At 52.1% G+C, this 60,948-nt stretch overlaps 15 protein-coding genes across 15 annotated transcripts; 6 read left to right on the top strand and 9 right to left on the bottom strand.

Annotated features, from left to right (window-relative positions):
- Positions 1-4,566: 4,566 nt before the first annotated feature.
- On the top strand, positions 4,567-5,671 carry IUM83_19352 (uncharacterized protein; the record flags this gene model as incomplete). The annotated part of the gene is made up of 3 exons (XM_067944398.1): positions 4,567-4,742; positions 4,813-4,881; positions 4,951-5,671. The coding sequence occupies 3 exons, from the start codon at positions 4,567-4,569 to the stop codon at positions 5,669-5,671; spliced, it is 966 nt and encodes a 321-aa protein (XP_067786772.1).
- A 2,435-nt stretch (positions 5,672-8,106) lies between these two features.
- Positions 8,107-8,826, bottom strand: IUM83_19351 (uncharacterized protein; the record flags this gene model as incomplete). Its single annotated transcript, XM_067944397.1, has 1 exon — positions 8,107-8,826. The coding sequence occupies one exon, from the start codon at positions 8,824-8,826 to the stop codon at positions 8,107-8,109; it is 720 nt and encodes a 239-aa protein (XP_067786771.1).
- A 1,210-nt stretch (positions 8,827-10,036) lies between these two features.
- IUM83_19350 (uncharacterized protein) lies at positions 10,037-12,674 on the bottom strand (the record flags this gene model as incomplete). The annotated part of the gene is made up of 5 exons (XM_067944396.1): positions 10,037-10,757; positions 10,826-10,894; positions 10,978-11,646; positions 11,719-11,909; positions 11,979-12,674. The coding sequence occupies 5 exons, from the start codon at positions 12,672-12,674 to the stop codon at positions 10,037-10,039; spliced, it is 2,346 nt and encodes a 781-aa protein (XP_067786770.1).
- Positions 12,675-13,019: 345 nt separating this feature from the next.
- On the top strand, positions 13,020-13,715 carry IUM83_19349 (Glutathione peroxidase; the record flags this gene model as incomplete). Its single annotated transcript, XM_067944395.1, has 1 exon — positions 13,020-13,715. One exon carries the CDS (start codon positions 13,020-13,022, stop codon positions 13,713-13,715), a length of 696 nt encoding a protein of 231 aa, XP_067786793.1.
- A 1,731-nt stretch (positions 13,716-15,446) lies between these two features.
- Positions 15,447-18,173, top strand: IUM83_19348 (uncharacterized protein; the record flags this gene model as incomplete). The annotated part of the gene is made up of 4 exons (XM_067944394.1): positions 15,447-16,453; positions 16,519-16,570; positions 16,681-17,036; positions 17,120-18,173. 4 exons carry the CDS (start codon positions 15,447-15,449, stop codon positions 18,171-18,173), a joined length of 2,469 nt encoding a protein of 822 aa, XP_067786794.1.
- Positions 18,174-19,111: 938 nt separating this feature from the next.
- Positions 19,112-20,637, bottom strand: IUM83_19347 (putative xylanase; the record flags this gene model as incomplete). Its single annotated transcript, XM_067944393.1, has 4 exons — positions 19,112-19,996; positions 20,080-20,190; positions 20,276-20,528; positions 20,633-20,637. The coding sequence occupies 4 exons, from the start codon at positions 20,635-20,637 to the stop codon at positions 19,112-19,114; spliced, it is 1,254 nt and encodes a 417-aa protein (XP_067786789.1).
- Positions 20,638-23,455: 2,818 nt separating this feature from the next.
- IUM83_19346 (putative xylanase) lies at positions 23,456-24,981 on the top strand (the record flags this gene model as incomplete). Its single annotated transcript, XM_067944392.1, has 4 exons — positions 23,456-23,460; positions 23,565-23,817; positions 23,903-24,013; positions 24,097-24,981. 4 exons carry the CDS (start codon positions 23,456-23,458, stop codon positions 24,979-24,981), a joined length of 1,254 nt encoding a protein of 417 aa, XP_067786790.1.
- A 177-nt stretch (positions 24,982-25,158) lies between these two features.
- Positions 25,159-26,463, bottom strand: IUM83_19345 (putative serine protease family S33; the record flags this gene model as incomplete). Its single annotated transcript, XM_067944391.1, has 1 exon — positions 25,159-26,463. The coding sequence occupies one exon, from the start codon at positions 26,461-26,463 to the stop codon at positions 25,159-25,161; it is 1,305 nt and encodes a 434-aa protein (XP_067786791.1).
- Positions 26,464-27,400: 937 nt separating this feature from the next.
- On the top strand, positions 27,401-28,045 carry IUM83_19344 (KIF-1 binding protein; the record flags this gene model as incomplete). The annotated part of the gene is made up of 1 exon (XM_067944390.1): positions 27,401-28,045. One exon carries the CDS (start codon positions 27,401-27,403, stop codon positions 28,043-28,045), a length of 645 nt encoding a protein of 214 aa, XP_067786784.1.
- Positions 28,046-32,339: 4,294 nt separating this feature from the next.
- Positions 32,340-32,792, bottom strand: IUM83_19343 (putative secreted RxLR effector protein; the record flags this gene model as incomplete). The annotated part of the gene is made up of 1 exon (XM_067944389.1): positions 32,340-32,792. One exon carries the CDS (start codon positions 32,790-32,792, stop codon positions 32,340-32,342), a length of 453 nt encoding a protein of 150 aa, XP_067786785.1.
- A 1,915-nt stretch (positions 32,793-34,707) lies between these two features.
- IUM83_19342 (uncharacterized protein) lies at positions 34,708-36,334 on the bottom strand (the record flags this gene model as incomplete). The annotated part of the gene is made up of 3 exons (XM_067944388.1): positions 34,708-35,370; positions 35,451-35,978; positions 36,056-36,334. 3 exons carry the CDS (start codon positions 36,332-36,334, stop codon positions 34,708-34,710), a joined length of 1,470 nt encoding a protein of 489 aa, XP_067786786.1.
- Positions 36,335-37,454: 1,120 nt separating this feature from the next.
- On the bottom strand, positions 37,455-37,888 carry IUM83_19341 (uncharacterized protein; the record flags this gene model as incomplete). Its single annotated transcript, XM_067944387.1, has 2 exons — positions 37,455-37,817; positions 37,886-37,888. The coding sequence occupies 2 exons, from the start codon at positions 37,886-37,888 to the stop codon at positions 37,455-37,457; spliced, it is 366 nt and encodes a 121-aa protein (XP_067786792.1).
- A 2,831-nt stretch (positions 37,889-40,719) lies between these two features.
- IUM83_19340 (ARS-binding protein 1) lies at positions 40,720-41,460 on the bottom strand (the record flags this gene model as incomplete). The annotated part of the gene is made up of 3 exons (XM_067944386.1): positions 40,720-40,941; positions 41,049-41,195; positions 41,272-41,460. 3 exons carry the CDS (start codon positions 41,458-41,460, stop codon positions 40,720-40,722), a joined length of 558 nt encoding a protein of 185 aa, XP_067786787.1.
- A 2,357-nt stretch (positions 41,461-43,817) lies between these two features.
- IUM83_19339 (KIF-1 binding protein) lies at positions 43,818-45,962 on the bottom strand (the record flags this gene model as incomplete). Its single annotated transcript, XM_067944385.1, has 4 exons — positions 43,818-45,457; positions 45,546-45,606; positions 45,695-45,784; positions 45,903-45,962. 4 exons carry the CDS (start codon positions 45,960-45,962, stop codon positions 43,818-43,820), a joined length of 1,851 nt encoding a protein of 616 aa, XP_067786766.1.
- Positions 45,963-46,654: 692 nt separating this feature from the next.
- Positions 46,655-51,764, top strand: IUM83_19338 (uncharacterized protein; the record flags this gene model as incomplete). Its single annotated transcript, XM_067944384.1, has 6 exons — positions 46,655-46,722; positions 46,829-46,853; positions 46,929-47,306; positions 47,368-47,399; positions 51,595-51,675; positions 51,737-51,764. The coding sequence occupies 6 exons, from the start codon at positions 46,655-46,657 to the stop codon at positions 51,762-51,764; spliced, it is 612 nt and encodes a 203-aa protein (XP_067786765.1).
- Between the last annotated feature and the right edge of the window lie 9,184 nt (positions 51,765-60,948).

The raw sequence follows: 60,948 nt of genomic DNA, 5'->3' as shown, positions 1-60,948 counted from the left end.
TCTTAGGACCACTCAGGTAACAACACCCGGTTCATTTTACAATGGTTATCCAAAGGTAACATACTTCGACAAAATGTATTTTGTCTAAATTAGTCGGTCACTGCTGACTGGAAGTTATTTTTGCAACTGCCACAAATCCATGAAATATTATATTTTGCTGTGACCTCATGTTAAAGGTCATCACTGGGCTATTTTATGTGGATTTCAATTCGAGGTTTAAGTTAATTTTTGGCACTGTGTTCTCTTACTGTAAAATAGAACATTTTCCATGTTCGGCATTTTCTGGTTAAAGACTGGGGAACCGGGAATAAACCCACCGAGACAGTCGAGACAGCAAGCATATAGCATATCGTGATCAAATCAATCTCCCAGCGAACCACGTTTTTTTTCAGCGAATAGCTGTGTGTTATGCCGATTTACGTAGACTTTTCCATGCCCACATACAAGACAAAGTCAAAATACCGGTGTAAGTTTGTCCAGGCTGTCTGCAGATTGACGAACCGCAGTTAATAATCTTGACCGGTACGCTGGTGACTGGACAGATGCCTAGACGTGTCCTCGCATGCTAGCGGGTTCATATTCGCATGCTTGGAACCAATTCAATACTGCACGATGTCTGTGCATTACCACACCGAGCATAGTAGTAAGCCCCCGCATACTTCGCTCACAACCCGCGCCTCTACGTGTTGATCTCACTCCCGGTCGAACAAGTGCACGCTCGAGTCGATGCACTTGAATAACATCGAAGGGTAGCGAGCGTCAGCGCGTTATAGTTTATGTGGGAGTGCACAAGTGCAAGACTTCGTGAAAAGCGTGATATTCAAATAGTTGCATTGCCTCGCTTGAGCGATTGATTTGCACACGAAAAACCACAGCTTATCCCGAATTACCTAGTATTTTTTTGTTAATAGGTCCCTCATGCGATTTGGCGTGGTCTCGGGGGGATCTATACTTTATCACCAAAGATGCGATATTTGCCGAGGTGCCGACCAACTCCCTACATGACCTAATGACAGTTGTACAGTACAAGATCTCTGGTGTTTCATGCCAACCCGCTAGGATTTCTCGTTTCTGTCCACTTAATTAGTGAAGCCCCTCTTGTTGCTGTAAGTACACGTTTTCATAATAATCCGGCGAATTTAGATATTATATACTACACAACATTTACGATAATACATATAATTTTGCTATCTTAGGATCATTCTTAAAAAAACGGAGTGGTAGGCTGGTAGGGCGTACCACTCTGCGCGGAACGGCGGTGTGTGGGTCGGTAGGGCACTGTGCTACACAGTAGCTCCGAGAAATTGTCTCACTCACAAAACGCCCCAGAACCCCCCTCCCCTGGTGGAGCTACGGCGATACTATGTGGTCTCAGCTCAACTAGTCGATTCGGACAACGAGGAATGGAGCAGTTCGTCCAGTGATGAAGAGATGGATGACATTAGACGCGTTGAATGGTCCGCGGAGGCGATACAATGATACAAATACGTACTGATCCATGAATACGTATATTAGATGTAATATGCAGAGCCACCTACATTTCCTTCTGTAGTGTCTTGTACTCGCTCTAGTTTGCTGTCATCAAACCTATCAACTCAGCTCGGTTCTCGTGGTAGACTTGTTCGCAAATCGTTCACTGCACAGCTGCTAGAGCTAAAATATCGCTCTTGAGGAGCTGGTGATAAAGGTTCGCCCAAATATTTCCTGACCAGGACAGTTATTGCAGGGAGCTGTGGTCTCGATACCACGCAAGAATATTCACTTCTCCATACAGTTGAAGCGCGTTGTACTTACCATCTTTGGTCGCGCATGGCCACTTTACAGCGCGATTTTCCCACGAATTGCGTACTTGAAGAAGTGTATCGTCCTGAACAGCCGCATCTCATCATTTTCATGCAGTTCCAAACCAATTGTGGTACAGGATTAACGTATCAAAGGGTACCACCAGTTGCTCCGTTGCATACCATGGCAGGCTTCGCTTCGTAAATGAGTTGTCAATACTCTTGTTGATGCTGGCTGGCTCTGTTCGTCAACATCAGATTGGGGAGCTAAAAACAACGAACATCCCGAGTCGCATCCAGAGCGGTGATAAGTTTATCGACGCTATTTCGAGGTTGCCTACAACAGCTCTACTCGACGCTCCATCTTTTTGTCACGCTTTGATGAGTGACGGCATTGCTTCGAGGACTTGAAGTCATGTCAAGAATGGGGCCTGGTGGTCCGTCGAGAACGGTTGGCTGGGATGAGAGTGATGTCGAGGTCCGGCGCCTATCCTCGCCGACTAATGCGATCCTTCTCAGCTCTGCTCGACACATAGCAACGACAAATCTGGGGCCAACACTAACTAAAGGGCGTCCACCAGCACAATTTTCAACTGCTATGACCAAAATTCACCCAGAGGCGTTGGTTAATCGGAGAGAAAGTCGCAGAGATTCGGCGCTGATGCGTCTTGCGTCAGGTTTGTCGGCAAGTATGCCGTCAGCTCAGACCAGGTCGGCGTACCTTCAAGCTGTTTTCGCGGCGGTTGTATGTGTTTGCCTGTTGTGGACAATCTGGCTAATTTTCCTCAACGCCATGCCCAACTACACCGTAAACTGGATCATGAAGACAGAACACTTTGACAATGGTTCCTTCTGGTTGTTCGTGGACCCCCCTGCGTCGATTTTCCCACGAATTGCGTACTTGAAGAAGTGTATCGTCCTGAACAGCCGCATCTCATCATTTTCATGCAGTTCCAAACCAATTGTGGTACAGGATTAACGTATCAAAGGGTACCACCAGTTGCTCCGTTGCATACCATGGCAGGCTTCGCTTCGTAAATGAGTTGTCAATACTCTTGTTGATGCTGGCTGGCTCTGTTCGTCAACATCAGATTGGGGAGCTAAAAACAACGAACATCCCGAGTCGCATCCAGAGCGGTGATAAGTTTATCGACGCTATTTCGAGGTTGCCTACAACAGCTCTACTCGACGCTCCATCTTTTTGTCACGCTTTGATGAGTGACGGCATTGCTTCGAGGACTTGAAGTCATGTCAAGAATGGGGCCTGGTGGTCCGTCGAGAACGGTTGGCTGGGATGAGAGTGATGTCGAGGTCCGGCGCCTATCCTCGCCGACTAATGCGATCCTTCTCAGCTCTGCTCGACACATAGCAACGACAAATCTGGGGCCAACACTAACTAAAGGGCGTCCACCAGCACAATTTTCAACTGCTATGACCAAAATTCACCCAGAGGCGTTGGTTAATCGGAGAGAAAGTCGCAGAGATTCGGCGCTGATGCGTCTTGCGTCAGGTTTGTCGGCAAGTATGCCGTCAGCTCAGACCAGGTCGGCGTACCTTCAAGCTGTTTTCGCGGCGGTTGTATGTGTTTGCCTGTTGTGGACAATCTGGCTAATTTTCCTCAACGCCATGCCCAACTACACCGTAAACTGGATCATGAAGACAGAACACTTTGACAATGGTTCCTTCTGGTTGTTCGTGGACCCCCCTGCGTCGATTTTGTACTTAGCAATACTGGGACTCTCGCTTGTCGGCCTTGGGTATATTATTATTTTGCTCAAAATGGCGATTCGATCCAAGCGAGTGACCCACGCGCCTCACTTTATGCGAGCCGAAGCGAGAAAGTCTGGTGCTAGCTCCTCCGATGAAACACGACGTAGTAGAGCAACATCTTCAGCACTGAAACTTATCGATGGACTGACAAAAGCGGAAACATTTCCCTGCCAGGTTGCGGTGAGTCTGAATCACACTAGTTAGTTAGCCTCGATCTATTATGTTGTTCACTAATCCGTGACTCTGTCTGCTTAAATCAGAAGCTCTGGATGAAGGTCGGAGACTTGGCTTTTGAAACAGCCCTCCTCGTACAGATCCTAGAAGGTGGTGCGCCGTTGGTCATCGTCGGCATCTTCACTGTAGTTGTCATTTCAAACGCTCTCGCATGTGCTGTAATTATGTTCCTTCCGTTCGACAGAATAGGGCTCTTGGAGACCCTCGTCGATCTTCTGTAAGAACCAACGTGCGTCAAGCAGCGATGAGTGTTTGGTATTTAACGATTTTTTGGGTCGTTTTCTGCAGATTCGACCTGCTTGTCGCTGTCGGGTGTCCAATGCTGATACTTGTGTATTGTCTGGACAACTTCAACTTTCCGCGTGATAAATTCGCTATCAACCTCGAAGTTTTCCCAGCCGGGTGGTTCGAAGAGCAAGCAAGCGTCGTCGCAGATCCGGTACAAACCGCCGTAATCTACAAAAGCCTAAAATCCCTGCGCATCACTTCCGCGTTTGAGTTTTTCGCGCGAATGGGGGTGCACGCTACTTTGTTTTTACGTCTGCGCCAGCTCGTGATGCTCATACAAGACTCCAAGAGGCAGAGAATCCGAGTGTATCCGTGTTGTCACCGCCCCGCCGCCGCCTTCTTCGTGATATTTGCCGTACTATTGGTCGTTTTTGTCGGCGAGAGTATGCGCACGTCGACAATTGCGTGCGCTCCACACCCGGAATGTGCCTTAAATGCACGAAGATGGACTATACTGGAGAATGGATCGTTGACGCAGTGCCCGTGCTTAATCATGATTGACCGAGACACAGCACCGAAGACGTACGCCGAATGGGAAATGCCTAAAAACCTGACAGAAAAAGTGGCTCAGTTGGCCTCGAGTGGAGACCTGCAGACACTACAGCTCACGAATCGATACCTACCCGTCCTGCCGGATGAGCTTCGCCGGTGCACAGGAATGAGGCACTTGTACGTTAAATTGCGTGGTCCTGGTATACCTGTAGGGTCGAAAGCGCTTTACTAACGCTTGTTTGAGCAGAACACTGGAATACACGCACACTCAGACGTTGCCCGCCTGGTTCAAGGAACTTACCAAACTCGAGTACATGTACGTCTCCTCAACCACGTAGCTATCGCTACTTAACTATCAAAGCTAATATGTATCTTCCTTCTCCAGTCACCTCGAGAGCAAGTTTACAAGCCCGATAGTGTCGCTGCCGGACGACATGTTCGACGACATGTCGTCTTTGACGTTCATTCACTTCTCTGCGTTTCTTCCACTGAAGCGGCTCCCGTCCTTCAAGGGCCTCACGAGCCTGAAATCCCTCACCCTGGCTGCATTCCTGGTGCTAGAGGAACTTCCATCCCTTGATAGCCTCCGCCGTCTCGAAAAACTTTTAGTGACCTGCAGCCCTTCTCTGGACACTCTGCCTGACCTCGCGCCAGTCAAGAACCTCAAGTCACTCGTCCTAACCGACCGTGGCACGTGGTGCTGCAATGGGTTCCTGGGGGAGTGCAACCTGGACAACCCCATGTGTCAAATTCACCCGCTCTGGGGGACTCCAGCGGCAACGTGCCTCACTTCTAGTGATCCAAGAGCTACACCTGAAACTCTCGCGCTCATCGCCAAGTATCCGGAGAACGTCTGTACCGGTTTGCTGCGTCCTGGATCACTGGAAGGCCCACCCACCGAGGCCACCATGGACCCATGCAATGGTACATTGTATCGACAGTGTGTAGACCCCAGTGGCGCAGAATCAATGTGCTACAACGCCAGATTCATGGGCATCGCGTGCGATACGAACCCGTTTCCAATTAAAATGCGTCGACTGCAAATCGCCCGAGGTGTGGGCGATAAGTGTGACCCGGAGTACGAAGCGTGGCTGGGCTGTAAGTGATGCCAATGATAAGGATTGCAATAAATCGTCGTGTAAATTCGAGGGTTGTGTACAGACACGGATTAATCTACTTGCTCCAAAGCCAAGCTTCGTACTCGCGGTCGCATGGCTCCCCGATTCCTTTTGCGATCCGTTGACGCCACAATTTAATGGAGAGCCGGTTTGTGCCGCAGTCGACGCCCATGTATCGAGCGTTGTGCACTGGCGACAAGGCATACCATTACACGGAGCCATCGAAGCTTCCGTTGGCCGGCCTTCAGGTGAACCAGGACGCAGCAGAATGTAGCAAGTTGTTTCTGGAAATTTCGCAATAACTGCTTTGGCAGCAATTTTGTCTGAGCGATTTGTGGGAAGACACGCAGCGCTGGGTCTTCGAGGTTACATTCACTTAGAAATCCATTGCAGTCGATCCGTGATAGCGAAAGACTGGATTTTGCTGCTGGTTGGCGATAGATCCGGTAAACTGTTGAGCATCAGCGAGCAGGTGATCTGTGATCTCTCGAGATTCTGGAGATTGTCGCAAGCTGGGAGCTCCTCGAGGGAGAGGAAGACGGCTAAGGTGAGTGACTTGATATTTGACAGCCCTAGAATTGACGGCAGACGTCTCATCGGCACAAAATGGCGAAATGGATGAAAGTCAACGATGTCATATCGTCGAGTACGTCGTCTTTTAGCACAACCACTGGACTTGAGAACTTTGTTTCGATGTGACTGCACATTAAAGCAGACAATTAGTATTCAGTTTATCAAGAAGGACAGAGACATCAGCAAAAGAAAACTCGTACAGGAACTCAAGGCTGGTGAACTCTCTGAACCAGTTTGGTGTGTGCGTGTGCGTGTGCGTATACTCCAGCGCTCTGAAACGTTACATTAATTCGTCAGCTATTCATCACGTTCTGATAAAGCAACAACAGGTGTTGCGTACAGATGTCTTAATTCCTTACACGAAGAATGTTCACCGCAAGCTGTCGAGACTTGATGTCTGTCATTTCAAGTGCGCTTGCAACTGTCGTGGACGCATCCTGAAGAAGTGACGGTTTGTTTCTTATGAATTCCAAAGCTTGACTCTTCGACTTTGACCGTGGTGGATCATGCTTTTCCGACGACGGGACCACTGCATCCAGGCTTTCAACGTGTTTACCTTTGTGAACATTCGTAGGCAGCTCTTGCAAGACTCTAAATGTGGGGATCAGCATTTTCACGAGAATGACGACGTACCCGGGGGCGACAGTAGACATACCGCACACTGCCAACCCGCGTATGGATGGTGGCGGGTCCACAAACAGAAAGAACGAGCCATCGTCGAAGTTTTCCGTGCGCATGGTGAGGATAACAGTGTGATTCGGCGCTAGATTGAGCAGGATGAGCAAGATTGTCCACAACAGACAAATCAAAACGACCGCTGCGAACGGATTTCGTTTGCGATGAGGGGAGAACTGCTTACGCGAAGACTCTGGCTCGGCTTCGTCTCCAGAACCATCATGAATGAGCTATCATCATGAATGAACTTTGCTTCGAGACGGCGACGATTGAGTCAACAGAGCCGTCCGCGTTGCTTCGCTCGAGCCGTTCTCGTTGCATTGAGCATGCGTAGACCTAGATATGACTGTATGGGCGTTTGCAGCATCATCCATTCGACCAGGATTCGTGAGAAGATCTTGCTCTATCGCTGAAACCGTGAGAAGCAGGTGATTCTGACCAAGCAAGTCCTCAGTAGAGAACTGTTTGGTTTTTGCTAAGCATAGCAAGCAAACATCCCAGAACGACCAAGATGAATGAAGCAGCACCTCTTATCATTCTCTAATCATGGTGAGCTGCGGCTTGACCTTGTGCCAAAATACAGATTGTGTACACCCCAGGCATTCGAGACTACCAGACTTTAATTAACTCAGCTAAGTAGATCCGCCATGCACATCGTCCGAGTCGGAGGGCCGCTGTTGGTGTTTTCTCCATTTCAGCAAAGGTGTACGTATCAGTGCTGGAAATTCCGGGACGGTCAAGAACCCAAACTGGGCTGCTCGCGAAGTCAAAGCTCTCCAGTGCCCGCTTTGCATGGACAGCACGACTAGCATCTCTTTCTGGTTTGTGACGAACTTCCTCAAAGACACGATAAAGTCCATGTGCTCCTCGATGGCGGAGATCCGCCCGCTATCTCCCAGGACGAAGGACTTGATCTGCGACGGAACACCCAGTACCGTCCCCACCAGCGTGTTTTGTAGCTGGTACCAGTCTCTCAGGCGTGGAAATATAAACTGAATCGTGGCTGGCGTAATGCGCAGCCTGTACTTCGCCGAAGCTTTGATACCGCGCAGTCCTTCTCGGCTACCGTACTCGACAGACGCCACTGCATTTTGTTGGAAGCTAAGAACCTCGAAGCAAGTACTCAGCGATTGCCAACGCTCAGCGACTCGTTCGGCAGTAGTGTACGTGGAATTCTACACAAAATGGCGCCGAAGAAATTCGCGGTGCGTGTAGCGCTTGTAGCCTTTCGTGAAGGTCGCGAAATAGTCTCCCACCGCACGGAGACAAGCCTTTTCAGTATCTCTCGAGCGCCGCCAAGCTTCCTTCTCAGTCGTGATCCTTGATGGCGGGGTTCCAATGGCTAATACCCTGCGGTATTCGCTCTGCTTATCCGCTTGCGCGTGGAACTTTTCTTCCAACCCACTCACCTGCTCACTAGTAAGCACTGCGGGTTTGTCCTCTTCTTCCGGCTCGCGTGGCTCGTCGATTACGCCGAACATGCAATTGTCCGCTATCAACGCTCGTCCCAGCAGGATGCCCACCACCACCGGATCCTTCACAATGATCATAAATGCCCCCACAAAATCCAGATCCACCGAGTATTTGCAGCACTTGCCGTCTCCATTGAAGAAGAAGGTGATCCCCATCGCAGGCTCCACTTCCCTGCCCACAAGCTGCGACACCAGCCACTCGTTGCCTATAATATGCAGGAAAATACTCTCAATGGTACTTCTCAAAATCTGAAACCTCAGTTTGGCCTTGGTCGAGACCACCACGGAATTTTCCGCCGCGACGACCTCGAACGACTGCATCGTCAGGCAAATTGTATTTAGAAACGTCGAGTACATGGTCATCTGCTCCATCATGACGGTGGTGCCGCTCAGCCCGTCGCCCACGTCCACGTCGGCATGCATGACGCTGTCCAAAAAGTTTTTTGGTCGTGTTCATTTAACAGTCTCTTGCGTCCCACCTCTTGGACGATGCCCGCGGTTCGAAACACCTGGTAGAACTCTTTGACCACGCGCACCAACGAGACCTCGGGGCAGTGCTGCTGCACCAGAGCTTTGGTTTGCAGAATGTCTCTGAAAACGCATAAATTGCCCACTTCTTGTTTCAAATTTTGTACATCCAGCGTCAAGTTGAAGTCTACGGAGCGTTCATTGAGCACGGATCGGAAGGGCCCCCACCCTTTGCGCGGCTTGCGCAGTCGACCGTTCTTGTTTTTCTTGGCAGTTCGGGTCCACACAGAGTCGGAGGTGGTGGAGGGGGCAATGTCTTGGGACTGTTAGGCCATTTCGATTTGATCGATGCTTCGATTCTCTTGGGCTCGTACTGCGAATCGCGGAATGGCTGAGTCGGGAGGACGTTGGAGATCCATGCGGACAGGCGGACGCATCATGGAAACCGACAACTGGACGCATCTCCCCAAAGAGACGACGACACCCAATTTGATGTATGGAACCAGCCCCATCTCACCTCTGTGTTGTACTAAACTATACAAATACGCTTAATGAAGGGTGAATAACTATAAATAAGTTGTTAAAAGATCTAATGTACCAGGTATTCGGTACGTATAATACCTCTGATTACTCTGATGGCTACCTGGCTGCAGTCTGGGGTGGAGAATGGATAGCACTGTAGAGCCAGGAAAGTCCGATGGAAGTGCTGTATGCCTTCTTCGACGGTTAAAATTATTGTTGGAAACGACACCCAATTTGATGTATAAGCCCCATCTCATGTACTAAACTATACAAATACGCTTAATGAAGGGGTACATAAGTTGTTAAAAGATCTAATGTACCAGGCCGTATAATACCTCGATTACACTATCGCCCGCACTATGGCTGCAGGCAGGACCTGGCTGCAGTCTGGGGTGGAGGGAATGGAGGTGCGATGCACTGTAGAGCCAGGAAAGTCCGATGGAAGTGCTACGTCAGGCATCGCTGCCTTCTTCGACGGTTAAAAAATTATTGTTGGACCTGTTAGGACGATACCGTATATGGTAGAGAGCAGGAACACGAGTGAGCAGCGCTTGCAAGTTTAAAGCTTTTCGCCTTGCCAACGCTGACGAGCTCAGCAAATGAATTGTATGATCAAATTGAGAGAAAAAACTGATCGGCAAAACTATTTGCAGCCCAGCCACGCTTCGTACTCCGGGTCACACTTATCGCCCACACCTCGGGCGATTTGCAGCCGACGCATTTTAATTGGAAACGGGTTCGTATCGCACGCGATGCCCATGAATCTGGCGTTGTAGCACATTGATTCTGCGCCACTGGGGTCTACACACTGTCGATACAATGTACCATTGCATGGGTCCATGGTGGCCTCGGTGGGTGGGCCTTCCAGTGATCCAGGACGCAGCAAACCGGTACAGACGTTCTCCGGATACTTGGCGATGAGCGCGAGAGTTTCAGGTGTAGCTCTTGGATCACTAGAAGTGAGGCACGTTGCCGCTGGAGTCCCCCAGAGCGGGTGAATTTGACACATGGGGTTGTCCAGGTTGCACTCTCCCAGGAACCCATTGCAGCACCACGTGCCACGGTCGGTTAGGACGAGTGACTTGAGGTTCCTGACTGGCGCGAGGTCAGGCAGAGTGTCCAGAGAAGGGCTGCAGGTCACTAAAAGTTTTTCGAGACGGCGGAGGCTGTCGAGAGCTGGAATTTCCTCTAGGGAGAGGAATACGGCCAAAGTGAGGGATTTGAGGTTCGTTAGTCCTTTGAAAGACGGGAGCCGCTTCATTGGAATAAACACGGCGAAGTGGATGAACGTCAGAGACGGCATGTTGTCGAATATGTCGTCTGGAAGTGATACCACTGGACTTGTGAACTTGCTCTCGAGGTGGCTTGAGTACAATAGCAAAACACGGTTAGAATAGGGTCACTTAGGATTTAAAATGATGGCCAAACTTACAAGTACTCGAGGTTGGTGAATTCCTTGATCCAGTCGGGCAGCATCTGTGTATGCGTATATTCCAGTGTCCTGCAGAAATGTTACGAGATAAGTTAGAACAAAAATTTTTTTTGCAGTAACTAAATTGCACGGCATTCGCAAAATTAACGTACAAATGCCTCAACCCCGTGCAGAGGCGAAGCTCGTCAGGGAGAATGGGTAGGTATCGATTCGTAAGCTGCAGTGTCTGGAGGTCACCGGTCGAGGCTAGCTGAGCGACCTTATCTGTTAGGTTCTTGGGCATTACCCACTCGGCGTACGTCTTTGGCGCGATATCTTGGTCGATCATAATTAGGCACGGGCAGTGGATTACTTCTCTATTCTCCATAAGTGTCCATCGTCGAGCGTTCACAGCACATTCAGGGTGGGGAGCACACGCGAGGTTCGATGTACGCATGCTCTCTTCGACGAAGAAGCACAAAAGTCCTGCAAATACGACGAAGAAAAACGCGGCCGGGCGGTGACAGCTCGGGTAGACGCGAATCAGTTGCATTTTCGGCTTTTGGATGAGGATCACGAGCTCACGAAGACGCATGAACAAGGTCACGTGGATGCCCATGCGCGCGAACAACTCGTACACTGTAGTGATTCGTAGCGACTTTAGACTCTTGTAAATAACAGCGGTTTGCACGGGGTCGGCAACGACACTTGCTTGGGTTTCGAACCACCCTGCCGGGAATACGTCGAGATTAATAGCGAACTTGCCCCTCGGAAAGTTAAAGTTGGCGAGGCAGTAGCAGAGAATCATCATTGGGCATCCAACAGCTATAAGCAGATCAAATCTGTCGTGGATGAAGGAGATCATAGCATTAGATGCAGTGTTTGTTGAAATAAAAATTCAAACCACCTCTTACAGCAGATTAGCGAGAGTCTCAGCCAACCCCATCCTGTTCAACGGAAGTAACATCATTACAGCAAACACAAGTGCATTTGAGGCGATAACGACGGTGAAAATGCCGACAATAACAGCAGGTGACCCGGCTTCTAGGATCTGGACGAGGAGGATCGTCTCGAAGGCTAAATCCCCGATCTTCATCCAGAGTTTCTGTCAAAGAAATCACCAGAAATTAGACTAACTCACCGAATTGGCGTGAAAATCAACCGAAACACTCACAACAAATCGTCTGGAAGAGCTGTCGGCTTTTGTGAACGAGTTGATCAGCTTTAGAGCCGATGAGGTCGTTCGACTGTTACTAGCACTAGATTCTAGTTTTTCCATCCCAGCTTTCAAAATCTGCTTGGACGGGGACGAGCGAGCCGCCTGTTTCGGTCGACACGCCAACATGAGCAAGATGACAACATATCCAAGGCTGACAAGAGAGAGGCCTGTCACCGCCAGATGCAGCGTCCCCGATGGGGGGTCCACAAACAACCAGAAGGCCCCGTCGTCGAAGTGCACCGTGTTCATGACGAGGTTCACCGTGTAGTTGGGCGAGATGTTGAGGAAAATGAGCCAGATCGTCCACAGCAGACAACTGAACACTACCACCGCCAGAATCCACTGGAGGTAAGTAGCGCGGGTCTGTGCGCGTAGCAACCGCATCGAAAAGTCCGTGAGACTGCCCCATACCGAGGATCTGTGCGCGTCTCGTTTCTCAATGCTGGTCCTGCGGGTCACCTCCGGCTCCGGGTGAATTTTGCTTGGACCCGCGAGCAATTGCGGAGGCGAACGCCCCTTAACGAGCTGTGGACCGAGGTTGGCCGATGATACGACACGCGCAGAGATTCCATCCGTCGCCGAAGTCAAGTGCGAGATTTCCACCTCGTCCTCCTCCCAGCCAAACTTCCTCGCGGGGCCTCCCGGCTGCATCCTTAACCGCCAGGATAATGAAAAAGCTGTACTGGAGCTGGGAATAGGTGGCGGGACAGCACCATCGTCCGTTTTGTTTAACCGCTTGAGGGCCAAGAATAATGCCGTGTCCGTCCTGGTGTAGCCATCTCTAAGTTGAAGTGGTCCGTTTTCTGTGGCATACACCATATGTACGTCCACCACACCAAAGTCCAGTCTGCCACATCAAATCCATGTTCCGCACACCACGTCGGACAGCGGAGACCGTCCTATTGTCCTGTTGTCATGACTGGGTCGATGCTGCAGCGGCGCGTTCTCGGCCTGCAGAGCTCCTCCAGGCTTGCAACTCGTTTGCACAGCCTTGCGATGGCCCCGCGCACCGCGCGCAGTCGGTCGTTTTCGTCGTCGCTCAAGCCTCGCGGATTCACCAACTTCTTGAGATTTACCACCATCCAGCCGCCGAAAGGGGAATTGGCCCCGTCCGACTTCCGCTTCAAGGCGGCGCTGGTGGTCAACACGGCGTCCAAGTGCAGCCACTCGGCGCAGTTGATGCAGCTCCAGCAGTTGCACGAAAAGTACAGCGAGCTGGGGCTCGTGGTGGTCGCCGTGCCGTCCAACGACTTCGCCGGACAGGAACCCGGCGACAATAGCGAGGTTCTGCAGCGGTACGCGGCGCTCGGAGCCACGTTCACCATCGCGGAGAAGACCCCGGTCACGGGGGACAAGGCGCACCCGTTCTTCAAGAAGATCGCGGACAAGTACAGCGTATCCGTGGCGCCGACCTGGAACTTCGACAAGTTCTTGGTGGACCACCGAGGCGACATGCGTGCCGTGTTCCCGAACGATACGGAGCCGCTGGTGCAGGAGGTGATTGCGGAGATTGAAGAGGTGCTGGAGGACCTCCCGCGCGGCCTCGAACCGGGGCAGGAGCTGGTGGACGAGGACGAGTATGACTACGAGGAGGACGGGAATAGCGATAGTGACGACGACGACAGCGATGACGAGGAGGAGGAGGACGATGATGATAACGATGAGGAAGACGAAAAGCGTCGGTTTAAGTAGTGGAAGACATTCAGACATGGACCACGTCGGCGTGGTGGTTGAGTGGACATAGCGACGAAAGTCACTTTGGGCCTCACTAAACCTTTGCTTGACTGAGATGTGTTCTCTCACCTTGGGACTGAGCGCTGTGTAACGCGGTAGGCCCACCTTGTGTCTTCGTCCTACTCCATTTAGTCGTCATGGAAGCGCGGTGGGTGGAGCATTGCTACGTCACTCACGAGCCTACAGTAGGGAAGACAGAGTCGCACAATGCGAATCTCTCTTCTTGGAGTTTCGCTGTGTGGTGGCTGGTGATATTTGCTGTGCACAGGACAGCGTTCGGACACAACACCTTCTACGCAGTGCTGTATTGGCGTCTGCACAGCACGTACCCGCACACCTGTCTCGAATATGCTGGCATCGGCATGTCAGCCTAGAATTACTATACCATCATGCTGTCCTGGCTGTAATGCACGGTATGTTCATAGTTGTGGTGATTGTTAGTACCTCGGTCTGGCGTCGCAAGTTTACATTTCGGCCTTGGGAAATAGCGGGGTCTACTTCACAAACTTCACGTTTGGCATCAGCAAACCGGGGCTCTTCACTATTGGTATCAGCAAAATTGTTCAGTGTACGTCTGTACTCAAGGACTTGGGCACGAGAAGGGATCTTGGGCGTTAATGGGAAGCACTTCCACATAATTCATATTGCTCGAGAACTTGTTGAGACTTTGCTGCTGACCGTACAGGCTTACCGGATGAGTTGGCTTTTACCACGAATGCAGCTCAATCGTTTTTTACGTAAGCCTTCTTGTGCTCGATTGCTGGTCACTCGTTTTCGTTCACGCGCGCTTAGCTAAACGCAGTGAGGCCTTCAAGGTGTTAGTCTCGTTTATCTGCGACTGCATCCTGGACCTGGTAACATGCGTCGGAATTCTGATAGCGGTGATACTAAGCTGCGTGGACGACTATAATTTGAAGCTGACGGGGTCTGAGATGACGAAATGGTACGACGGCGAGTAAGTTGCTCGCGCATTTAACGAGTTCTAGATCGTCTTTGTGATCTCGTGGTCCGATTCGGCCACGCGAGCTTTCTCTTCGCTTGGGCTTACTTCCACGACCAACAACATAAAGTCGCTACTGCGCCACGCCCCAAACCGTGACCGGAATGTCTCGCATAGAAGATCGATTTTCAGACGAGGGTTTCGTGTTCATACTGCCCTGGCTGGCATCTCAATTGCTGTCTACAGTGATCGGCTTTCCGTAGCACGAGCTCGAAAATTGTGGTTCTCACCGATCGCGGGCGCGCTGTCTGGTCCCGACGGAGGTAACTGCTCCATGGTGTAGCATATTCCATGGTTTCAAGACATGTGCGAGACGGATGGGGCCGGAACTCTGAGAACTTGCTGAAATAGTAGAGCGCCCACGAACAGAAGTGTTGCTCTACTGGGTGAGACCTTCGTGCAAAGTCGCGTAGGTTAGTAAGTTAACACCTTGGCTCCGAACGTCGTAAGTTACGACATGTCCTTTTTTGTATGTCGTAAGTTACGACATTGAGCGATTTATATTAGAAAATGGCTCGGACACGATTTTCCCATACTTTAATCAAGTGTTTTTCAAACAACCGCAGCATATAAGCTGCGAGAGGTCTCTGCGACAAGTTCACAAAACCGGGTCAGAGGATGGGTTCGGATGGGTGATGGATGCCAGTTTGGTCCAGACCGCTCATTCGAGAATTTGCGGGCTGGCGGGCATGCGGTCCTGTCGCCGAGAGAAACCCGCCGCCCCCGCCGCGGCACCACACGACGTTGACTTCCGACACTTTTGGCGGCAGCTCAAGGCGGCGGGGTGGATGTCGAAGCGGCCGACAGGTATCCAGACTGAATGGACCTATAGTAGTCCAAAGGGCGCGAACGTGCTGATAGGTGAGCGTGCCGTGGTGGAGTACGCCTTCCAATCGGGATTGCTGGTCGAGGACGAGGAGCATGATGGAGAGGAGGGCGGCGGAGGGGAGCATGTTGAAGAGGGGGGCGGCAGCAAGGAGCATGCTGGAGAGGACGGTGGCGTAGGTGGCGGTGACGACGCCGCCATTAGACTCTCGCAGATTGACACAAGTGTACTGCTATCGCAGAACACCATCGAGCAGATGTTTGGACCCTCCTCTGGATTGGAGCCTGAACTATCGCAGGCTGCTGTATCGAGAGCGTTTGACCTCTCCCCGAGAGACCTGGAAGCTGACGATGAGCAGCGAGACGCAGCAGCCAGCTTGCGTCTGATGTCGGATGCGTCGGGGCTGGAGAGTGAGGGGGAGGACGAGCGTGCTGTCACTTCTCCCACAGCTCCCCCACGGCGAACACGGATCCCCCTGAAACTCAACGCCGACGTGAACGTGTTGCAGGATGGAGAGAGCAGCAGTGAGTACGGGAACTTCAGCTCCGATGAGAGCGATAGTGATGGCATCTGCGACGGCGACTGCGACTCTGGAGGCGACGAGTTCGATGAAGAGGGCGATGAACTCTCCGACAGTGACGCCGCCGAGATGGATGAGGCTTTCCTCGCGTCACTGCATATTGGCGGCGACGTTGAACTAAGCAAAGCAGCTCTCAAACAACGGGAGGCAGCTCTACGGGCAATGCAGTGGACCCCAGTCTCGACAGAGTTCGAAACCGATACTACTTCGTACCCTGGGTTGGGTGCGGACGAGGCCAAACCTGTTGGTGCGCTGCTCGATGTGTGGCGGTCGCCACTGCTGACACTACTGTACTTCGTGCCGAAACCCGTGTGGGTCTTGATAGCGAGGGAGACTAACCGCTATTTTTTTGCAGCAAGTGGGGAGGCGAGCAGAAAGGATGGCGGCGCGGCAGACTGGACGTCATCGTAAGACCGCCGCGCAAATTGCTAGGCGCTTGAAAGCAGCGGAAGAGTACGGTACCCACGAGATTCTTCATATGGTTGAGCTTGTAGTCGCGCGCATGCTGTGTCCTCAGAAGAGGAGCTACGCTGCGCATTGGTCCATGGTCGAAGAAGGCGCCATACCAGCCGGACTGTTCGGGCGGTACATGACTCGTGACCGCTGCCAAAACATCCTGCGCGACCTTCACTTCGTTGACAACACCGCAGATCACGGCCGCGATAAGCTGTGGAAGTTACGTCCTGTGGTGGACAAGATCCAAGAGCGCTTCTTGGCAGGTTGGTCTCTTCCAGCCATCTTCTCCTTCGACGAAGGCGTACTTCCTGCCACGTCGAAGCGCAACACCACGCGCATGTTCATGTCTGATAAGCCACATCGATACGGCTCTAAACTGTTTATGTTGTGCGACGCAAAGACGGCATACTGCCACAGGTGTTTTGTTTGATCTTTTGTCTATGTCGTAACTTCCGACATGTAATGAATTCTGACATCTCTTTATGCCGTATCTGTTCTAGATTTGACGTTTATGTGGGCAAGCGTAACAACGATGGAGGAGATACCGGAATTGACGCCAAGACTGGAGCAGCGGCCGTCTTGCGGAACCTGAAGACTACGTTCACTCCTCAATCGCGCCACAACTGGCATGCTGTGATCATCGACCGATACTACACCTCGGTTCTTCTCGCCGTGGAGCTGCTGAAGATGAGGGTTTACGTTGTTGGAACGATCATGACGAACCGCTTGGGGTTCGACAAGATCATCAAGTCCGAACACAAGAACCGGCCAGCAAGCATCCCAAGGGGTTCCTTCGTCTTCACGCGCTCTGTCGATGTCCCCGCCATGATATCGTGCCTCTGGTGGGACCGCAAACCAGTCTACTACCTCTGCACGGGCTCCGCCATGACGCCGTCTACGATCGAGAGGAAGGTCAAGCGGGTGGGCGCGATTCAAGTGGGGTGTCCTCAGTTGGTGAAGGACTACCAGAACTGGATGGGCGGGGTAGATCGCCACGATCAACTCCGCCTCCAGAGTTACTCTCTTCAGATGTCCACGCGGTTCACCAAGTACTACAAGGGCTTGTTCTTGGGGTTCCTCGATCTGGCGCTGGTGAACGCGTTCCTGACCCACAAAGAGGCGGCCAAGATCAAGGGTACAGTGTGTTTGAAATGCTCCGAGTGGTTTACAGTCCTGCAGAACCAGCTCCTGCAATTGAAGGCCGAGGACTTTGCAGGGGTCGAAGCGACACCACCTCCCTCCCGCCAAAAGCGTAGGCGAACACCAGTTCGCCTTGTGCACGCACTCGAGCAGTCCGAAGACTGGGTTACCGTCACCGGAGTTCAGAAGCGCCGCCAAAGGTCATGCAAAGTTCGTGCGCTCCTCCGCACAGAAAAGAAGAAGTCCTTCGCGACGACTTACTTCTGCGAGCGCTGTTCCATCGACAACGCCAAATGCTGGTTGTGCAACAAGATTCGCCGCGAATACAAGGGCGTCGCCAAAACCTGTTTCGAGATCTGGCACGACGACTTCGGCGCCGGGCAGAACGTTCCTGCCAGCCTGGGAAGCGCGTAGTGCTGCGCCGGCCTGGCAAGAACGCAGGAAAGCGCAAGAAGACACGGCGGGAACTGCAGCTCGTCCGCGAGGAAGGAAGCGATGACTCTGACTCTGACAGCAATGATGAGTGAGCGTGTAGGCTGCGTTTCAGTTGATGAGTGGTGAGCTTCGTGTGGCTGAATGCCAAGTTTATTGAACCAACGTACCTTCTTTCATGGGTTTTCTGAAATGAGCTGCAGATCAGTGCACCTCCTCAGCCATCTGTTGGCTGCAAATGGAGTAAGTTACGACATCGAGCTGTGATTGCTCCATCCTAATGCCGTATCATTTACGACATAGGCCGGAAACCCTGCTGAAAACTTATACACCTACCCCGACGTGAAGCACATGACATATACAAATGCCAAGTCTTTCTGTAAGTCGTAACTTACGACATTCGCTTACGCGTCAGAGGCGAGTACCGTTCGGAGACAAGGTGTTAATATCCCGTGACGTGCAGCGGTTCAGCCGATACAGATAAATGCGTTCGAGCAAGACAATGAGCTTCAGCATTGAGGCTAATGTCCTTCGCAGGACAAATGGCTGCAATTAAAAAAAAAAACATAGTTGTGTTGCTTAATAGTCTGGCGTGTCTTGAGTTTGGCTAATTGTCGAACTGCAGGCTTACATTCTCAAGCGTAGACGCCAGATCTCGTTCATAACAGCCAACTTATCAACGAAACAGGTACCCAAGAGAGATACGCCGACAAGGCGTTCTGGTAGGCCCTGACCACAGACTCTCCCTACCACGGCAACAACTCACGCTCTGGACTTCGGAGTAGGGGCACATGAGGAGTTCTCCCACTAATCTTGAGCGAGTGAGCGAAGTAGAAACGAACCATCAATTTTTTTCTTTGTATTACGCTACTGTACCTCTCTGGTATGCACGAAAAGCGCTGACCAAGTTGACTTTCACTCTAGTTTTGCTGCTGGTAGATAGGCGCCGGCGTCCCGTGTTTCTTGACACCACCCTTTTTGTGCTTCTTCGGCGAGGGGCAACGGACCGAAGTTTGCGTCGTGTTACTCGCTCCAAAGGCAGGGGCGACAGTATCCGGGGTGTTGTTGGGCTTTGTCGGGTATCCAGTGCTTGATCCTCCCCAGCCAGCGACAATGCCGTCGTACAGAGATTTACGAACCAGCGCCGTGTTGGCTCCACCTGGCTGGTACCAAGGCAGCGGCGACCTGGTAGGGAGCCACGAGTAGTTGTCGTCGTAGCCCCAGATGGTGACACCGACGCACCGCTGCACCTGGTTGCAAGCCGCGACAGTGTTCTTGTAGACATTCACTTGTCTCGCCTGCTCCTCCGCGGATGGCGAGGGCGAACTTGCCGTGACGTCGACCTCAGTGAGGGCAACGTCCAGCCCAAGAGCAGTGAAGCGCTCCAAGTTCGCCGCCTGATCAGCGGCGGAGGACGTGTCGGCGCAGCCAAAGTGAGACTGGAAGCCGACGCCGTCAACGGTAATGCCACCGTCCAGCAGCGTCTTGATCATGTTGAGCACCCCAGTTGACTTGGGGTTGATCGTGTTGGTGTTGTAGTCGTTGTAGTACAGCTTGGTCTTGAGGCCGAGCGACTTCTTGACCTCGTTGGCGGTCTTGAAGGCGGTCGTGAGGAAATCCATGCCCGTCGTCGTGTACCAGAAGGAGTTCCGCATCTGACCGTCTTCGCCCATGACCTCGTTGGCCACATCCCAGGCGTAGCACGAGTCCCCAAAGTGCGTCATGACCTTGGTGATGTGGTTCTTCAGCGCACTCAACATCTCCTGCTTGCTCAGACTCTGGACCCACTGAGGCGTCTGCGAATGCTGTAAGACGAACCAAACACAAAAGTTAGTTGCCGAGTAAACACATAGTTCTTCATAGAATGTGTACAGCTTGCAATACATACCCAGGTCAAAGTGTGGCAGCGCACTTGGGCGCCCATTTCCTTGGCGATAGCCACGACGGCATCCCCGGAACCAAAAGTGAAGGAGCCTTGAATGTTCTCGGTAGCATCCCACTGCAGTGATACACAGCAACAACAAAAAGCGTAACAAAAGTTAGGAAACTGAGAATATGGATGTCGAGAGCCAAAAGTTGTGCACCTTCATCGAGTTGGCCGGGGTGATCATGCCGAAGTCGTGGCTGTTTTTGAGGACTTTGAGCGCGGCGGAGTCCCTCATGTCCTGGTCCACTGCCGTGCCCATGTACTTGCCCGCGGCCTTAGCCATGTCGTTCAGACCGCTGGAGCCCGAGTACGTGGACTTGACAATGGTGTCGCCTGCCACCACATTGAGCGAGCCGATGGCCACAGCGAGAGCAACTGTGTGCTTCATTGTTGCTTGGGAGGGTGGAGAGCTGCACGTGGAGAAGAAGCAAAATGAAAAGTGAACAAAGACTTCCGCCTCGGACTCCAAGTGGTCATACAATCGTTCAACGCCACATGGCAATGCCGCCCTTACCACATTTTCACTGTTTGCTACGGTACATTTATTGGCGAGCGTTGTTTAGTACGAAGTAGCGCGTGTAGTAGCGGAATATATGCAGTCCGACTCACACAACAAACGATTATGGTATACTGATTGCGGACGCTGTGAATTCGCTGCCAAGAGATCACACCACAAGGAAAATAGGAAATGCTTGAGTACACCTGCTGTTTTCTGTCCCTGCTCACCTGTTTGGACTTAACAGTCCCTGCTGGCCTCTTGTTCGCCCTGGTTACCTGTTGCACATTCAGCGTTGTTTATGTGGTATGAGTCAGAGGCTGTGAGTCCGGACTCACGACAAGCAACAGCTTTTCTGACGTATTTGCTTTAAAACCATGGCGCAATAGCGACCAACCAACAATTGCCAGATCCCGTAGTATTTTTTGAAATGCGTACGAATTCTACAGTATCCACGTTTTAGTGATGGAATTTTTGAGTGATTGATTCACAACGCAGGAAAAAACATTTCAACAAAACTATTGTACAGTATTTTTCTGACACGTCGTTAGGAACTTGTGACCTGCCTGCTAATGATGGCTCATCGAGAAGAAACGGTGCTGTTGAATTGTGGCATCGTCGGAGAAGGAGTGTGATCTCTGTCATAATTGAGCAGTGGATGTCGGTGTTTATCCTGAAAGATGCCATCGCAGACAAGCTGAGATATCAGGGGCGAGCTCACAAACGGAAGCGCTACTTGGCGAAGAAGAATGGGTGGTTGAAAGACACGGATCTTGTTGCTTTTCGACTGGAACCTGATGACGTTCGAGATATGGATGCACGAGGGCAGCTGATGGATACGCGGGCAATTCAGGATGTCCTGAAAGACAACAACATGGCCACACAGCGAGCTCTGAAGTCAAGGCAACTTCTCGTGCTGGAGGTGGTTCCCAGATCACCCGCGGAATCAGCTACAGGCGCGCCAACGTCGGCAGCTGGAGATGCCAACGATCATCTTCTGCCTGGTATAAAGAAAACTCTTGGCCAAAACGTTGCTGAATGTCCAAGAGAAGGTAGGTGTATCGTTGTGAGATGCTATACGTGTATTACCACCAACGAGTTTTTTCTTTATTTGTCCAGGACAGCATTTGAACGATGCCTCACACAACTATCGATCACTTGGGCTTCGCTACTGTCGTCCTTTGAAATGGAGGTAACCCCAGCAACGTGTGATGGAAGGGTCCATACAACACGCAATCACGCTGCGGGATTCACGCATGCACTGCAAGTCACTTTTGTGATGTCGTAGATAATATAGTTTCATTCGTGATACGTTTTCGGTGGTTTTGATTCACTCGTTGATGGAGGTTTCGATTTATTGATTCACAGCTACTACAGTACCTACGGGGTTTTGGGCTCTGTTGATAGGTTCAGCCACACACAACCCGTCAATTACGCGCACTTCCTCAATTTTGAAGCACCTACAGGTACCACAATAGAAGAGTATGCAAGAAATCCAAGAGCGTGAGTTGTTGCCATGGTAACGAGGACGTTGCTGTGGAGAGTCTGTGGTCAGGACCTTCCAGAACGCCTTGCTTGCGTATCTCTCTTGGGTACCTGTTTCGTTGATAGATTGGCAGTTATTGAACCCGGAGATCTAGCCTCTACGCTTGAGAATGTATGCCTTTGACTTTTAGCCAAATTCAAACCACGCCAGACTATTTAGCAAAAGAACCATGTTCTTTTAATTGCCACCAGATGTCCTGCGAAGGATATTAACCGCTGAGCACGAGATATTGAAGTACATGTACTGACCCATATCATCGCGACTTTGTACGAAGGTCTCACACAGTCAACCCGATCAGAGCAACATTTCTGTTCATGGGTGATCAACTCATACCAACGGGAACAATGGGAACTACGCGACCTCGCAATTGTTGATTGATCGCCATTCCGCAGTGGATTGAAAGCGTGAAGTTGCCTTGACTTCAGAGCTCGCTGTGTGGCCATGTTGTTGTCTTTCAGGACATCCTGAATTGCCCGCGTATCCATCAGCTGCCCTCGTGCATTCATATCTCGAACGTCATCAGGTTCCAGTCGGAAAGCAACAGGATCCGTGTCTTTCAACCACCCATTCTTCTTCGCCAAGTAGCGCTTCCGTTTGTGAGCTCGCCCCTGGTATCTCAGCTTGTCTGCGATGGCATCTTTCAGGATAAACACCGACATCCACTGCTCAATTATGACAGAGATCACACTCCCTTCTCCGACGATGCCACAATTCAACAGCACCGTTTCTTCTCGATGAGCCATCATTAGCAGGCAGGTCACAAGTTCCTAACGACGTGTCAGAAAAATACTGTACAATAGTTTTGTTGAAATGTTTTTTCCTGCGTTGTGAATCAATCACTCAAAAATTCCATCACTAAAACGTGGATACTGTAGAATTCGTACGCATTTCAAAAAATACTACGGGATCTCGCAATTGTTGGTTGGTCGCTATTGCGCCATGGTTTTAAAGCAAATACGTCAGAAAAGCTGTTGCTTGTCGTGAGTCCGGACTCACAGCCTCTGACTCATACCACATAAACAACGCTGAATGTGCAACAGGTAACCAGGGCGAACAAGAGGCCAGCAGGGACTGTTAAGTCCAAACAGGTGAGCAGGGACAGAAAACAGCAGGTGTACTCAAGCATTTCCTATTTTCCTTGTGGTGTGATCTCTTGGCAGCGAATTCACAGCGTCCGCAATCAGTATACCATAATCGTTTGTTGTGTGAGTCGGACTGCATATATTCCGCTACTACACGCGCTACTTCGTACTAAACAACGCTCGCCAATAAATGTACCGTAGCAAACAGTGAAAATGTGGTAAGGGCGGCATTGCCATGTGGCGTTGAACGATTGTATGACCACTTGGAGTCCGAGGCGGAAGTCTTTGTTCACTTTTCATTTTGCTTCTTCTCCACGTGCAGCTCTCCACCCTCCCAAGCAACAATGAAGCACACAGTTGCTCTCGCTGTGGCCATCGGCTCGCTCAATGTGGTGGCAGGCGACACCATTGTCAAGTCCACGTACTCGGGCTCCAGCGGTCTGAACGACATGGCTAAGGCCGCGGGCAAGTACATGGGCACGGCAGTGGACCAGGACATGAGGGACTCCGCCGCGCTCAAAGTCCTCAAAAACAGCCACGACTTCGGCATGATCACCCCGGCCAACTCGATGAAGGTGCACAACTTTTGGCTCTCGACATCCATATTATCAGTTTCCTAACTTTTGTTACGCTTTTTGTTGTTGCTGTGTATCGCTGCAGTGGGATGCTACCGAGAACATTCAAGGCTCCTTCACTTTTGGTTCCGGGGATGCCGTCGTGGCTATCGCCAAGGAAATGGGCGCCCAAGTGCGCTGCCACACTTTGACCTGGGTATGTATTGCAAGCTGTACACATTCTATGAAGAACTATGTGTTTACTCGGCAACTAACTTTTGTGTTTGGTTCGTCTTACAGCATTCGCAGACGCCTCAGTGGGTCCAGAGTCTGAGCAAGCAGGAGATGTTGAGTGCGCTGAAGAACCACATCACCAAGGTCATGACGCACTTTGGGGACTCGTGCTACGCCTGGGATGTGGCCAACGAGGTCATGGGCGAAGACGGTCAGATGCGGAACTCCTTCTGGTACACGACGACGGGCATGGATTTCCTCACGACCGCCTTCAAGACCGCCAACGAGGTCAAGAAGTCGCTCGGCCTCAAGACCAAGCTGTACTACAACGACTACAACACCAACACGATCAACCCCAAGTCAACTGGGGTGCTCAACATGATCAAGACGCTGCTGGACGGTGGCATTACCGTTGACGGCGTCGGCTTCCAGTCTCACTTTGGCTGCGCCGACACGTCCTCCGCCGCTGATCAGGCGGCGAACCTGGAGCGCTTCACTGCTCTTGGGCTGGACGTTGCCCTCACTGAGGTCGACGTCACGGCAAGTTCGCCCTCGCCATCCGCGGAGGAGCAGGCGAGACAAGTGAATGTCTACAAGAACACTGTCGCGGCTTGCAACCAGGTGCAGCGGTGCGTCGGTGTCACCATCTGGGGCTACGACGACAACTACTCGTGGCTCCCTACCAGGTCGCCGCTGCCTTGGTACCAGCCAGGTGGAGCCAACACGGCGCTGGTTCGTAAATCTCTGTACGACGGCATTGTCGCTGGCTGGGGAGGATCAAGCACTGGATACCCGACAAAGCCCAACAACACCCCGGATACTGTCGCCCCTGCCTTTGGAGCGAGTAACACGACGCAAGCTTCGGCCCCTTGCCCCTCGCCGAAGAAGCACAAAAAGGGTTGTGTCAAGAAACACGGAACGCCGGCGCCTATCTACCAGCAGCAAAACTAGAGTGAAAATCAACTTGGTCAGCGCTTTTCGTGCATACCAGGGAGATACAGTAGCGTAATACAAAGAAAAAAATTGATGGTTCGTTTCAAATTGACTCACGCATCAAGATTCCTCAACCTACTGCGATGAAGGCGCAAGCGCAAGTTTGTCGAATATGTCACTGCTGTCTGAACTCCGTTAACCGCTAGAGGCACTCAAGCTGGAATTGTACGCGCCATCGTATGCATCATTGGTGCCCAAGTACTGATTTTGATCAGTTATTGACGCCGTGAGCTTGAACTCTGGCATCTCATCTAAGCACGACTTGTCCAGACGGTTTAAGTCTCCGTTATTCTTCACGTACGACGCAAGCAGCTTTAGTCCACAAGTGTTACTCGAATCACCGTCCTCATCGAGTGGGGTCGAAGAAACGGTATCATGCACCGAGTATCGGAACAAAATCAGCTGCTTATTGTCACCGTCCAGAGCGTGAAGCAAACTCTTGGCGTACTTGTGTGGCGTAAGAGGATCGAGCTTACCATTGAGTAGCAACACGCTGGCGTGCTCAGGAATGGTGGCGCTCTTGTTCCAGTACTGGTCGTGCTGGTAGAATATGCCGTTGCCGGAGTAATTGCTGACATTGAGCTGGTTGCACACGGTCGAGTTTTCTTTCGAGAACGCGCAGTACAATGGAGTGTCCATGTAGACCTCAGGATCGGAAATCATTGCATTTGTAAAGCGCGCTCTCATTTCTGCGATTGAAGGCGATGGAGTCTCCCACATCTCGGAGAAAATAATCAGGTAGTAGAGCAACGGCGAGTAGAACGCGTCGTCTTGGCTGGAAAACTCGGCGTCTGCGTTAAAACCGGTAACGAAGTGGTTCAGCACGTCGATATCTTCTGGTGCGCAGCGATTCAAGCGGTACACGACGGGAGGAATGAGTTTTCGTAGGGTTAATCGCTCGAGCAACGAACTCAACGCACTGCGAAGGATCAGCGAGGGCGGCTCGCCCTTCACATCCGTCATCAAGTTATTCATGAGAACAGCGCACGTCGAATTAGGTTCGTTGTCAAACTTCACGATCAAATTCTGAATCGTGTTATCCAGTCCGTGTGGCTCAAAGTGAGAAGAGCATTCTCGATCACCATCACAGAGTGCCAAAAAGGAACTCGCCACTTCGCCAAAGTCGATGTTCCAAGTCGAGAAGTACTCAAACTGGTCTGCCGGAGCTCCGGACGACGTTGCAATGCTGTCCAACACGTACCCCGTCACCGTAGGAGGGTCCAAGTGGATCAACCGCTCAACCAACGCCGTGCCGTAGCTCACTCCGTACACCGTCGTGCTAGCGCCATTTGAGAAATTGGCGATGAAAGTCGCAATGTCCGTAGCCGCACTCGTCACAGAGAACGCCGCGAGGTCTCCATACTTGAACTGCAGATCCTCCGCACACCCTGGTACCTCGGCTAGATCAATCTTTTGACCGCGGGGTGACCCGGTGGTCATCGCTTGGGCGGCTACACAATCGAGAAAGGTACTACGTCCAGTCCCGCGATGATCCATTGTGTACACATTGACCGCACCCTCACGTTGGTTGTGCAGATCTACCATCAATGACTCCATAGCAGTCGACGAATCACCGGGCCCACCTTGTAGAACCCACACATTGGTCGTAGTTTCAGGATCGCCCACCGTCGCCAACATCCGCTTCACGAATATATTGACCGTGGATTCTGATACATCCGAGTTCTCGCAAATTCCCGGATAACACAATGGAGCGTTGTACATGGCGCATTCAGCCACCAAATCTCCAGTGCTTCCTTCATCCGAAAAGGTGAATTCAGAGCACGGGTACCAGCCGTTCAGTTGATGATCCGCCAATACTGTAGATGCATCCGCAAGTATCGCCACTAGCGAGAAGAGTTGGGACAGCTTCATCGAGACTGGAGTGGTGCTGCTTGTTGATGTTGTCGGAGGTTAGCTAATTCGAAAGTAAGGGAAGAAAACCGCGGTGGCTAACGCGACCGTGCATTGGCCGGAGACTGTCGTCCGTGCAGTGCGGTCGACACGCGAAGCGGAAGCTTCTTTTTTGCTGGTCGAAGAAGAACCGCTGGCTCCAAGTTGAGGCCACCTTTGACCGTCACAAACTAGTGAATCAAGTCGTGGCCAGATAACACGTCGACTCACAGCCGTCGTCTTTCCTACTGCCGGTAGTCGACGACGGAGGACAACCGAAGGCAATCGCCATGGCTGGATACCTAAAAGTTCCGGTGCATTCACATGCCCGTGATGACCGTCTCTGGAATTCGTGGGCTCCTGTAGCGAGAGCAGTCTGCGTGCGTAATGCGTTTCGCGTGTGAGCGAGTGGGAAACGACCCGCTCGCTCGTCGACAACTATAGCCTCCAAACTTTCACCACTACGACAACCACCACCCAAGCACCGATGCTGCTCTCTCCGAAGGGGCTACTTCGCCTGGTCAGCGCTGGCGTGGGGTTCATGCTGTTCATCGTGGCGTGCATGGGCTTCAACACGTTGAAGTTGTCCGTCTACTCGGTGGACAGCCAGGCCGAGTTCGGCTGCCTGTGCTTCCTGGGCGTGTGCTTCGGACTGCTGCTGACCTTCGGCGAGTCCAAGTGGGAGCTCTTCTTCTTCTTCTTCGGCTTCATGCGCTACCGCCTGGGCCGAGCCTGTATTTTCGCCGTGAGCGGCATCATGACGGCGCTGCTGGGCAAGAGCCGCGACCAGCAATGCAACTGCAGCGACAACGTCATCCTGATCATCGAGGGCGTGGCGCTCATGGCCATGGCTATCATGCAGACGCTCGCCATGTTCGTCTTCGGCAACAACAGCGCCCCGCGTCGCAGCAAGGACTCGGCCTCGACCATCCGAGTGCCTCCAATAGCCACCCCACTGCCTGTCACGGCACCACGCACCATCCCGTTGCCCAAAGAGCCTGCCCCGTTCCAAGCCATCGTTCAGCCAGTGTCACAGCCTACGATTCAAGCTGCGGCCTCGGCGCCGCCGATGCCCATGTCGCCTGCTAGCCACGCAGACAACAACTTGCCCTCGTGGATGCACACACCGTAGTGCAAGAGCATAGTTGCCGTTTTACCGTCGATCTACCTCATCAAACAACTCGAAAATTGATAAACCTTCCATATCGAATTGTATTGGTGTCACTTTTGCGCTGTTTCTCTCTTATAGGAATGTATACATTGGATCACTGCATCCTCTTGTACATGGTTATTTCAGTTGTATCGACGGTACACAACATGCATTCGTACTTCGTCGCTTCCTCGTCTCTCAGTACTGCGGCGACCGCCGCACCACTCACGCACCTACGTGGATTCTGTGGATTCGACACACGCAGCTTTCTACGCCTGGAGTCGCTCTTGTGTGGCTGAGGCTCGCACTCGAACCCACGTGCGAGATGTCAAGAGTGACGAGGACGTGTCGCTTTCTATTCACGTGTTTATGGAGAGTTTGTGCGATGCGCAAAAGGTCCCAAGGCCAGTTCGGTTGGCATCTACATCCTCAGCAAGTTTTGCGAGTCTGGCCTCAGCAGGCTTTCGAATCGACGAGGTGACAAATTCCACCATCGAGGGCATTCGTGCAGAGTCAACAGACATCGCGCGTGTTACATAATTCGGACGGGCTTTGCTGTGGTACACAACTTCCTCTCAGCTGAGAAGCGTCTGCATTTGTGTCGGTGGGGTACATCCGAACGGTTGGTGAGCTTCGAGCAGTGCGATGATTTCTCGTTGCGCTTGGCTATGAGAATCATCCGATGGGGGCAACACATGTGCGAGTTGCAGTGCAGTGAGGCCATCACGGTCAAGGACGCCAAAGAGGTTTGGCTGTGCCAGTAGCAATCTTACACAACGTTCGTGGCCAGCAAACACAGCAACGTGGAGGGGGGATTGTCGCAAATGGTCTGTCACTAACGTCGGATCTGCTCCACACCGCAACAAGAGATCCAATATATCGGCGTGACCGTGTTCCGCCGCGATATGGAGTGGCGTCCGTGCATCATCCGAAGCATCAAGTCTCGCATTCACATCAGCATTAGTCAGGAGTAGTTCTTCGACGACTTCGAGATGACCACCGCGAACCGCAAGATGAAGCGCGCGCCAGCCTCCGCTTCGAGCTGCTTCGAGAAGAGTCTCACGCTTGGTAGAATCATCATCCTCGCACTGGAGTAGACAACGAATCGCTGTGGCGTCGCCGAGTATCGCAGCACAATGGAGCGCCGTCCACCCCGCCTAAAACGTCAGACATTGGTTTATCACAACCAAAACTCTCGTTTACGTTTGTTCTGAACGTACGCTGTCCGTCTGCGTGAGGTCCAAGCCTGATCGTTGTAATGTGCATAGTAGTGTCGGGTGGAAATCGTGCTGTGCTGCTGATAATCCATGCAGCACCAGTGGTTTGGCTCGATCCTTGACCGTGGCACTCGTCGGGATGAAATCGCGCGAACGACCACAGCAGCGACACAAGCAACTCGCATCCGCGGCAGCTTCCTCGTGCTCGTTCACCTTCCAGCACACAAAGCACTCCCATTTCTTCATCGTGGCCCCCGCGTTGAGCACTTGCACTTGCAAATAAAACAGCAAATATAGCTTGCGAACCACGTCTGCAATGTCATTCGAAGCCACGTTATGTCTTACCTAAATTGACATCTCAGCTCACATTTTTTCTAAACTTTTTTTAAGTCATAGGTGGATCCTTGAGATGAATGTTCTTGCGAAAAGTTCCTCTCGCATGATCCATGGTTGAGATGATGCTCGCACCCCATTGTTACAGAGTCACCACGAAGACGAACTCGCATCTTATCGATACTCTCAGCAGGGTCAGTTTGCGAATCGATAGCACACGATCTGTCACGGTTGTAACGGACCGGCGAACTGCGAGCGAGCAGGCGTCCGTTTTGGAAGATGAACAATCACAAGCAGTGAGAAGCATCGCTAACCTTAAAACAAAATATAACTTCGTTAGTTTCCTCTAAGCCGCAAGAACCTCCCCAGTCACTTATCCCCTAGCAGCGCAAGTTCGGAGTCCGCTGCTCTCCAACACTTCGCTTCCTCGCCTAAAAGTGACCGTGAATATCAACATCTACGAGGGATCGTCCTATCCGGAGTACGTGCCACCATATTTGCAACACAATCTCTGCCTCCTTGCAGGTGATAGCGCGCTCCATCGTCTTGCGGGTATTGAATTCAGCGTAATAGTGCTCAGTAAGCCCGTGAACAACCTTCAGATCGCCAAACGATTCTTCTGGCAACGCTTTGGGGTGTATTTTTCCAAGATGCCCCGCAACACCCATTTTACCGCATCCAGGCCACCAAGTCCAGCTGCATGTAGTTCTTTACGTTTGCACCCTGCTGAATAATTCATCAAGTATTCTCCCGTCGCCGCATTATCCATCGCCGCCAATGAACATCCTTCTGAATGATTCTCACGCGGCCACTTGACGATGTCCAGGCGACCTCGACCAGCAGCTGGGTCCATCGCCTTTTGTGAGCATCTAGCCGTCGTGTTTTCGTGGAGCCACTTAATCAACTCGAAGTTGCCATTGGCGGCAGCTTCGTCCATCGCGGTTGTGGTGCAGCCTTCGGGGTTGGGAAACGTGTTCCACACGCCTCGTTTCGCTTCTTGCGCTGCGAAACATCAACATCGTGCAGTACATCAGAACGTCTAAGTGTCCATGCCCAGCTCGTGCGAATGAGATTCCAGCAGCCACGGGATGAATTCAAGATCCCCCATAATGTTTCTGCGTCCTCTACAAAGCCCCCTCTCAGTAACTTTCATACTCTACATCAGTGTAGTCAAACGGAAATTCGCACGAGAACTCTTGATAGCCGTTCTCTACCACCCACTTTCGTTCCATGCAATTGTGCTGATAGAACGCGCGCTCGGTCACATTTTGTCGCCGTAACTACGCCGCACCGAGTGTCGGTATTTTGCTGCTGCACTTGTCGCCCCACTCAACCCCGCTGTGTAAAGTGTCCGCTTCCAGCAGCTGCAGAACCCACAAACATCCACCTCTCGCAGCTCTTCCTCCACTGCGCCCTTCTCCACTGGACAATCACAAAAATGTTGCAGAATCCACTGCATCATCCATAAGTCATCACAGCGAACGGCTTGCACCAGAGCGAGTGAAAACTCCCACATGTAGCGGTAATCTACAGTGCGGACCATTGCACAAAGTCACAGAACTGTAGTGGTGAGATTCATGATAAAGTCTCCGCCCACTCACTGGGCATCGCAAGATCTGCGATGCCAAGCTGGCGGTTAGGAAACCACTGCTAGCCCGACAGGCCGCGCCTAGTAGTGAAAGGACATTGGAGAATAAACGCATAGGACGCATAATAGACTTTGTGTTCGCCAGGAAGCGCCAGCTTCCTTCGCAGTGTGTATTTCGCTAAGACCCACTACAAGAACCAGCGTGACTCAGCTCCACTCCCTTGGGCACGGCATATCCCACACCAAAAAGTCCGTCACGATAGCGCTGATGCTCTCCCGCGCTTCATTTACGAACGAAAGAGAAGCGCAAACTCCATGACCTTGAGTTCCCATCACATCGTTAGATCCCGAACGACCAAGAACGACCAATGTGTTTCCAGAGTCGAAAGCTAGACAAAAAAGGTGTTCCAGTTTAGTAATGGCAGCGCTGTGAGTGCTCGAGGCCTTAGATAACGGTAATTATATATTATCTACTTAAAGTAAGGCACACCTCGCTTGCAAAAGACAATGATTTTGTGTCCAAGGCTAAATCGATCGTCAACTACGACAACCAATTCTAGTTGCATACCATTGGTTTTTCTGGAAAAACTGAACTCAAGCAAGGTTCATTGAAAGAAAGAATGAAATTGCAGCACTCGATAACAAATGACTCTGAGCAAGGGGGGCCATCTTGTGTACTGCATTTTGGGGTTTGCTTGAGAAAATAAATAAAGTGTAGTTTTATTGGAAAGATAAACTTATCGATCAAAACTAAGCTGGCCATGCATATATAGCGTTTGCATCCCTCCAAGTATTTTGTTGTTACGTACTTGTACTACATAATATGTACCTAGTAAACTGGTTGGGCTTTCTCATATCGCAGCGCATTTCGTAGCTTGCCTGTGACGGTTGGCGTACCTGTATCCTGAGCAAAGCTTAACTAGGCGCCACTACTGGATTTTGTAGGATTGGGCTTGGGATTGGCTGACTGGCTTTCCTGGACTGCCAGCAATCGCAGGTGAGGGCGGGTAGTAGATTAGAATCAGTTCTCAACTAGCACTCCAAGTAACAAGCAATACACGTTGTTCTTGGTGGGAGTTCCAGCTCCCAATCTGCCGTGTTCTAGTGTCTTCAAACGGCAACACGTCACATTGCCTCACTAAAGATACGCTCCAGGATTCGCCTTGTATTTCTCGTAGAGACGGCCCATTTTCTTTGCCGTCTTTTCCGAGCGAGTTGAGCGATAGAAGTCGGTGACATCGGCTGAGTCTACCTTTCGAATCGCTAGATCCGAAAAAAATTGGCGTTCCTTCTTGATGATCTCGATTTCCTTCGCGTCCTTGGCAGCCTGCCTTTTCGCGGCCCCCGGAATGAGGGCCTTGATGGTTTCCCATTTGGTACCTCGCTCTTCCTCGCCGCCGTCGTTGACGTGTTCCTGGGTGTCGACGTTCCGCAGAGACCTTTTCACGTTGTCACCAGCGTTCGATACGCGATGGACGGGCAGGATTAAGATCGGCTTGACTTCATCGGCTTCCGTGATCGTGGAGAAGCCATTCACGCACACAAGATGAGCAGCTGCTGTGAAAGCAATCAGTGCGCTGTACAGACGCATCAGCTTCGTATTACACGGGTAGAATTCGTAAATGAAGAAATGTGAACTGGGTCGAGGTGCACGCGAGGCGGTGAAGCCAGTCATTTGTTCAACAACATTGTTTGATCCAAACTGTATGTCTTTCATTGGCTTTGAATTGCCCTGTCTCAACACCATCTCCGGTACATTCAAAATTGCAAACATTGTACTAACGTTACACGAAGGGTGGTTACTTTACACATACCTTACTTTGAAAAGTTGAGTATCTCAACGTCCATGTAACTGTAAAAAAATATAATACACAAGAAGGAATTCCAATGGACATTACACCTCCAAAGCACAGGATGCATACGGTCCACACGTGGTGTACAGTGCGCGTCAAAACTATAGGACCACCCTCATAACTCAATCAATATTTATCATTTTGAGGTGGGGGTTCGATAGTAGTTGTGAAAGACGCTGAGAAAGACCTGCTATGCGCTAACACTCGCGCTTTTGCACTTTAACCCTTTCACTACCAGAGATTTCTTACGGGTCTCCTTGGACCTATGGCTCTAGCAAATCAATTCAACGCACAGGGAAAAAACGACCAATCAAAAACACCAATTTTTACACGTGGCGACGCTGGTTTACTTCACGGTACTTCCAATCAAAAGTTTGAGAGGTCAAGCTACATGCCGTCGCGCCCTGGTCAGTGTCGCTACAACGGCAATGGTCTACGGAAGTAGGAGCCGTTTGGGGTGGACATCACGGCAAGCCCACTGAGGATGCTGACCTCCGAGCGGCGGTGTCGCAGCCCGCGCGCTCTCAGCTCAGCGTCATTTCGTTATAGCATTACCTCAAGTATGCGTGCTTAGCCGAGCACCCCATGTAGTATCAGTTTCCAATCTACATCCGCCAACCGCTCGCACTCCTGCACATGAAATCCTGTGTAATATTCACATTGGCTTGCTATGACGCTATCACTGTAAGCTCATCTAGTTTGGTAAGCTCATCTAGTTTGGTTAGGATTCTGTAGCGTTGCCTGATGTATGAATTTGAATATTAGCTGGTATACATTCGAACCTGCTCCGCACCCTTCCAGGCCAGGGTCCGTGTCGGTCTCCCAGTCTCACGTGTCGTCGTCGGCTACATTGAACAACGCATCTAAGTCCTTTTGTCCACGAAGTGGAGGCGGGGCTGCTAGCTAGACGAGAAAACAACTATGGCAGGTCACACGAACTGTTTGTGGCTCCTGCGGTAATGCATTTTACAGGTCCATGGAGACCTGTTAGGTTGTACAGTGCTTTGCCGTCGTCTCGTAGCTTTTAGTTTTGTCCAATCGCATCTTGCGATTAGACCTCTCATGGGTCCCTATGGACCTATAAATCACTCCATCTGGCTGGTAGTCAAAGGGTTAACGGGTGGCTCGTATACAAGAAACTGGTTGTGCAAGGTCGACACAAATTAGGACCACCCCCATCCCAATACAAGGATCGTGCTAGAGCAACCGAAAATGGAACGGCGAAAATGGGGAGCAAATCCTTAAGATGATAGGTAACGTCCTCGTTTCTGGTAGCTACAGAAAATGGTCACTCGAATAGAATACGGCAAACGGGAAATTTACGTCAATGGGTATGTTATACGACATCGTATTAATAGTGAACACATAAAACAACAAATCAAATCGCACATGGAAAGCATGCGCGCTATGAATGTTTTAAAAATAGTATGGCATTTAAGCATGGAAATCGTAAGGTACATTTCTTACTCGATATTTAGAGTTAAGTCGACTTGATCCGTGCACACGCGAAAAACTCTAAGTCCCGTGCATTGTGTGAATTTTTGGTTTTTTTATTTTGTACCAAAACATTACCGAAAACAAAATATGTGTCCGTAAAACGAAACGTGCATCTGTTGGTGTCACTTTATTCCTTACCAGCTACGCTTGACTCTACTACTTGTCTTTATTGCCTTCGGTTTCGCCAACACTGAAGTAATTCTGAAGCTTGAGTATCTTGTGCAAGTACCGCATACGCAAGTAGCCGACACTATTGTAGAGGGTGTCGTTCCAGTAGTTTCTCCAATGCTCTGGTGTAGCTCCAGACAACAGTAGCTCTATCACCACTAAGCACCAGAGACCGCTCGACGTGCTGTCTTTCTGCTCGAACCCGGTGATCATCTCGATCTGGAGCTGGTCCATCATGTCCAACATTGGTTCAACGACGGTTCGAACTGCGTCTTTGAGCGTGGTAATGTTGCTTTTTAGCTGCATGGGGTCGAAGAGGTAACATCGTTTCCGACGCTGATCCACGAAAAACGCTCCCCAGTGGTGTTTGAGGTTGACGACGCTAACCGCACACGTCAGTCCAGGATCTGCCGCTCCATACGGCCGTGCGATGCCAGCCCTCTGTTCCATCGTATCGAAGTCCAGAAATCGGGGGTTGATGATTCCAACATCATGATACGTTTCTCGCAGCACAAACAGCGCGCCAATGATGGAGCCCGTGTGCAGCCACAGGTTTTCACGAAAATCCAGGAGGTCACTGCCGTACTGCGGATGCCGTCCGAAGAACCACTCGACCAGATTCAGATTCTCAACAGCGGTTTTGTAGTCAACCTAGCCTCATTTTTCAGTATTGTTAGTTCTGTATAGTTTTTGTTAACTTTTGGTGTAATTGAGTTCTCACGCATGCTTACCTTGGGGGCGTCCAGCGTGTCCTTGAATGGCTTCACGACATCTTCCACTTGAACTTCCACCTTGTCGATCCAATCGACAGTCGCCTGCACGAGATTGAAGCTGTTTCTCGCTGTCGCCACCTTTTCCATCAGCTTCCACTGCTCGTATGTTGCGTAACCGTAATCGTCCCACCTCGCGAGCAAGTCGTGATTGTTTGCTTCGTCGATAGTTTGCATGGCGTGGCGGATACGCTCTGCCTGAGGAATCGCCTTGATGACAGGAACGGCCTGCCCGACGTTGAATCTGACTACTGCCAGCACGCCCGTGATTTCAAAAGGTGGTAGGTCTAACCTCTCCACCAGTGGCATCGCTGTTCTTCTGGAGTAGGGCCAGGCTTCGTGTAGCACTTCTTTCTCGTGCAGGGCCTTGTCCGTCATTACCACGCGGATGTTAGCCCACTCTGGATTGATTTTCTTGAAAACAGCTATGGCCAACGCTAGATTAGGTTTTTCCTCTGTCTGCACCAGCGCGTGTTGAACGTACTGACCCTACATGATAATAACGTATAAAAACATTCAGTAAGTTCTGTTTATTTTGGGTGTATACCTTGTAAATTGCAGCTTACCCGGCCAAATACATCGTGTACTGCAAAGGTAAAAAGCTTGTACCGGTTCACATTCGTGTCATGCGTCGAGTCCACTAAAACCAACTCGAGAAAAGCAGCAAACAGGCATTTCTGCCTCGCCGTCTGAAACGTCACCACACGAACGACACTGCTCTCACTGTCAACGATGAACTCGGCCGTGTTTCCGGGAGCGCTCTCGATAAATTCATCAAGCACAATAATAGCGCGCTCTGCATCGGATCGTCCGCCACGGAAGGTCTTTTTCGCTCCATGAATCATGTTGTGGACGTCCTTTACCGCTGTACGTTTGCCTGTACAATAATTACACAGAAGTCAGTGTCATCGTAAAGCGCCATCAAAACCACACAAAACACACATGTCTTCGCTCAAACATACGAAGGATCCCCCTTGGTTTCGCCCCAGCCTTGGACATCACTGCAACGCTTTGACGCAGCTGCGGATGTTCGATACGTCGGTTCTCGGCATAATTATACCATTAGTGTTCCGACAGAGCGTGATTGTGAACTCCTGACGCTTTCACAACCAAATGAAATCCTTGCCCACCAGGCCGCAAACACACACTAACGTTCACGAGTGCAGAACATTTCATCGATCGAACACTCGTGTGCGTCCGTCGTCCGGTTCCCTTTCTCATGAACGGCATGGCGTGCGTCCACTAGAACGTTCGGCTATACATTTCCCACGCATCAGGAAGTAGCGTGTCGCCCGTCTGTGGGTGCTTCGACGAGCGTTTCGCCTTCTTCTTGTTCTTCGCCGGCTGTTTTGCTTTCATTTGCTCCTGAATAATTGCCCGGTTGCGAGCGTTCATAGACGTGCTCGTACGACACGACAACAACTGGAATGTTTGCTGCTGAAAGTCGGCGAAAACATCCTCGAATGCTTTCTACGACGGCCAACATATCGGAAAGCCCTCCAAAAACCTTTCAGCCATCGGTTTCCCCACTTCAGAAGCGTCTGGATCTCTCTTGGGGTCTCCGGTGGATCTCTTGTTCTGCGGTCGGTGGGAGTTTGGTTTGTTTTCGGTGGAGACGGCATCTTCGAAGCCGTAATCTCCGCCTCGAGTATCCGTGTCGTCATGTTCACTCTCCACTTCAAATGCCTTCTCCTCCTCGTCCACGTAATCTAGGTCAACCGTATCTCCATGCGATTCAAGTTCATCTTCTTCGTCGAGCTGGTCCAGCGCTTCGGCAAGCGCAGTGTCACTTGATGTACGGACGGGCACTGATGACGTTGAGGTTTGGTCCATCTTCGGTGTTTCGGCCAAGTTTTGGTCTGTCTTCGGTGCATCTTCACAGCTTTCGTCATCTTGATCTTGATGCGCGGGTATGGATGCCTTGACAGCTCTAAGTGCCTGGCTGCTGCCGTTAACCGAGTCCAGTTAGTACAGCACCTGCTTCAGCTCCTCGCTCGTGACGGAATCGGAGCGCTCCCTCTCTTCTTTCTGCAACGATCGTTGCAAACTGTTCTCCCACGCCTCGTTCTCTTCTTTCTCTTTCTTTCGATTGCGGACGTAGGCGCTGTCGGTCACGCTCAGCACGCGCTCCTGATATGCAGTGAGCCTCTTCCCGCCGTGTCGCCTTGTCGACGGCGCAATCTCCTCTCGCGCATGACGGCTACCCACGCGAATCTTCACACGCTTTGCCTCCGCTTGTTGTTGGCGTGATAGTGTTGGAGGGTCAGGAGCGGGCAACTTGTACCGCTTGCTGTGGCCCGGATAAGGGAGGAGACCTTCTTCAGTGGGCTGCGCGTATAACAAAGCATGTCAGACAACCAGGTATGTAGCGGGACAGGGCGGGCGCTTGGACGTACCATTGTGCGCGAGAACCACACTCTTGGCGACAGAGGGAAGAGGGGGATTCTGAAATGGAAGGCTTAGAGAATCGGAAATTTTCAGATTTTGCTTTGCTCTCGCTAAAGTACGGCGAAGTTATTTTTTTCATTGCGCAGTTGCGTGATAGCACCTGGAGATGGGGCGCTCCGTATATTCATCGAAGAAACCAAAGGTACACCGAAGCAACCGAAAATGATGTTTTGACTCTGTGCATTTTCGGTTGCTCTAGCCAACTCCCCCAATACAAAATCCAATATTAACCGAAACCCCGTACAAGGCGATATGACTAGAGATTTGTACAGTAGTAGGCATGCTTTCGGGTGCTCGCACGTTGACACTAGCACTCTGGGAGCTCGCTGTGACAGTATCCTAGCATTGTAAATAGTGTTAGCTGTAGCAGTGGAGCACGACATAGCGTCATAAGCGATATTGAGTGTGAAGCGATCGCCAACGTAGATCTCAGTGGTAAGTCAGCAGTATCCCTATGATTTGCTATAGAACGATCAGTGAATGGGAGCCTCAGTAGACAGCTACTCGTACTTTAACATCTACGCCTCAGTCCGACACCCCCGTTCGCGTCCGAGTGCACTTAATAGGTTGCTTGTAGGATCGCGAGTAACCGTCGTGTTCTGCACGAGCTAACGCGTCTAACTGCCGAAAGTGTGCCCACTACAAATCTCTAGTCATATCGCCTTGTACGGGGTTTCGGTTAATATTGGATTTTGTATTGGGATGGGGGTGGTCCTAATTTGTGTCGACCTTGCACAACCAGTTTCTTGTATACGAGCCACCCGTTAAAGTGCAAAAACGCGAGTGTTAGCGCATAGCAGGTCTTTCTCAGCGTCTTTCACAACTACTATCGAACCCCCACCTCAAAATGATAAATATTGATTGAGTTATGAGGGTGGTCCTATAGTTTTGACGCGCACTGTACAGCCCGAACGGCTTTCCAACTTAGCCCCAGGGATAAACACCCGCCAAATGAAAATTGCTGGCACTATCCCAGAAATGTTTTCAAATTCTTCCCCAAATGACAGAAGCTGGCACTCAAAACTTTTCTGGCACTCATAACTTTTCTGGCACTCAGAACTGTAACAGCTCAGCCACGGTACTGCACGCCAGGCGGCAACAAAAGCAACAATTGCACAGCGAAGTGTTTGCCACCGCTGCCGGCGAGCACCAACGTGGCCGCCGACAAGTGCTGAGCCTGCCGTGTGTGCTGCTGGTGCTCCCGGCGCTGCACTGCGCGGGGCTCGAGCGCCGCTACCAGCAGCTGGGTTCATAGCTTTGTGTGTGCATCCACCGTCGTTTTCTGGTGGAGCCATTTCAGTAGCTCAAAGTTGCCATTGGTGGCGGTGTTGGCCATCGCCCTAGTCGTGAAGCTCTCCGAGTGGTTTTCAAGCAACCATGAAGGGACAAGAGAAATCGATTCACAGTACTCACGAGTAAGATTCCAGCAACACCACGACTCTCGATAGTAATAAGAAGTAACGAAGTCTGCGACTTGATCCCCCCAGCCTTTCACGTGGTTGTTCGAACAGTTTTCATGTAGCCGCTTTACCACTTTCACGTGTCCATTACATGCGCCTCCACTCATCTCAAGCATGTTGCCTCCTTCGTTTCGGTTGGCATGTAGCCACTTTGTCACTTCCAAATGATCATTACTATCACGTGGACTTGATTGATGAAAGTGAAATTGGGAACTGAGTAGATTTGTAGTTAGAGCCCGTGGCTCCTTACTGCATAGCTTCCTACTTCTACGAACCACCACCTTGCTGCAGTCGTGCTGCAGCCACTCGTGGCGTTCCTGCTAACCGGCTCGGTCCGAGATCGGCTTGGACCAATTTGGCGGACCGCCGGAACCTTGTGCGCGCGCCACAGATCATGATCCTGCTGACAATTACTAAGGCAGCTAAATCCACAGCCTTAGTCGTACATCGTCGACAATGGTCACGATTTGGAAACACGCCCCACTCCTCTCGTTTGCGCTTCCTGCCCTGCGAAGCGTCGACCTCGTGCAAGTACCAGAGTACGTCCAAGTGCCCGTGACACGGCGAAACATCCATCATCGCTACAGGTTTCATAGTTCGTGGAGCAGGCCTACGGTAGAAAACGTTCTCGACGTTCGAACCCGAGTAATTAATTCCAACTTGCTGCCTCGTACATCGCACTTGAGGGGTCAAGGGGTAGGATCAGCTTGTGACAACAGATACTTCGAAGTAGGACGTGCCCGTATCTCTTCCATTAATCTTTCTTCATTTCTCCGATAATCCTGATCATGCCAATGGGATACCAGCAACCATTCGTCAATCTCGTGATCGCCCAACTTTGCCGCCAACATCACTGTATCATTTACAATTCCTCTATTGTCTCCATGACCATGACTCAGCAGAACCGCACTGCCTTCCAGCAAGTCGGGCGCTCTGCATCAGTGGAATCATTTTGGAATTTCGCACACGAAGACATCGTTTTTGCCCCCAACTGGTTGTGAAGTGCTGGTGAGGAAACTCCCACTTGTACTGTAGTGATAGTATTTAGTGTGGACCAGCTTGGTGCGTCTCTCAGACCTCGCATCCACACGAAATCCAAAAGAGCCGCAGAATCAGCGTGACTCAGCTCCACCACCTGAGGTATGTCACTCACTAGAAATTCCGTCGATGAAGTAAAGAGTTTAGTTCAGCAATGGCAAAACGTATTGACGTGTGAACATCCGAAGACCTCATAACCAGGGAAGCCGACAATTATATATATATACCTATTTACTGGGATAGCAGTGACCCCGGAGGGAGTGCTGTGGCCAGCCCAACACACATTAATTAGGTGTTGCTCGTAACTGGTTCCAGTAACTGCATGACGCTAGGTGGCGGAGACTTCGCTTGCGCAGGTCCTCCTGGAACTCCTCGGACGCGGCCTGCTTTGCCTGTACATCAACCAACAGTTCGCGCTTGCGCTCATACTCCTCCGACATGCCCGACTTCCTCAGCGCCGCTATGTTGCCCGCTTTCAAGTGATCCAGCAGCAGCTTCACGCGAGCCTGACACGCCCCTGCAGTCTTGTCCAGATGAAAGTGGTTGTGTCCCCTTAGCTGGTCGCACACTTCCTGCCATCCGTCCATCACGTGCGGGGCTTCGTGGCCAGGACCTGCGTGAGCAATATGATATCCGCCGACACAAACTGCTTCCTGCTAGCCGCTCTAGGAGTCGACGTCGCGCTCTTCTTCGACGGCGGGATCAGCAACAGCTCGTCCTCCGTCTCCTCTCCGTCGTTCGCCTCCTCCCTCGATCGTTTCTCTCCAGCCGCAGTAGCAGCGGAGTCCCCCTCCACCTCCACACTCTGCTCCACTACCTCTCCACTCCCCCCCCACAGCCTCTGCAGCTGTGTCCGTCGCTGTAGCTGTGACAATGGCCGTCTCCGTCCCCGCCTCAACACTCAACTCCACAGTTCCAGCAGCAGCAGCAGCAGCAGCAGAGCTCTCGTCCACAGCAGCCACTCGCTCAGCAGCGACAGGTCGCCGCCGCCGCGCCAGCACGAACTCGAACAGCTCCTGCTCCATCTCCGGGTAGCGGCCACGCCCGAGGAGCTGTGCGCCAACCCGAGCGCCAATCGCCAATTCCAAATACATGTACACCGTCCCGTTTCGCTTCAACCGCTCGTTATCATTTCGTTAAATAAATACCTGTTGCAACATTACAAAAAGCCCGAAATGAATTATTTTCCTCGAACATTGTAAACATTGAATTGGTCACCTTAAAAAACAACACAAGACAGAGTGCCACGCGAGAAAATAAATATCGTGCTGACAAGAAATTCATACGACGAATAAATTATCAGAACGGAAAATATAAATATATTTTTCGGCTTCCCTGCTCATACCACAATTATGTTGTGGAAAATACTACAAAATACTCCGAGACATATTCGTGATGTACCAAAAGTCAGTACTTCTGAAATATAAACAATCAAGCACCTCCGGTAGCCTCCACCATAAGTTGTTGTGCATTCCGTATTTCGGACTTCAACACGCTGAATTGGGCAAGTTCTCACCATTGTTCACTTGCAGCGGGTCCACAATGAGCTCGTTCGTCTTGAAACTACTGCCCCAAAGCACGCCGATCTAATTTGGTGCACCTTTTTGAGATGATGCAGCAGTAAGGGCTCACTGCAGATAGCAACAAGAACGGTATGTCTGAAGTCGTTCGTTTCCCAGTCGTAGCATCGCAAAAAGGGAAAGTGCATTCACCTTGGTGTCGACCTCACTATCAATGTTCCCAGAGGTGGAGGCATTTGAACCCCACCTTGCACCGACTCACTCTTCAAGTCGCGCTCTTGGAAAACATGCATCACCCCGACCTTTGCTGCGCCAACTCAAGTGATGAAGAAGATGAGGATCCGGTCACTGTCATCTCGCCGCGTTTACGCCGTACATATATATCAGTCTTCTATTCGATCGATGATGTCGAGTTCGACGGCCATATTCATCACCACGCTGCCAATTTGCACGACCGAGTTTTCAACCCCAGCAAACGCAGGCGCGAAGACAACGAATCGCGCAGCAGTAGGATGGAAGACGGCGGCACCGCGGGTTTGGTTCGCCCCACTCCCAAACGGCTTAAGACGGACGGAAGCCAGCTAGTGTATGGCACGTGGTTGCACAACCTCGGCACTCAAGTTGAAAACGGTCGAGACTTCTTGCCGTCAAGAACACCATTCATCGAGACATGCCATACTTTTCAACCTATCTGCTGGCCTGGGGACGACATCGTGGTGCTCGATCCTGATGATCTTTTTCAGCGTCGAAGCTCATGATTCCAAGTTAGGTTCAGGAATTTGTAGAAGCAGCAACAACAATCAACAACATCAGCTCGAGCAGCCTATGCAAGTCTCTACACTTGCTTTGGCAACGAAGATATACAATAACAATAAAAAGTATCGACACACTTGCGTTAGGTAGTTGGACAAAAGATAAACTTTCAGTTTATGTTCTTGCCATAGAAATACCCGACACTTCGTCGGCGTTTCTTGCACACTAATTCGTTCGAGAAACTACCTCGGGAGTTTGGCGCACTCAGCAATCTCGAAATGCTGGACATACGAAGCAACCAGCACCGCAGGCTGCCAAAGTTATGTCTTTGTCTTCCGAAGCTCACTCGGTTCGATTTAAGGTGCAACAAGCTTCGCAAATTACATGATGCGTTCGGAAATCTGAGCGCTCAGAGGATGAAGACGTCAAGGATGTATCGAACAATCCGGCGAATCTTCTTGCAGCGTTGACCACAGTGCAGTACCTTGATTTGAGCGATAACGCGCTAGTTGTACTCCCAAAGCGGGATTGGGATTGTCTTGCCAATCTTTGCACTTAAAGCTCGCTCGCAATCGATTTCAAGTGCTTTCTGCTGCGGTTAGGAAAACACGAGAGCTTCAGCGGCTTGACATTGCTGGGAACAAGATGAAAACGTTGCCTGCCCCCCTCTTTCGCAGTAAAGCACTCGCGTTTCTCGACCACCAAAATGCACTAGAGGAAATACCAGGCAACGCTGGTGAGTATGAGCTTCTCGTCCGTCTCGTTTTAACGAGAACCCGCGGCCTGAGAGGTCTACCATCGAGCATTTGTCAGCTTTCTCGTCTGCAGGTACTCCGGGTGGACAAATCCTGTTCTTGGTGCTAGAAGACGAGCAAACTATTTTTTTGTCGGGGTATAGATTTTTCTTCTCAGCTGAGCAGAGCTCGTATGTTCATGTCAGCGGAATTTTTTTCAAGGCCGAGTTGGTTGACGTGTACAATCTCAGCGAATACGAAGGCAGGGTTCCGGATCAACGGCTTCGTCGTGAAGGACATATACTACAGTACATGTAAGTAAGGAGAGTCGACAACACGTGAGCTTCTCATAAAATTCGGGTAGTGCGATGCATCTTATAGAGCCTTGCCGTTGTACACGAGCTGGTTGATCTTCTCCGGTAACAGCTCGGCCATCTCGCCGCAGATGATAAGCTCCGTCTGAAAGCTGCGCCGCAGCTCTGTACCCTGCTGCCCCAGGTACTTTTGTTCATACTTCCGAACGAGTTCTATCACGGCCTCGTGGTAAGCAAGGCTCTGGCGCCAATATCCCACAGTCTTCGAGGTGTCTGACGGAAATGCGACTTTGCCGCAGGCGTGAGCAAGTCCGAAGTAGCCGAGCAGCATGGTACGGAACTCCTTTGGTGACATGGCTTCACTTGGAAGTGGAACCGACTTACCACCACGCAAGACGCTAACCCGCACGGGGTCTTCTTTGGTGGATCCATCAGGCTCAGACGACGGGTAGTAGAGTAGCAGGAACTGTTGGTAACACTGGATCGCCTTGGTTGCATACGCCATGGCCTTCTCCCCCGCTTCCTTACTGCGTTTAAGCTCGAACACGTCGGCATTCACCTCTGCGCACTCGAAGTAGAGTTCCTGTAGCAGATCGCTGAAGGCGCGCTCGTTCAATGTGTCGCCCAACATTGGTGTCAGCAGTGCCAAACGTCGTCTGTGCATAGCAACTTGCCGTCCCCGAGCATCTTCGAAGGGCAGTAGTCGCTTATACAGAGCGCTTTCGCGCTGGAGGAGGCGCACATGCTGCGTCACAAAGCCATCCAGCACGAACAGCTCGCGGGCGCGGGTACAGGCCCTGAGACCCATCTTAAACACGTCACGAGCTTGGTCAAAAGTCTCCACACTTGATGCGGGTACAAACTCCATGCCAAAACCTGGCAGTTTGGTTTGTTCGTCCGTACTAGGTACTTTCTGGTCACTCAGAGCCAATTTGGCCAGCGTGGTCTCCATGCTGCTGGGCCGTGGTAGGACAGGGTAAATATCCTCAACACTGTAGCCATCCCTCCTCATACCTGCAAGCTGAAGCGTTATGACATGCAGCCTGCTCCAGGTCGAGTAGATCTCAGCCACTAGAATCTTCTGGTCGTCATCATCGCCGCTGTTGTCAGATCCGTGGTGGAGCAGCATGTACTCGCTGGCTTTAAGACAGGTCGCCGCATCCTTCGGGTTGTCCGTATCCAGGTAGAACTCCACGAGTTTCAATGCATTGCGCACCCACTCGTGCGCTCCTGCAAACCGCGTCGTGTCTCCCTGCTCCGTATCATGCACGCACTGCAGCAATTGAAGCTCCAAAGTCGACAGGCAGAACCTCGCCGAGTCACCCGCCATCCCCAAGCTGCCATACACCTGCGCCAAGTAGAAGTGCGTGTGCGTTAAAGCCGCCGCCAACGCGCCATGCTTCTTCTCCTCGGACTTGTCGCACAGCGTCTGTGCCGCCGAGAGATAGCACAGCGCCCTCAACGGCCGCGAGCGGTTCGACCAAAGCACTCCGAGCTGGTTCAGCAGCTCCACCACGAACTCCTCGAACTCCTCGTGCTCTGGCTTCACCTCCACCCGGGGCATCTCATTCAGAAGCTTGGGCGCCGTCTCCTTGGCAGCTTCAGGGCCAGAAGTTCCGTCGTCCGCCACGATGGCCGTCGTGAACGTCACGAGCCCCGGGAAGAAAAAGTTGCCCGCTTCCTCCAGCGCTGGCTGGGCGTCTAGAACCACACAGAAACGTAAAATTTAGAGCTAAAATCTTTGATATGAGGCCCCCAGAGCTCGGAAAGGGCTCAAAACACCACGTACGATGAGGCTCCTCCACCGCCAGATAAGTGGCGCCCAGTTTGGCGGCTGCGACGGCCATTTCCTGCATGAAAATAGGCAGCAACAGCGACAGTTTAGTGTATTTTCGCCTAAGTTTTGGCGTTTTGAGGCTTCTAGAGGGCGTCACGCACAGCGGGGGGAAGCGCTGTGGTCCGCAGCTTCTGTAGAATCTCCAGCACGCGGTAGTGAGACGCGTAGGGCGTCGCATCGGGGCATTCTTCCTGCTCAAAGGTGGGGATTAGACGCTGTTTTACGACTACAATTGCGGCGCTACGACTGGACGGGGGATGAAGCCAAGTAGTGCGGCAGGAAGAGGAGATCCAGGCGCGTTCAACGCACCGCCGCAATGCTGTCGAGACGGCGCAGAAGCGCGTGGAAGTCCTCGGGAAGATCGCTCATGCTGCGACGTCCGCTGGTATCCTGTCGCACGAACCGCTCAATGGTGTGTTTTATAGATGTGAAAAAGTACTACAGAAGGTTCAAAAATCATCAATTAGGATATAATGAAGTTAGGTGAATTGGAGGTTTTGTGAAAATCTAACGACAGTTGTTACTATAATAGTCTAGAGACCGTAATGACTATGAAGAGTGTGTACCGGTTTGAAGGTACTCGCGGATTTTTTTTTCGGATTTTACCAATCCGCCATTTACAAACGAGCTTGTGTCTGGTATCACTAATCAGGATACACTGATGCTTTGAGAGACCACATCAGCTGATTCTGGTGAGGACACGGGCAAGATGGAGCTTCCTGGGTTGAAGTTGTTGTCGTAAGTGGTTGCACAGTCCACAGTGTCAATTGAGGGCGGCGACCAATCTGATTGCCGTTTTCTGGTGCTTGAAATACAATCCTCGCTGTAGTTAGTTTAGTCGACGGCAGTGTTCGCGAGGGTCCAGCACGACGGGACTCTTCAGGCCTCTGAGCCTTGAACTGGCCCGAATCGCTGCTATCTTTGCAGCGTCTTACGACCGACACCCGCCTTGGTGCGTTGGCTCCGTCGCCCTCATTCCGTCAATCTCAGTCAACGCAGACAGACAGCGTGACAAGAACTGAAGCGCTGTTTGCTGCTGGACAGTGATGGCGCACGTGGTCATGTGCCGCTTCCTGCGCTTGGGCTGCAGCGAAGACGAGCACCCGCTCTTCCGCCGCGAGTACGCCAGGTAGGAGGCGCCACGCGTGACGCGGCGTTCACGAGTTCACTCGTGAACATGTCTACATGGCAACTTTTCGCTAATCGCGGGACGGATACAATTGTGTCCTCCACAGGAGCAACCGAGAGAAAGGAGTCAAGGTGCAACATCGAACGCCAGTGTCTTCGATTGGTCGGTGTAGGACCAGGATTAACGCAATGCTCTTGTTGAATTAGCTGCTCCGGTGCTTCCCGCACTGCTGTCCGGAGCACGTCAAGCGCAGCTACTGTGGGTGCTCCGTCCACCTGCTCGTGACCTTCTCTGCGGATGTGCGTGACGTTGATCTGGATGAAGTGTTGGTGGCGACGCGGTTCGAGCCCTCGCGGGTGGCTCCGCTGTGGCCAGCCAGTCTGGCAGGATTGTTTCGAGATGCTGGTGCTCCGGGGGACGACGACAGCGCCAGATACGACAACGAGCGGAAGCTTGGCGTGGGAGAAAACGTTCAACTTCCCGCGAGTCTGCTCGCAGTAAGCGCAGATCCGTCGTCCAATAAGGGGGTTGTCTGGGTGCGTGCTGAGAGGGAGAGTGCATCGATGCAGGGCCGTTTTCCAAAGGTAACTACGAGAGTCGACTGCATCGCTATGGTCAACGTGAAAGCCACTAACTGTTTGATAGAATACTGTGTTGTACGCCATCAACAAGCGCAGGTACCCCAAGTGGTTTTACAACTACGACAGCAGCACCACACGCACGCAGCGTGAAATGACCCACCACCTCGTCACCTACGTTTTTCGACATAACGTTTCAAGGCATTCTGCGCACCAAAATCAGGTGCATGACAGCGATCCACCGACTGCAGTTGTGTTGGCGCGGCATGCCTCGCCTGCATTCCAGTTGGTCTCGTTTCGACGATCGGGCACAACCAGCAACGACTCTGGCTGCGCACTGCCAGCAGTGGATGCCCCCGCAGTAAACGAGGCCTCAAGAGTATATGGTGTCTCAGCGCAGCAGCACTACCAACATCAAAGCCAAGCCCACGACAATACGCAGCAATACGCAGCTCCACGCCAGCAGAATTGGTTCCTAGCCTATCAAAGCGATGAGCACTCTGCAGAAAGCTACAACATCGAGGATGACCTTGATGTTGGTCATAATTCTGCTGGTGGTGATGATCCAGGTCAGTGGCATGGATCTCGTGAGAAGGGTCAACATCTTCTCATCGTGTGGAAGTTTCTCAAGTGTATATCACTGCATGACATGGGGATCAGCGCTGCCACAGTCGGTTCATATCTGTTGCGTGTTTCGGCCACCAGATCTGAATCAGAGCGAGAGCATGTAGCGGTCTCTTTCTTGATTGGTATCTCCGTTCGTTCCCGTGGCCATCAGGATCAGTCTCCATCGCCTATATTTGGTAGCACGTCGCCAGCAACATCATCCCCAGTACCAGAGCGTGATATGATCCGGGTGGTTGTCTGTCTTTTCCTGCGTGGGCTGTCCTCAAGTACTGTCAAGGGGATTCTGTATACAGCAATCCGAATGGAAAGCGATATGGACAGTAAAGAGAAACTACGAGAGCGGTTCATCTTCCTCGTAGACAAGCTATACGATGCTCTCGACGATATTCTGCGCGAAAGCGCGCATGATACCACGGAGTTATCATGCGGGAACCAAGAGACCAGCGTACCTGCTCTCACTGATGCCATCCTAGCGCTCATGTATGGTGAAGATCGGTTTGAAAGCATTCGACCGGAAATCTCAGCCTTGCTAGATAGTCATCAATCGCCAGAGCTGCTGATATATGCTTTGGACGACTTGTTCCAGACGTATACGGCTCAGGTTCGGGAATTCATAATTGCGTCTGCAACTCAACTTCATGGGATTGACCTGGGTCGTGATACAGAGGCGCGAGTCGACAGGAGCGCCGTGCTTCACAGCGGGTTCAGCCGTCGATGGACGCTAAATCCTCAGTCGGTGGTAGTTGCTGATGACGCGTTGGGCCGAGCGAGAGATGTACTCCAGGACTTCCGCGTGATTGACGTCGCACAATTTATCTACGAGGCCGGGTGTGTTGACGTCGAGTTGGATATCACGACACCGAGACTCGCCCTTCAGTCCGCATTATCGCTCGCAAATGATGCGACTCAAACGCCGACTTCATTGCTCTTGGATGGTAAGCTGCGCGTCTTCCGAGTATTGCCCAGCGGCTTGTCATCCATGGTCGCGACAGCCGGAGGATGGTCCATCGGCGACTATGCCGGGATGATGTCAGACGACGGCCAGTCGCTGAGTTTGGATTTCTTCGCGTTCGCAGAAGGATACCATCCTCAGTCTGGGGTCGAAATAGCAGTGGTGCGTCGAGTAAATCTGACACTGACCCTGGCGCTGGGGTGTGGCATCGCTGAGGGAAAACCCATGTGCGCCGATGGTGACTCGAGAACAGCAACCTTGCTAGTCTACGGGATGGTGTACGGCTCCGCATTGAGACCTTCGAATCTCGGCTTGAGAACTGTAAAGCCAAGTGGTCAAGTCTTGGCGCACAGACTGTCGACAACTTCAAGTTCCGATCGAGCAGCCGTGTGGAGCGATCAGAGGTGGATTCCTTTGATGGAGACGCAAGCAGAGTACGTCGCATTCCCGGTGGCACGCACGTAGCTAAGCTCTGGAATCGTACATCCAATTTCCAAAGTCGACAACGAGATCATCTCGCCATCGAAAGTTTACTTTGCGCTCATTCACGAACCGCGTCGCCACCAACACTTCATCAAAAGCAGTAGCGTTCTTATATGCCGAGACGGCCACAAGCAAGTGCACGGAGCAGCTGACAACGTAGACCAGCTTAGCACCGGCAAGCTAGATGAGTTGTCCACGGCCATCTCGATTTCTGATAAAATTAAACGCATATCTCCTTGCAATCGACCCGCTCAAGACAGGTGGTGGATCTTGGGGCAATTTGTCATGTCAAGACGATCACTCGCGTTGAAAGGGGGTGAGGTGGGGGATGCTCGTCTTTGTTGTAGCTCAAATGCAAGAAGCGGCACGGCACCACGTGCACCATGAAGAAGTGAGCAACACGGGAGCTGACGTTGGCAATGATCGTGTGCAATGGAGCTAAGCGCAATCATCGACTCCTGAAGCCGCTGTAAAGCACGGCATTTCTGTCGACACTTTTGCCATTGCATCCTGGTTGAATACCAGCCCGTGGTAACCATAAATTCCCGTAGCTGATCTGGAGTAGTTCGTCCACAGCACTTGATAACGACTCGGGCGAATGTGCTTCGTAATCAATGTCGACCATAGAATTACAGACTACTGCGGCGTCGTCACAGCATGTGCACCGCTGCGAAGCACAACATCAGAGACGTGACATACTCACCCATCGTGACGAGCAGAGCTTATCTCTCAGCGAGATGCCAACTTCCTGAGCTTTGTGAGAATGAAACTAGGTGTGAGAAACACGAGACCGAGTGGCATCCACGTTTAGAATCGGCGGAGATTTTCAACGGGGTGAGCAACGCAGAATAACTATGGGAGTTTCGCGAGTGTTCATCAGCAGCTACGCCTTCCCTAATATGTTTGCTTCGTTTTTCTGAACGAAGCAGAACGCTCTGGTCCGGATGTCCTGGCCGTAAATAGCATCCACTGTCGTCCTAATGAGCTTGCCCTGGATGGCGAACGGGTTGACAGCATGACACGAACACATCCTGGTGGAGGGCACTTCTTGTCGAAGCAAATGTCAGTTGGAAGCTAACGCTAGACCTGGGTATTCTTCCTGCGTCTTCATCAAAGCTGTCCACTTCAACTCACTCCACACTGTTGCTCGGTCGGCACTCGATGCGGTAGACAGCCTGTACGACGAGATTTGGCCAGTCAGGTGTGCAGTTCTGAAGCCTGGTATCAAAGCGGCGCCGTAGACCATCCCATGCATGAACACGGTTGAACGACCTGTGGCGTCCTGCTCCAGTATCAGCGTCAGACTTATGCGGCTAGCCACGGTTATTTCGCTACCAGAATGACGGTGGTATGCCTCCGAAACACGAGGAAATCGAGGCTCAGGGACTAGGCGTCGTCCGATAGAGTACCGACGAATTCCCCGATGGACCATCCTCCGGCCGTCGCGATCGTGGACAAGCCGCTGGGCAAAACGCGGGAGACACGGAACCTACCATCCAGATCGGGACCTTGGCAGCCTCATGGTGAACGACAATACTGATTGAACATTGAACTGACACCCGTGACGCTTTGGCATCCACGTCGACATCGAGGTAACCGACCTCGCCGGTGAATTGGGCGACGTCAACCCGCGAAAATCCTGGAGAACGCTTTGTAGTGGACCGGACCCGACGTTGATAACTTGAACCGACCGTCCTGGTCTAACGCCATCCTTTGCCGATGAGTCACATAAAAAAATGTTTCTCCGATCTGAGCCTCAGCCAGTGCCGGTAAAAACAGTTCGTTTTTAAACGAACTGACGAAACTTTAAAAAAAGTTTCGACGTTTTTTTTTTTACCGTTTTTACAACAGTAGAAATGTGTAAACCGTTTTTACGTACACCACGCGTAAAAAGTCGTAAGAGTACAGACAACAACGAAAACATCCGGCATGACTGAAAGCCATCCTACGACTCCACAGTGGGCGCCTTCCATAACCGTCATTAAACGGGTTTATGCAACCCTAACCTCAGCATTAAAAGGTGCATTAAAAGGCGTATTAAACGACAGTCATAAAACGTTGTTTGGTCGCCTATATGTCTGGGTCGATCAAAAAAGTCGGCTTTAATGACGGGTTTTAATGTTTAATGTGCACCTTATTCAGCAACCCCATAAAAGCATACAAACCTCCGTGGATAAGCCAACTTCAACACCTTAAACGTGCAACCCTGTTTGAACTGGGGATCTTGCGCAGGCGCGAAAATTGCCGCGCTAGCGCGTTCGCATTCCAGAATCGGCAGGGCGGTGGCGAATTCAGCTCGGACCACGCAGAAAGGTGTGTCGTATCTGTGGGCGCTGACCTCTCTGCTCTGGCTGATCTTTGTCTTGTGCTGCAGTGATGACGACGCTGAGCAAGACTCGTAAGCGCTCGTCTTCGGAGGCCGCTCGCGATGAGACTGTATGTAGTCCTGCTGGCGCTAGTACAAGTAAGAAGATTCGCCGCACAAGCGCGTCCGGCACTCTGACCCAAACGAAACGCGAATATCCGTCAGGAGGAGCGGGCTGGTCAATAGCATCCGCTGTTGGGATCCGTCCGAGACCTCCGACCGAGCCTGCCGTTGTTACCCTCGCGGGGCATGCCGTCGAAGACTTTACGGTTCCCCTGGTCACATGCGTAACCAGTGCGCTCTCGGCGTCGTCGTACACGCCCACGATTGCATCATGGGGGGCTCAATCTGGGTATCCGTCGGATCGCACTCGTCGTCTGTTATTACAATCCACTCGCTCCGTGGTTTCAAGTCCTTCGACCACTGCAAGCGACAATGGGCATGAGGACGAGAGCGACAGCTCGGAGAGAACGCTGACCTGTCTCTACCATGTTCCCAGCAAGAACTGCTCGAACAAATGTGCGAACGAGGAGTGGAGACCCACCGTTAGCAATCTTCGTGTTACCCCGCTCAAGAAGAATGATAACCTTCGCGAATACTGCTCGAGCGAGTTTTGATTGGGAAACCTTGGATGTCTGAGCGCCGCGATGCTCCTGAGCTGTCAAGAAACGCTCTACGCAACGCTGCTGTGGAGGAAAATCTGTCAGTTTTGGGGCAAGTGGGTCACGCGCTTCCGTAACAAACCCCAACCCTCCGTGCTCAGCGCGGGAGGTCGTCACGTAGATTTGTCAGCCGGCTGGGGTTGATTCAGCGGGAGGTCCTAGCGAGTATCGCGGTTACCTCAAACCAAGTCTGGGACCGTCACGTGACGCTGTTGAGAACGGCTACAGATGCTGCTGGACACTCCCGTGGATGGTAAGAGCATCGGTATCGATGCCTTGGTGTGGGACGCTTCAATGAGGTCAGTGAACACCGCCTCACGGTCCTGAACTGCTTGCTTCCAGGAGGTCCAGCGGACCAAGACTCAGCTGTACTCGCTGTGACGCTGCAGGATATGCTGATACCTGGGCCAGGAAATCACCGCGTCTTACGGAGACCAGCTGTGGTTTTATCCGCGTACAGATGTGGTTGGTGGCTGCCAGCACCGCCACCTGCAGCACCTGTAAGGCCCAGCCATCGGTGCTCGCCCCCGCATGTGCATTTGATTGCGCGCCGTAGCTTCTGCTGCAATGCTTGAGGTTAGCTATAGGAAATTCCCGAGATCCTCAATACAAAAAACGTAAAATGTTTTCTTACAGGCAACCACTTCATGGACATGCCAGGTAGAGGAGAGAGATGGCGAAGGTTTACCTGACTTGCCTGTGACCACGCCGTCGACCTACCAGGACTAACGTCTGAGTTGGTTGTGTGGATGATGTGCAACAGGGCAGGAAGTCGGTCTACTAAGAACCACAGTAAGCAGGAGGATGCTCTAAGCTAGTTTTGACGTGCAGCAGAGAGCCGCTTTGGCAAATACCAGTGAGAAAGGGTGAAGGTTGCTCGACAAGGCCTCGCCCGAGAACATGACCCGAAAGGCGATGATCCCCTCAAGAGGAAATTCAAGGAGGCTGCTGGCCACGCTCAAACCCACTGGCAACGCCCGGTACCCGCAAAAAGTAAATGCGGTGGCTAGTCAGCTCAGAAGGAGTCGGCGAAGACACATGGAGAACCATGTGGACGACGATGGCTGGACGACGGCACTGGATGACCCTGAGTTACTGAAGAATGTAGCAGCGCTGCTCGAGCGCAAATGGACAAGATTACGCGCAGTGCGCGGGATGCGAGGCGCGACGTGAGGGCCGGATGGATGGTTCGGCCCTGAGGAACAGGAAGAAGAGGAAGACCGCCGGAACGCACCGAGGTCGCATGTGAAGCAGCTGGTGCATGCAAGCAAAAAACGTGTCGCTGTCCCGACGCTCCCACTGGTACACTTCTGCTGTGGACTAACCTCCACCATCGAGCGGGAGGCTCGCCCGCGAGTTTGGCCTTCTGGAAGAGTCTTCAGAGAGGTGTAGACGGAAGACAGCCCAGAGCGACGCCAGTCGAGGACTCCGGCAATGATTGCTCACTGAAATGGCCGCGGTTCCCCGCCACCCCAAAACGCAAAGCAGACCGAATCGCCCCAGGCGGAGCCAGTGGAGGCCCAGCCGACTCTGGCCAAGCCCGTCACGAACACCCTGGCGCCGAGATCCGTCGAAGGATGCAGATTTCCGTAGTGGGTCTAACTTGACTCAATTACTTTAGCTTACACGTTGCGCAACGTGTATGAGGAAACGTAAGTACTTAGTAATTACTAGTTAATTATATTTGAATACACAAATAAGTTAAGTAAGAAAGGATTCCGGCGACTTAGATTAGGTAAAGTGAGAACTGTACTGTGTGTAAATTGATCTTCCTCCCTAAATCTGCTAAAAACTGTTTATCATCTATGAAAGGGTTGGCAGCGACTGGCCGTCAGAGCCCCGCTAATATGTGATGACTCCTGATTGGCAGTAGGAAAGATGCTGCTTTCTACCAATAGATCTTTGGGTATGTGCGCCACTCATTGTGGTGGTCCACTTCACGTATCCATTGGTGTAACTTACACCAAGGTGAGGAAGTATCTAAAACTTTTAACAGATAACCTATCTATTAAATTGACAAGTGGCTTGTAGCCACGCAGCGTGTAACCCCGTTACAGATGATGAACGCGAGCAGAAGGCAAACAAAACTTATCTGCGACCTCTGCACTGCACCTTCGGAATTGACCATTCGTCAATTCTCAGCGCTTGAGAAGAAATCCGCGCTCATTCAACGATGAGCGCGCCTCTCAGAAGAAGTCTTCAAAGTCGGTGGGGAGTCATCTCTCCATCGACGACTACTTCTGAACGCCAGAAGGCGAAGTACGGCGACGTCGCTTCAACTTCGACGACGACGATGAAGATATGGAGGCGAGGAAGACTCGCCCTCAAAGCGTAAAGACTCAGTGTCAAGCGAATCGCCTGACCCTCACGCCAAGAACGTTCGCACGCGTGAAGGACGAATCGGACGCTTCGAGTTCGAAGCGTTCGCGAACTGAGAGAGCGATACCCCACTCGCTTCCGCTGGGGCTCTCAGGTAATTCATGCCGCCGCTGCTGCAGCGTGATGTCAGCTCATAGTTTCAGCGCTGCACCCGCGCGCGATCCATGGATGCCGTCCGCGTCCGGGATCGCGGACCGGTATGGGGAACCGGTACCTCCGAAATCGAGGTGCCGCTAGCGTATGCAGCGCCATCAAAGATGACGCTGTGGTTGCCGAGCTGCACTTTGACAGTGAAACGCACCAAAGGCGTTGATTACTACATCGGATTCTTTCATGAGCTCCGATGGTTTCAAAGCAAGAAGACATCTTCTCGCAGCAAAGTGCCCGAGTGGCAGGCACTTTGTCAAAGTTGGAACGCCTTTGTTGAAAATTTCAACAAGAAACCGAGTGCTTACCGTGAGCGGATTAAGCAAGCAGTGATCGCTTCGAGACGTACTCGAAGCGTGTGGAAAGCCGGAGCAACTCTACGTTGCTGCTGAGGAGGCAAATCGTGCCGTGCGCTGCGCCCGAGGGCTTTCAGCGCACGAAGTAAGTTTTTCCAGGCGCGGTCCGCTTGAGCGACCGCGACCCGAACGGGTACATCGCCGTTCCGTGTGCCCGAGAGTCTCAAGAGCTCCGTGCTAAGTTCTTAGCACGTGAGGGTTCGGGCGTTATGATGATCGCAGCGCTCGTGTTACTCACAGCCAGCGCGTACCGCTCTTCGTACGCCCTCACCATTTCCGGAACGTCCTCCAGTAAGATGTTCGCGACCTGTACGTATCTCGCGATGGGGAGGAAATCCTCTCCACGAATACGAAAACGGTTTCCTTGAGGGTTCGCTGGTTTTCGGGATAATTATGGTCACCAACTAGCTCAACAATCCAGCGGGCTGAGCCGCGGGCGTCACGGATCGGCGGTGGTGGGGTGGGAACATCGTCTGGCATGATCAGCCCTGGCTGATCAGTATGCGCCTCTCCACGACCGGGTGACCGCCGTGGAGCGTCTGTAGGCGCTGAGAGTTCGCCGCCCTGGAAACAGGAGCTGCCGAACCAGAAGCTCCAAGTCGCGGTGGTCTCGCAGACCGCCTCGAATATCCAGGTCGAGCTGGGGACCCAGATGAAGGGTTGCTCTAGCGCGCGGACGCGCTGGAGGAGAGGCTGCTCGTTGCCGAGGCCAAGTCTCCGCTTCTGCCTCGGCTCCTGCCGAGAGCCAGTCAGCTGAGCTAGATGGCTCGTGCTGCAGGTATGGTTTCCAGCCGTCCGGACGTAAAGGTCGGATGGAAAGTACGCTAGACGGTAGCGTCTAGCAACGCGTATGCGTTGCCGTGCCGTGCCAACACAGTGAACGGCCTGATGAAGCGCGGAGCAAAGCCTGTTTGCTCCGAAATCCGAAAACTGCATGTCTAGGCAGGTTTTGTGTAGCTAACAAAACTAATGAACCAACTTTAAATTCATTTGTAAGGTTCTGCCCGCATTATTGTTTGCGTTCAGCTTCTGCTGATCAACAGAAGCTTCTATTGTCTTCGGACAAACCGGAATCACGTACTTGTCTTTGCGACGAAACTGATTGCATCCGAGCCAGTCATTCAGCCGCTTCCGCCAGAGGCCCGGCCTTCTGCGGTTTCAGGTGTCTGCGCCCTGCGCAGACCCGCGGTCGTTGGCCTTGTTATGGAGGAGTTCGCGCCCCGCAGACTCCATGGTTTGTCCATATTGCAGCCATACCTGTGCAAGTGTCAGCGGCTTCGCGGCTGCTGTATTGCAGTCAGATCCCTCCCCACTCTAAAGTGGGATATCACCCGGAGTAAACTCGGTAGACGTGGATGCCGCATGGCATTCACGTAGAACGGTGTATGCCCGGTCGAGGCATGCACTGAGTTATTGATGGCAAACTCTGCTTATCGATAGGCACTCGCCCAGTATTGGAAACGAGGAGCCGTAGCTCAACGTATCGACGAGCACGCGGTTCACGCGCTCGGTTTGACTGTCCGTCTGCGGATGACCGCAGTCGACATGGAAAGTTGGCTCCCAAGAAGTGTAAACACTTGCCACAGGTGCGCTGTGAAGGGTAATCTCTGTCCGACACGATGTCGACGGCATGCCATGGTGTTTGAACACCATGTCGACGAGCAGATGGGCCGTCTGCTTCGCGGTCACCTGGCACCGCAGCAAGATGCAATCATCTTGCTGAAGCGGTCTACAAAGACCAATAACACCGGTGTTCCCTCCGGTATCCGGGAAGACAAAGATGAAGTCCAAAGACATGGATTCCCAACACTTCCGACGGAGTCGGTAGTGATTGCGGAGCCTGCGCGAATGGCGCAGGCTTTACGCGTTGAGCATACCTCGCAAGCACGGATGTACTTGCGCACCCACTTATACTGGTGGTGCTATAGAGGCCGTAGCGTGAGAAGGACGTAGTCTTCTCACGTCCGGAGATGTCCCGCAGTCGGGGCATCATGGATACTCCGTACATGATCCTGGAGTCGCGGCGGGTCATGGTCGAGTTCGGCACGACAACGCGGTCCGCGTTGTCGTCGACTGCATTGTAAAGCAGTAGTCCGTCGTGCACACGAAAGCGGTGCACGCGCTCGAAGGTGCTTGGGCAGCTCTGACGGGACTTGTCAGAAGGCTGCGCCATAGGCCAGTAGGCATTTTCGCGTCCGCGTCGTGCGCGTATTGCGGCCTTCACATCATCCGCTAACAGAGATGATGTGGGTTTGCCTCGATCGCATGGCGTCAATGGCATTGACGTCAACAGCTTCTTTATTAGTCCGGCCGATCGATAACGCGTCGGCCAATTACGTTCAGTCTTCCGGGTTTGCATTCGACCCGAAGTTATACCCGCAAAGAATGAGAGCCATCTCGCCATTCCTTGTGAAATGTGGCGACCCCACTGGGTGGGTACGCAGTGAAGCATGGTTGGTAGACGACAAATGGTCTACTCCAAGCAAATACACTGGAACTCTATGAGTGCATACTTCATGGCAAGGAGTTCCCTTTGTCATGCACTGGATAGTTGCGCTCAGCTGGCTCCAGCTGACGCGATTGGTAGTAGACGACACGGTCACGGCCCTCGTGATCGTGCGCTGGGGATTAACGCGCATCCGATCGCGAAATCGATGCGTCACACACTACGTGAAATGACGATCTTGGTCAGCCACCGCTAAGATCGGCGCCTCAGCCAAGCCCCCCGCTTCTGACTGCATCGAACGCTTCTTCTTTTGGCAATCGGCTGTCTAATTCCACACAGCTTCCTTCTTAAGAAGTTGTGACATGGGCGGATCTTGCCCGCATAATCCCTCCACGCAATTTGCCTGCTATTGTGGCTGCCAAGGAACTCGTCTTAGTTCCTTGACACGTGAAGGCCATTCATTGATCACTCTGACCTTTTCCAGGTCAGGGCGAACACCATTTTTTTTTTCCTACGAGACACCCGAGGACGGGTATCTCTCGCTCTGCCCCGAAGATAAACTTCTTCAGGTTCACGTAGAGCTTATGTTTTCGCAGAAGCTCGGTGAAGCTTCCGGAGATGCACCTGGTGCATCTCAATGTCGGTCTTCCCGTCCACAGCCCGGCTGTGGATGAACACGTCACCGAAGCAGTCGGCGCAAAGTCGCGCACCGAGCGCAACAAGTGCGTCACGCACCTGTTGAAGGTCGGCATTCTTAAGCCCCTGCGGTAATATTAGCCATTCCCAGAGAGCATGCCGTTTGGCGTGCTCACTGCCGTGAGAGGGATATCGCTCTCACGCATTAGGATTTGATGCGTAAATCCATTCAGCAAGTCGAGAGCACTGTAAACGGTGCTCCCGGCCATCGAATCGATGATAATATCTGCGGTATCGGCGTCTGCGTTGGCAATCATGCATCGTTCAGCTTGTTGTAGGCATGAATGATGCGTCATCCGCCCTGTGGCTTCTGACACAGAACGTCGGAGCACTGTGTGCGGGGATTTTGATTCCCGCACTTGTCCAGCTTTGGCGACGACTTTCAAAAAAGTCGTCGATTGCTTTTTATTTGCTCTCGCGGCAGTGACCACTGCCACGTAACACGTACTTCAGGCCCGGCACGAGATCAATCTCGTGCTGATGCCTTTATCCTGCGGAAGCTCCGTGACTTTCTTCCGGGAGTACGTCTTTGTACCCTCAACACCTGTAATAGGGACTCGACTTCAGCGAGTCCCAACCTTTACCTCGAAGCGCCTGCTTCGTTTCGCACTGAGAGTGTCTTCACTCTCAGTGGTATCTTCCCATGAAGAGCTGTTCTCAGCCCTTTCGCTCGCCCCTGCTCCTCGCCGTCCGAAAGAACGCGGTGACTTGCTCGATAAAAATCCATCGTGCAAGTCGCGCGTGGAACGCCCAGCTCCATGGCTGGAAGCGAAGTCAACTCCGACGCCGTCGTCGGAGGACTAGCGAGTTCCATCTCACGATACTGGAATCCACTACATTTGGTGCGCGTCAAGACGCTTTAGCGTCTTGACATTCGAATACCGCCGCAGTCTGCCCAGCAGACTGTTCTGTTGCGTCTCGGTCCCGGATCGAGACTTGCGCAGCGTTTTCTCGCTTGCGCCGTCTTTCCTCGCCAGGTAAATCGGCCCGCACAGTTGTTCTCTGGTCCAGGCCCGCCGTGGACAGTTGTTCGCCGGCGGACCCTGTCCGCGGGCGCGCGGTATCGCTTCCGGCTTGACCGGGCATTTTCCTTCGTGCAGCCCGGCTGCACGGTAATGTGTCTCTTCGCCGGCAGACCCTGTCTGTGGGCGCGCGATATCAAGCCCGGCTTGACCGTATTTATGCTTCGTCGTGCAGCCCGGCTGCATCGACAGCATGCAAATTGCGTCGGTGCGGTACGTTTGCAACCGTCCGCACTGTTTGCAGCGTCAACTCCCGGAGCTGACACGCCTTCGCCCGACGCTATCTTCATTGGCGGAGCCCCTCTGATTGAGGGTGTCATTCCGGAGCCGACGCGTCGTCGTCGACCTGACCGCTTCGGGTCAGGGACTGTCCCTTACACGCTTGAACGTGGGTGCTGGTTCCGAAACCAACACATCTTTTCTTCCGATGCCGCAGCATTGTCGACGTGGTCTCACTTGTGCGCGCCCTCGCGCACTCTTTTGCACCTGGGACAGCAGCATTAAGCGCTGTCTCGACTGGTGAGCCGCAAACCTGTTGGTGCGTGCGCTGCGGTAACAGGGCCATCGCTCTCTTGTTCCATTAAAATGTCCGGAAGCGCACGAGCGTGCGCTTCTTCCAGTCTATTATCGGATCATGCCGTGCAAGCCACGGCATGCCCATTACCACGTCGAACTTATCGTCCAGGCCCAGGACGATAAAGCGTTCGGACAAACACCGTTGTTTGTACGAGAAGCGCACGTTCACGACGCGCTTCTCGGTCTTCTACCGATGGCACCTTGCTGCCAGTCGTACTCCGTGGCACTTGCGTACATTTACTCTCGAAGTCAAGTCTCGACAGGCTTCTGTAGTCGAACAAAGTTGCTCGACGCGCCTGAATTCCACTAAAGCTCGAAGAGATTCGCCTCTTCGAGAACCTTCAAGATGACCAGGTTTGGCCTGTCATCTTATTTCTGCGGTGAGAGCTGGTTCCACTGGGGCTGCAGTCCTCAGTGCGTCGCGTGCCCGATGTCGGCACGCGCGATTGCATTACCAGTATGGGCCCCGCGCCTGGATGTTCGCGTTTTTGTTGGTCCAGCGGCGATGTTCAGCATCGCCACGACGGCCACCTCCAGGGGGGGCATGGGAGCTGTACACTCCCGTGCAAGTGACTGATCCTTCCGCAACGAAGCATCGCACGCCACTTCCTGCCGCTGCTGGTAACCAGCAGTTGTTGCGCGTTCGAGAGGTCCATTATTCCGGACTCCTGTCCTCGCTACCGGGAGCGGTTGCGGCCTTCGGTATTGCTTACATGGAGTCAGCCTGCTGCAGGCTAAACTCTTCTTGCATGGCAAGAGTGATTGCAGCCTTCGAGAGTACTTCCGCTACCTCGGAAGAGATATAGGTCTTCACGGGCCCATCTCTAAGTCCTTTCATGAACGGGACGACCTTTGGTCGCCCTTTGCTCCATCGGGCTGGTCACGATGTTCGAGACCAGCAATACCGTGCATCGCTGCGCGTAAGCATGTGGACGTC

Source organism: Phytophthora cinnamomi, assembly GCF_018691715.1.
Source record: "Phytophthora cinnamomi strain GKB4 chromosome Unknown Contig64, whole genome shotgun sequence".
Lineage (NCBI taxonomy): Eukaryota > Oomycota > Peronosporomycetes > Peronosporales > Peronosporaceae > Phytophthora > Phytophthora cinnamomi.
This window is presented reverse-complemented; position numbering and strand designations above follow the sequence as displayed.